This window comes from Arachis hypogaea, chromosome 16, assembly GCF_003086295.3.
Source record: "Arachis hypogaea cultivar Tifrunner chromosome 16, arahy.Tifrunner.gnm2.J5K5, whole genome shotgun sequence".
In the NCBI taxonomy this organism is placed as follows: domain Eukaryota; kingdom Viridiplantae; phylum Streptophyta; class Magnoliopsida; order Fabales; family Fabaceae; genus Arachis; species Arachis hypogaea.
Genome location: NC_092051.1, coordinates 17,451,271 through 17,523,359, shown reverse-complemented (window position 1 = coordinate 17,523,359; position 72,089 = coordinate 17,451,271). Strand labels below are relative to the sequence as shown.

Here is a 72,089-nt window from a genome sequence, read left to right as displayed (position 1 = left end):
TGATCACCGGAGGGTGGTGGTACCTGCAAGAGACTCCGATGCTTAAGTTAGCATGTGTTTTAGGCAGATTTTTGTGTAGAATCAGAGTATCAGTTATATCTGGGTGCTCCAGTGTATTTATAGTAGTGGGGAGTGATCTTCCTAGAGATAAATTTGTTATCTTATCTTATCATTTTGTGGAGGAGATCTTTATCTTTTAGTCCACCGCCTTTTGGTGAGCGGGGTTCCTTTGCTTTGGGCCTGCTTTGGGCCTTATAGCGATTTGGCCGAGCTCTTTGTGAAGAGGTCGGTAATGGACCAACCTTTCAAGAGGTCGGTCGTTCTGATCTTCGTCCGACCCGGATCACATAGCTCGACACAGGGTATGAACAGTGCCCTGCTTGAGCTTTGATCTTCCTTGTGAGGTCGTGCTTCTTAGCTTCGATCCCTTTGAGGAATTCGTGCTCAAGCATCTATCTGGCTTTTTCCTTCATTGCTTTGCAATCCTTGCAGATTTTCTAAAGGTTTGGTACTTCCCAATCTGACCTCTTTTAAGTGGTAGTGTGGGTTTTCTACCCTTGTCTTTTGGATCACGCTTTGCTTTGAGTTTGTGTTAACAACCCTCTGCTTTGGCAAATTTATCCTTGCGGCTTGATATCCGGGCTTTTGGTGATTCTTCCGATAACTTTTTAGTGTTCCTTAGATAGAACCTTTTTAGTTTCGGATGACTTTTCTGTAGCCCTATTCTGAGATCGTGCTTTCTTTTGAGTGGAGTTGCATCCCTTTTAAGCAATTTTAAGCCTTAAGTTATTTTTCAACCTTTTTGGCTTTTTCTTTTCTTGAGATTGTACCTCTGCCCCTCTGACGTCGACTCGTTCGACCTTGTTATTCGGGCTTTTTATTCATATTCCAACAACTTTTTAGGTAGTGTTCCTGATGAAGAACCTTTTCTTTACAGTTTGTTTGGAAGACTTTTTAGCGCCGTTTCGACTTGTGCTTTCGCTTTTTAAGTAATGTATTTTTCGCAAGACTTGTACCTTTCAACAAAGTAGTTTTGGCCTTTGGTTTTTTAACCTTTCCTTGGCCTTTGGAAGGTGTCTTCGTCCCTTTTCAATGATCCTTTCATTGGTCCGACTTCTCTGTCGTGCCTTCTTAAGTTATTTTTAGTAGTCCATTTTTAGTCAGACCTCGTCATGTCGCTTTTATGGTCTACTTTTTATAACTTCTTGCATTAACTTGCTTCTATTGCTTTCACCTTGCCGACCACCTTGTAATCGGACGATGAATTTGATTTTCACCTTGCCGACCTCTTTGTAACCGGGTGATGAATTTTTGCGTTTTATGAGCTTAGATTAATACGTCTTGGTAGGAAATTGGGCTAGACTACCTTTCGATATCATTTTGGATTAAGACAAGATCATTGGTGGTGAAACTTCGGTAGACTACCTTCCGATTATACCTCAGAGCCATTCGACGTTTTAGGGCTTCCTCTCTAATCCGAACTCTTTCTCGGACTTCTGGAAGTAGGTCGAGCTCTTCCCTTTGAGCTTGGGAGTTTATATCTTTATTATAGAGGATCATTCTAGGAGATCCTTCTTCTATCTCCACGGGAATTATTGCCTCCATTCTGTAAGCAAGTAGGAATGGTGATTCTCCAGTGGTTGAATGTGGTGTTGTCCGATATGCCCATAGGACTTGTGGGAGCTCTTCTGCCCAAGCTCCCTTGGCGTCCTATAATCTCCATTTTAACCCGGCCAGTATGACTTTGTTGGCGGTTTTTGCCTGTCCATTGGCTTGTGGGTGCTCTACAGAGGTGAACTGGTGCTTGATTTTTAAATCAGCTACCAGATTTCTAAAGCATGTGTCAGTGAATTAAGTACCATTATCTGTGGTGATGGAGCATGGGACCCCAAACCTTGTGACAATGTTTTTGTATATAAATTGCCGACTTCTTTGGGCGGTAGCATTGGCTAATGGCTCTGCTTCAATCCATTTTGTGAAGTAGTCTATGCCTACAATGAGAAACTTGACTTGTCCGGACCCCTGGGGGAAGGGTCCAAGGAGGTCAAGCCCCCACTTTGCGAATGGCCAAGGTGAAGAAACGCAGATGAGCTCCTCAGGTGGAGCTATGTGGAAGTTGGTGTGCTTCTGGCATGGTTGACATGTTTTGACAAACTCTTTACTTCCCTTTGCAAGGTCGGCCAGTAGAACCCAACTCGAAGTACCTTTTTGGCAAGGGCTCGTGCCCCAAGGTGATTGCCGCACATGCTGTTGTGGACTTCTTCAAGAACTTCCCTTGTAGCGGAGGTTGGGACGCATTTTAGGAGAGGTGTAGAGATTCCTCTCTTATATAGGACATCTTGTATTATGGTGTAGTACTATGCTTCTCGTACTAGCCTTTTTGCCTCTCTTTTGTCTGTGGAAAGTGTTTCTGACTTGAGGTAGTTGATTATGGGAGTCATCCATCCTTGATCCTGTCCTGATATGGCTAGGATCTTTTCTTCCTCCAAGGTTGATGGACTTTAGAGTGTTTCTTGGATGAGACTTCTATTGTTACCCCCTGGTTTGGTGCTGGCTAGTTTTGAGAGTGCATCAGCTCGGGCATTCTGTTCTCGGAGTATGTGTCGGACCTCATATCCCTTAAATTGTCCAAGATGTTCTTCGGTTTTGTCAAGGTATTTTTTCATAGTGGGATCCTTAGCTTGATAGCTCCCTTCTATTTGCGAAGTGACTACTTGGGAGTTGCTAAAGATGGTAAGTCTTTGAGCTCCCACTTCCCTAACCAGCCTCAAACCGACCAGTAGTGCTTCATATTCAGCTTGATTATTTGAGGCAGAAAACTCGAACTTTAAGGAGAGCTCGATTTGGGTTCCCTGATCGCTTTCTAAAATGACGCCTGCGCCACTCCTAATTTCGTTTGAGGAGCCATCTACATAAAGGCTCCACTTTGTGGGGATACCCGGGGTGTCAGTATACTCTGCGATGAAGTTGGCCAGGTACTGGGATTTAATAGCTGTCCGAGCTTCATACTAGATGTCGAATTCGGACAACTCGACTGCCCATTGCAGGATTCTTCCAGCTAAGTCTGTTTTCTGTAAGATCCCCTTTATGGGTTGATTGGTCTGTACTCTGATGGTGTGAGCTTGAAAGTATGGTCGAAGTCGTCGGAAAGTGAATATGAGGGCGTAGGCGAACTTTTCTATCTTTTGATAGTTTAATTCACCCCCTTGTAAAGCCTTATTGAAGAAGTAGATGGGTTATTGCCCACTTTCGTCTTCTCTGACTAGTGCTGATGCTATTGCCCGACTTCCTACGGCGAGGTATAGTATGAGCTCTTCACCTTCCTGAGGTCGAGTAAGGACAGGTGGTTGCCCCAAAAATTTCTTGAAATCTTGGAAGGCTTATTCGCATTCTGGGGTCCACTCGAACCTCTTTCCCTTCCTTAATGTTGCATAGAAGGGGAGAGATCTTAAGGCTGATCCAGCTAGGAACCTAGATAGAGCTGTTAGTCTTCCATTGAGCTACTGGACCTCTTTGACACAGGTCGGACTTTTCATGTGAAGTATGGCCTGGCACTTGTCTGGGTTTGCTTCGATTCCTCTTTGGGTGAGCATGAAGCCCAGGAATTTGCCAGCTTCTACCGCGAAGGTGCACTTTGCGGGGTTAAGTCACATGCCATGTTTTTTTATGGTGTCGAATACTTTAATGAGGTCGGGTAACAACGATTTCTCACTTTGTGTTTTTACTAGAATGTCGTCTACATAAACCTCCATTAGCTTTCCGATGTGGTCAGCGAAGACTTTGTTCATCAGTCTTTGGTAGGTAGCCCCTGTGTTCTTGAGTCTGAAGGGCATAACTATATAGCAATACTTTGCTTTTGGGGTCAAGAATGATGTCTTCTCTTGGTCGGGTTGATACATTGGGATCGGGTTGTATCCCGAGTAAGCGTCCATGAAGGAGAGGTACTGATTGCTTGACGAAGCATCAACTAGTGTGTCGATGTTCGGGAGTGGGTAGGGATCTTTTGGGCAGGCTTTGTTGAGGTCGGTGTAATCGGTGCACATCCGCCACTTCCCATTTGACTTTTTGACCAACACCACATTGGCTAGCCATAATGGGTATTTTACCTCCCTTATGAACCCTGCCTCCAACAAGACCTGTACCTGCTCCTCTACAGCTTGCGACCTTTCTGGGCCGAGCTTCCTACGTTTTTGCTGTACTGGCCGAGACCTTGGATATACGGCTAACTTGTGGAACATTAGTCCGGGATCAATACCAGGCATGTCGGCGGCCTTCCATGCAAAGAGGTCGGAGTTATCTTTTAGGAGCTTTATTAACAGTTCCTTTAAGCCTTCTCTCAGATTTTCTCCTATACTTGTTGTTTTGTTTGGGGCGTCTCCAATTTGAACTTCTTGGGTTTCACCTTCTGGATGAGGGCGAAGTTCTTTGCGAGCTCGGATCCCCCCGAGTTCTATAGTATTGGTTTCTTTTCCTCTGGGGTCAACTTTGAGTTTCAGACTTTCGTTGTAACAGCGTCGCGCTAGTTTTTGGTCTCTCTTTATGGTAGCGATTCTTTCTGGAGTGGAAAATTTCATGTATAGGTGTGGAGTGGAGACCACGACGGCGAGCTAGTTTAGCATTGTCTGGCCTATTAAAGCATTGTAGGCTGAGCTCACGTCAACTACAATGTAGTCTATGCTCAACATCCTAGACCGAATTCTTCTTCCAAAGGTTATGTGTAATTAGATGTACCCTAATGGTTGAATTGGAGCGTCTCCTAGCCCAAATAGGCTATTTGGATATGCTCTGAGCTCCTTTTCTCGTAAACCGAGCTTGTCGAAGGCGGTTTTAAACAGTATATCCGCAGAGTTTTCCTGGTCGATTAATGTTCGGTGGAGGTTGGCATTGGCAAGTATTATGGTAATGACCATAGGGTCATCGTGCCCTGGGATGATGCCCATGGCGTCTTCTTGGGTGAAAGTAATAGTGGGGAGGTCGGGTTACCGGTCCCTTTCAACATGATATACCTCTTTAAGGTGTCTTTTGCAGGACGATTTAGAGATCCCTCCTTCTGTGAATCCACCGTTTATCATGTGAACATGCCTCTCAGGGGTGTGAGGGGGACGTTTAGCTCGTCCGACCTCTTCGTCCCTTCTTCTCTTCCTCGGCTCGTCTGTTTTGTTGGCCAGGAACCTGTCTAGTCTTCCTTCCCGAGCTAGCTTCTCTATGACATTCTTTAGGTCGTAGCATTCGTTGGTGGGGTTCCCGTAGACTCGGTGGTATTCGCAGTACTCTGTCCGACTTCCTCCTCTTTTATGCTTAATCGGGCGAGGGGGCGGGATCTTCTCAGTGTTGCATATCTCTCTGTAAACATCCACAAGGGACACCCTGAGGGGAGTGTAGTTGTGGTATTTTCTAGGTTTTTCAGTAGGCTGGTCTTCTTTTTTTCTGGACTCTTTATCCTTGTCCCGAGGCGGGTAGGAAAATTCGGATTTTGAGGTTTCTCCTAGTCGAGAGTTCTCCTCCATATTAATATATTTTTCAGCCCATTTTTGTACCTCGTTTAAAAATGTTGGGTGCTTTTTGGATATGGAGTGGCTAAAGGGTCCTTCTCGCAGGCCATTGATGAGACCCATGATGGCTGCTTCTGTTGGCAGACTTTGTATGTCCACACATGCCTTGTTGAATCTTTCCATGTAGTTGCGGAGGCTCTCCCGATCTCCTTGCTTAATCCCTAACAGGCTTGGGGAATGTTTGGCTTTGTCTTTTTGGATGGAAAATCTGGCTAGGAACTTCTTGATGATATCATCGAAGCTTGCTATTGATCTTGGCGGCAAGCTGTCGAACCACTTTATTGCTGTCTTGGTTAAAGTGGTCGGAAAAGCTTTACAACGGATTGCATCTGAGGCATCCGTAAGATACATCCAACTTCTAAAATTGCTGAGGTGATGGCTTGGATCAGACGTACCATCATACAGAGTCATGTCGGGGGCTTTGAAATCCTTCGGGACTTTAGCCTTCATGATCTCTTTTGTGAACGGATCTTGGTCCTTGTGGGGGTTGTCCTCGTAGCTGGATCGAGCGGTCTTAGTCTTGAGATCAGCTTCGAGTTTTAGGAGCTTGTCCTCCAGCTCTCGACATCGTCTTGTTTCTCTACAAAGGTCTCGCTCGGCCTCTCGCTGTCGGTCGACTTCTTGTTCCAGCTATTTAAGGCGATGTTGTTGTTCTCGGATAGCTTCCAAGATTTCTGTGTTTGGGGGTTGTTTATCCCCCTTATTTTGAGGTGTTTCTTTTGGCATGGCATCTATATTTTTATGTGGCGTTCTATCTTCCAAGCCAGAGTTGTGATCATTGTCAAGGTTGTCTCCCATGACTACGGGATGACTTCCAAGTTCCCCGGCAACGGCGCCAATGTTTCGAGGGTTACCTAAAACTGAAGGTCGATCTCGGATGAGATCTGTTATTGTGGCCGGAGCTGTCATGTCCAACTTGTTGGATCTAGTGGTGTTGCTGATCCTTGATCACCGGAGGGTGGTGGTACCTGTAAGAGACTCCGATGCTTAAGCTAGCATGTGCTTTAGGCAGGTTTTTGTGTAGAATCAGAGTATCAGTTATACCTGGGTGCTTCAGTGTATTTATATTAGTGGGAAGTGATCTTCCTTGAGATAAGTTTGTTATCTTATCTTATCTTTTTGTGGAGGAGATCTTTATCTTTTAGTTTACCACCTTTTGGTGAGAGGGGATCCTTTGCTTTGTGCCTGCTTTGGGCCTTATAACGATTTGGCCGAGCTCTTTGTGAAGAGGTCGGTAATGGACCAACCTTTCAAGAGGTCGGTAATGGACTAACCTTTCAAGAGGTTGGTAATGGACCAAACTTTCAAGAGGTCGGTCGTTCTGATCTTCGTCCGACCCGGATCGCATAGCTCGACCCAGGGTTTGAACAGTGACAGAGCGGAGTATGGTTCTTTCTTGGTTTATTTCTATTTTCCTTTCTTATAGTTACTCTCACATTTCTTTGAATATTTACCTTTATGGCCTTAGAGGCTTATTTGAGAGATAAGTTGTATAAGCTGTTTTAACTCCAAAACTCTGTATTTTTCTGTATATAACTAGTCGGGTTAAACTCTGCAAGTTGCGGCTAGTTCCCTATGAGTATTATATTCTTACATTTATATATGTTCTTTTCTCTTGCATCTTGATGAGTCCATATTTGACGATATATTTTGCTTTGATTTGAGTGAATTCTATCATATAAGCCCACATTTATTCATCCAAATAGCATGCTTTTGTGTTTTCTCTCTAGATTGTGCCTAAATGTGAAAACATGATTTTTTATGCTTAAATTAGCTATTTTAATCCCACTTTTATGCCACTCGATGCCATGACATGTTTAATGAGTGATTTTAGGTCCTAAAGGCAAGTTTGGCAAGGCAAAAGTGGAAAGAAGCATGTACAAAGGGAGAAAACTTGAAGAAAACAAAGGAGAAGCATACATTGGAGTGTGCGTGCGCACGACCTAGTGTGAGCATACATTGGAGTGTGCGTGCGCACGACCTAGTGTGCGTACGCACAAAAGCCACAGAACCATGTGTGCGTACGCACGACAACCTATGCGTACGCACGACAACCTGTGCGTCCGCACACATCCCAGCGCGTGACTCATTTAATAAAAATTGCTGGAGGCAATTTCTGGGCCTCCATAGCCCAATTTTTGGACTTTTTGATGGTGATTCTTCCTATATTAAGCAAGGCCTCACTCCATTTGAAAGAGAGGAGCAATTAGGGTTAGATTTTAGTCATGTAGTTCAATTTCTAGAGAGAGAAGCTCCCCCTTCTCTCTAGAACCTAGGGTTTTTAGTTTAATTTCCTTGTAATTGCTACTTTTAATTCTTGTTTTAATCTAGTTTCTTCTACCTTTCTTTACTTTATTGTCTTATTCTCTTTAGTTTATCATGTTAATTTCTCATTTTGTTGCTTTTATGTTTAAGAACACTCTCGTCATTTTAATTTACATTCAATGCAATTTTATGTTGCATGCCATTTATTGCTTTAATTTATTGAGTTGTATCTTTACTTTTCTTGCTTGGTAGTTGTAGCATTTATTATTTCTTGTCATTTTACCATGCTTTATTTTTACACCCACCAAGTGTTTGACAAAATGCTTGGTTGAGCTTTTGCATAGTTTTTCTCACTCTTGGTTGAGAAATTGTGTGGTTTGGATGAACTTGAGTGGTGGATGTCTATTCCCCATTGTGTGAGGGTTGTTAATTAATTTGGTTTCCCTTGACTCTAAGTGACCCACTAGTGTTGACTTAGGACTTAGGGATTGAGATTAATTATGCCTAGTTGACTTATCCTCGATGTAGGGTTGACTAATTGGGATTAATTCACACACAATTACCATGTTTGTGGTCCACAACTAGGATAGGAATCCTTAATTACCCACTTTTTTCCAAGAATCCTTTTTAGCTTTCAATCTCCATTTTCATTGTCTTTACTTGCCTTCATTTAATTTTTTGCATGTTAAGCTACCTTCTTGCATTTTAATTTCTTGCTCCTTGCAATCACAACCTCCAATTCCTCACAGCTAACAATTGTACACTTAATTGCAACTCCTAGGGAAGACGATCCGAGGTTTAAGTACTCTCGATTTATATTGTTTTGAATTTAACATTTGATTATGAGAGTTTGTTGTTGGTTTGGATTATGCTACTAACGAAGTGATTCTTGTTTTGATTGATTCCAAACCAACACCAATTCTCATTTATCACATCTATACTTTGTGTCTTGTGCGATAGCTTCGTGTGAACGTTTCGCGCTTTTGTAAATCTGTCTTTGAGCTTAATCCTTCATCGATCTTCTAGAATATATTATTTCCTTCTATATATGAATATGTATAAGCCTTAGGACTGTCGTAACCTCTGATTAACCTTTGCTTTACGGCTAGAGGTAAGGCTTAGGGTAATTGGGGTGTTACAATATCAGAAGATATCAAGGTGCAAAATAGTAAAAGAGATTTGGGATAAACTCTAAGTCACTCATGAAGGCATCTAACAAGTAAAGAAAATAAGGATTGATATGTTTAGAAAAGAATATGAAATATTTTCCATGAAAGAACGAGAATCCATAGACGAAATACTTGAACGATTTCAATCATTATCAATAGCTTGGATGCTATGGGATGACTCACATCGAACAAGTGCTAGTGAGAAAAATACTCAAAAGTCTCATAAAAGAATGGAAAATGAAATCAACTGTTATAGCTGAGAGTAACAATCTGAATCAAATGACTTATGACAAGTTAAGAGAAAAACTTTTTGCCTATGAAACTACACACTTGAACCGTGACAAAAAAAAAAAGAAATGACCTTAAAATCCAAAATTGATTCATTAGAGGATGATTCCAATGATAATTTTTCGGATGATGAAATTGTGTTTTTTGCTAGAAGATTGAAAAGACTCATGAAAAGTAAAGACAAAGGCAAAGGCTCGAGTTCAAAGGAATACCAGAGGGATCTTAGTAAAATTATATGTCATCATTGTAAAGAGATTGACAATTTCAAGTATGATTATTTCAAACTCAAAAGAGAAGACAAGATAAAAAAAAAAGCTAGTGTTGATGGCGTTATGGGAAGATCTTGAAAACAACTCGGAAGAAGAAGAAGAATCTGAACATGAATCTCAAGTAAGTTTCATGGTTCACCAAGATTAACTGGAAGAGGTAAATTATTCTGAACATCTAATGAGGACTTGTTTATAATCATTGATGATTCAACTGCACATGGTAGCAAAATTCTAGATAAATATCATAAATGCAAGTTGAAAATGATTCCTTGAAAGTAGAAAATATTTTTCTTAAAGAAAAAATGATGGAAACAGAAAGTGCTGCTAGTTTAATCGAAGAAAATAAATTTCTTAAATATGAAATTAAAAATTTTAAAGGGAAGCACACGATTAATGCATAGGGTGATTAGAGGATTGAATCAAGACATAGTACAATTTGCTCAAAATTCAAGCAAGTTAGACAAATTACTAGCTAGTAAAAAATTTTCGTTTGAAAAATCTGGTTTGAAGTATGCTGAAAAGAATGAAGCTATTTTTGAAAAATGTCATGTTAAAATTGAAGCTTCAACCTCAAAAATCAAAAGTCATCAAACTTTTTATCACTATAAAAAATCAGCAAAAGAAAATTATTGTCAAACTTGCAAAAGACATGGTCACTCATCTTTTCAATGCTTTATTGTTTAAAAAAAAGATTGAAATCAAAGTGTACAAAATGGTGAATGATTTTAATGTCTTCGGGTAATCAAGGAGGATTAACATCAAAAGATCCAAATTTATTTGGATATACCTAAGATTACTTGAAGCTTTATGCAGGTTTGCCTTGCATCCAAGAAGAAGAAAAGCATGTGGTATCTTGATAGCAGATGTTCAAAGCACATGACTGAAAAGTCTACATTCTTCATCAAACTTAACGCATACGATGGAGGATTTGTGACATTCCTTGATGATGGAAAGGGCAAGATCATTGCCATAGGTAAGGTGGGTAAGCACTTTTCTATCTTTATTGATAATGTATTTTTAGTTTATGGATTCAAATACAATCTTTTAAGCATTAGTCAACTTTGCAATTTGGGATATTGGGTTACTTTCAGAAGATTGGAATGCTTGGTTGTAAATAAAAATTCTGGTGATATTTTTTTGTTGCAAAAATGTGCGATAATGTGTATAGTCTTACTTTAGAGGAACTAAGAGAACAAAATGTACTATATTTTACCTCCATAGAATCGGAAAAATGGTTGATTGGGATATGCAAGCATGTTTCAAATCTTCAAATCTCTAAGCTAGTAAAAAGGGACTTAGTTAGAGGTATTACTAAAATCAAATTTAACAAAGACATCACTTGTGATGCTTGTCAATTGGGTAAATAAACCAAAAAAATTTTCAAATCTAAGGAAGATGTCTCAACTAAGAGACCTTTGGAGTTGCTACACATTGATCTCTTTGTTCCTACTAGAACTCAAAATTTTGAAGGCAAACATTATAGACTAGTTGTCGTTAATGACTACACTAGATTTGGTTGGTTATCTTCCTAGCTTGCAAGAATAATACTTTTTCAGCCTTCAATATTTTTTGTAAAAAAGTTCAAAATGAAAAGAATCTAAAAATCACTTCTATTAGAGGTGATCACGGAAAAGAATTTAAAAATTAACATTTTAAATTATTTTGTGATGAATTAAGTATTTCACACAATTTTTCTTGTCCTAGAATACCTCAACAAAATAGTATTATAGAAAAGAGAAATAGAAGCCTTCAAAAAATGGCTAGAGTTATGCTTTCTGAAAGTAATGTACTTAAATTCTTTCGGGCTAAAATGGTAAATACATCTTGTTATATATTAAATAGAATAATCATTAGGAAATTTTTAAAGAAAATCCCTTATAAGCTATGGAAAGGAATTCCTCCAAATCTTAAATACTTTCATGTCTTTGGATATAAGTGCTTTGTTTTTAATACAAAAGACAATCTTAAAAAGTTTGATCCAAAGTCATATGAATGTATTTTTATGGGATATTCAACTTCTAGTAAAGCTTATAGAGTATACAACAAAGACTTTAAGACCATTGAGAAAATCATACACATTACTTTCTATGATTTTAATTCTGTTTCAAGTGTTGTGGAAGATAATAATGTAGGTAATCTAGCTGAGAAGAACAAAAAAGAAGCCCAAGTTCAAGAAAAATCTGAATCCTTGCAAGCTATCCCTGATTCTGATATTGCAGACTATTCTACAGGAGACAATCTCGTTTTATTTCCTACAATTGTAGAAATACCTAGAAGTTCTAGTAACCATGAACCAAACTTGTTCGAATTTGTTCCTAAATTTTCCAAACCAAGAAAATAGAGATTTCTGAAGAATTATTCTCAAGAATTCATCATTGGTGATCTATCTCAAGAAGTCAAAATAAGATTCTCATATAGAAAAAGCATGAAAAAAATAATTTGGTACTTATTTCTCAAATAGAGCCACAAAATGTGAAAGAATCTCTTGGTGATCTCTCTTGAGTCAAAGTCATAGAAGAGGAGCTGCAACAATTTGAGAAAAATAATGAGTGAACATTAGTGTCAGATCCAATTGAAAAGAAAGTTATGGGAACAAAGTAGATCTTTTGGAACAAATTGGAAGAAGATGGAAGCATAACAAGAAACAAGATAAGATTAGTGGCACAAAGATATGACAAAGAGGAAGGAATAGATTTCGATGAATCTTTTGCACCAGTGGTCCGAATGGAAGCAATTAGGCTTTTTCTTGTTTATGCTGGTTATTGTGGTTTTAAATTCTTTCAAATGAATATAAAATATGCATTTTTGAATGGAATCATAGATAGAGAATTATATGTAGTTCAGCCTCCCGATTTTGAAAACAAAGAATTTTCAAACCATGTTTTCAAACTTTCAAAAGCACTTTATGGATTAAGACAAACTCCTAGAGTTTGGTATGAAAGACTTAGCTCATTTCTTTTGAAAAAATACTTTTCAAAGAGGCACAACCAATACTATTCTATTCATTAAAAATTCTAATGATTTTTTTATTTTTGTACAAATATATGTTGATGACATTATATTTGGTTCAACTAATAAATCTCTTTGTGTTAATGTTAGCAAACTCATGATAAGTGAGGTTGACATGAGCATGATGGAAGAACTTGCCTTTTTCCTTGAACTTCAAATTAAACAAACTTCAAAGGATACTTTTGTACATCAAGAGAAGTATAATAAGGACTTAGTTAAGAAGTTTGATTGGAGAATGTCAAGCCTATAGGTACTCTAATGCATCCAAACTCTAAGCTGGAAAAGGATGAAACTTGAAAGATGTGGATGAAATTAGATATAGATAAATGATTGGTTCTCTTATGTGTCTTACTTCATCTAGACCTGACATTGGATCAAAGAAGTACTTCAGGAATTTGCTGCTTTATTGGAAGATCCCTTAACGTGTGGTCAAGAAAAAAGCAGTCCGTCGTGGCTCTATCCATTGCAGAGGCTGAATATATGGCAACGTCATCATGTTGTTCCCAATTATTATGGTTAAAAACCTAATTTGTCGATTACAAATTGAAAGCTAAAAATATTCCTTTGCTTTGTGACATGAGTGCCATAAATATTTTCAAAAACCCTGTTTTACACTCAAGAATAAAGCATATTAAAGTGAGATTTCACTCAATAAGAGAACACGTTCAAAAAGAAAATATTGATATTCAATTTTTTAAATCGGAAGAATAACTCGTTGATATATTCACTAAGCCTCTAGCAAAAAACAGGTTTTGCAAATTAAGAACTAATTTGGACATTATTTGTTATGATTCATTGTTTTAATCATGCTAATATGGTGTGTGAAGATTTTGCCTCAGAGGTCGGTATGAGACATTTCTGGGCAGATGAAAGGCCTTCTGACAAGAACATCGAAGTTGACTTTAATTTTTGAAAAATACACCAAGTGGGCCAAGCAAACTTGTTGATCTCAAATGGTCTATTGTGTTTCCTTAACCCTCCCTTTTGAGCCCAAAATGAGTTTCTTTTTCATAAGTGGGCGTCGTTGGTTTTTGTTAAAAATTAATTCACATTATTTAAATCTGTCTTTTTGTACATTAAATATTTATTTCAAGTACAATCTTTTTTCAAAGCTAGTCTCTATTAGGTTCTGTCTTTTTTTCTTTCCAAGAAGCATTCATAACTTGTTGCAGTTACCATTATCCTCATTTCACATCATCATATTACTTGCAAAACTCTTCATATTTTACATTATCAACATTTCAAATTTTTCGAGAAACTGCAACTCCTCTGTGTCATTAAGATGAGGAAGAAAACTGATATATGAAGAGGCACGTTTGTTTAATACCAAACAAGAATCCCAGAAACCTCCCGAAACCAACTCACACCTACATTCACATTCACTCTCATTCTCCTTCTCCTCCACACACGGAACCCATGGCTAGAACTAAATCCACTGCTTATCGTCCAACCGCCTACTAATGCGTGAGCATTTTCCTATCTTTTCCTAGTGAATTTGCTTTTAATTTGTTAAGTTTTATCAAGAATTTATTATCTTTCAGCCAGTATGGATGCTACTTTGAGTCTTGTACAATTCTGTTTATTTTAGGTAGTATTTGGTTGGATTTGATGGAGTTTCTGCAGAGAAAGAGAAGAAACCAAGGAGCTGACCAGCGAGGAGCGACGCGTACGCGTGATTCGGAGCTTTCCATGGCGACGCGTGCACGTGACTGACGCGTACGCATGAAAAGCGAAGTTGCCCAGCGACGCGTGCGCGTACCTGACGCGTACGCGTGATACGCGAAAAAGACCATCGACGCGTACACGTGACTGACGCGTACGTGTGATATGCGCCACGTGCAAAAAATGCAGAAAAACGCTGGGGGCGATTTCTGGGCTGTTTTGACTCAGTTTTCAGCCCAGAAAACACATATTAGAAGCTGCAGAATGGACAAACCGAGTGGTCCCCATCCATCAACTGAAGACTTGTTAATTAATTCTAATTTAAATTCAAATATTATTTTTAGGAAAAGATATTATTTTAGTTTTAGATAATAGATTTTAAATTAATTAGGATTTGATATAAAAGGGAAAAGAAACTTCTCTTTTGGGGATCCCCCATTCCAGACTACCAAAATACATTTTATCAGAATCCTTATTTTCTTCTATGAACCATGAGCAACTAAACTTCTATTGTTAAGGTTAGGAGCTCTGTCTATTTGTATGGATTAATTTTATTGCTTTTTCTATTTTAATTCATGTATGAATTTATAATTTAAAAATTGTTTTCGCTCTTTATCTTATGAAATTGGGTGGAACGGAAGTATGACCCTTTTTCTATTTGAGTTCTTGTATGACTTGGAAAAGCTCTTTACTTGAACAACAGCTTGAAAGCATATTCTCCTAAATTTTAATTATTTGGATTTAACGAGATACGTGACATATAATCCTTTTATTTTGGGTAATTAGAGTTTTTGTGGCATATAAACTGAAATTTGATCATCACCCTCTAATTGGAATTAATTGACCAAGGAATTGGCTGTTGATGAATTTTAGAGGAGACTAGAAAGGTCTAAGGAATTAGGATCTAGTCACATATAGTTTGCCATAAATTAAATCCTACATGATTAAAATAGTTAGTAAGAAAAGTTAATCTGGAAAATTAGATAACTCTGAAACCTTAACTGTTTTCTCCATAGTTTATTCCCAGTTTACTTACTTGCCCTTTCTTCAATATTCTTTATATTGTTTAATGTCTTTTGAACTCCCAAACATTACTTTCTGTTTGCCTGACTAAGCCTATCACTCAATTATTGTTGCTTCATCCATCAACCCTCGTGGGATCGACCCTCACTCACCTGAGGTATTACTTGGTACGACCCGGTGCACTTGCCGGTTAGTTTGTGGGTTATAAATTCCGCACCACCTACCAAGCAACTGAACCTTTTCATCCTCTATCATGCCCTAGCACCTCAAAGGGAAAGTGTCCAATGGCAGAAGAGGAACCTCGTTCTCCTCTTGCTCGTCCTTCTACAAGACCTACTCCTCGATCCGTTCCTCCTCCTCGTCCTCGCCCTCAAATAGGTAACCATCGTATCCTTCTTCGTTCAGTCAAAAAACCCCCTGACCATGATCCATTTGCCTTCAAATATCATTTTGCAAACTTACCCTACTCGCATTTAAATCCTTTTGTTTTTTCATTCACAATGTACTTCGAGTTTTATAAAGCTGTTGTTGTCAAACGTCTTTTGTGCTCTTTATATCTTGCTGATCTTCCTTTTTTAGCTGCCAAAGAATTTGATTTTGTTGAAAATATTGAATTTCTAGACTGAAACCACCTTTTTATTATTCAAAATTCTGTTTATCCTAATCTAGTTCGTGAGTTATGTGATAACATAACCTACCATAATGAAAATATTCACTCTTATATTAAAGGCTCTGAAATGAATTTGAATCAAGAGACAATTAATGAAGTCCTAGGTTACACTAATGTTGGTATGAATGCTTATACCTCTAGTAAATGGGATAAAGACTTAGATCTTTTATACCAAGATGCCTTAGCCTCACTACAAAAAAAAAAAAGGACTATGGTCACGGTGAAATAGCTAGTGAAAAGAGTGACCATAGGTCTATCGTCACGGTTTGACCTATGGTCACGGTTTTTTCGTCGTGGCCATAGATCTATGGTCATGGTTTTTTTAGCTATGGTCACAGTTGTAGTGATCAAATTCTAACACTTTAGGCCACGTTTTTCTACCGTGACCATAGGTTACTATATGGTCACCCTTTTATTAAAACCGTGACCATAGTCTAATCTATGATCACAGTTTTAGCGTAACCATAGCTTACTCTATGGTCACCTCTGTTTTATACCGTGACCATTGCCTAATCTATGGTCAACCCCTTTAAAACCATGACAGTAGCTTGTCTATAGTCACCCCCTTTAAAACTATGACTATAGTCTTATCTATGGTCACCCTTCTTTAAAATCGTGATCATAGCTTATTTATAGTCACCTTATTTTAAAACCGTGACCAAAGCCTACTCTATTTTATGAGATTTATTTTTTTTAAAGCATAATCGCATCCCAAATTTATGATAATCGCAAAATAAGTCTAAAAATGAAAAATTCAAGAAATCTAGATCATAAAATTTATATTATAAGCTAGATATATTTTTAGTCCAAACGACACAAATCAAAATACAGTGTAATTTATCCATTACATGTAATACCAGGTAAAGTCTCTTTAAAAATATAGAAGCATCAAAATATTATATTTAGATAACTAAAGTATATATGAGACCCAAGGTTGAGAAGAACTAAAAAATTCGAGAAAAAGAAAGTTGAGCAGAGACCAGAATTCATGAAGATTGTTCTGCACCAATAAAAGAGATAACATACAACAATAAGTACTTCAGACGAATAATATGCATATGAACTGATAATGTTATTAAAAGAGATTAAAAAATAAATGGTTTGAACACAAATATGATCTAGGTAGGATAGGGCACTATGTTGACATTTAATCTATGTAGTTGACCCACCTAGTGGGGCAAGCTAGTTATGTTTGTTTTTTAAATATGATTATATAGATACATGATAATTTAAAATAAACCAAACAAACACACATTTCAGAAATTACAACTCAAGAAAAATACTGAAACTTTAAAGCATACTACTGTTAAATTATTTTCACTCCTAGTGATCAAAATCACTTTGATTATTCAAAGAACTATTCAACAGAAACATACAATGATTAATGCAGAATGCCTTCACATATGGTGAAAACATAACAATTGTTCCCCAGAACAATGGCTTGTTGAGTTTTATAACAGATTTTTCTTACTAGATGAAGTAAAAGTTAATACTGGAATGATGCACTGAAACTCATAAAAGATTATAAGAAATGAAATAGATAAATCAAGACTAGATAAATCAACTGATCGATAATTCAACCTTACTCCACTAATACTGTAACACATCCAAAAGCATGTTCACTGTGCAGAATCGAATGACAATATATGCAAACCAAGGCCAAATCTGTTCCACTTACCATTTCAGTAGATTGAATTTCATTTATTCCATTCTCATACACTCTTATAAGCCAGTTTAGCCTAGTAAGTTGGTAATCCTTCAATTTTTTCTTCTTTTAGGTATTCTTCATTTTTCTCCTCTTCTGTCACTTTTGATGCATGGCGGCCCCTAAAATAGACATCATTGAATGCAGGGTGAGTTTTTTTATACAACACAACAGAGTTAAGAAAAAACATAAATCTTCAGTATGTTCAAATTGTATTATAAAATAGAAATAATTTTTTTGTTTGCAGTTTTGATTGTATTTTTTGTGTAGTTGCTTCTCACAAAAGGGTGATTTAATAATAAGCTCTACACAGATTAATCCAAAGATATTTAACATGATACTTAGTGCCTAGGACAATGTTTAATTATAACAAGGGAAAGAATTTCTCTCCAGCACATAGCCACAAGGGTACCTTATTATTTTTTCGTATATAGAATTATATGGCCACACTTGTCTTTATTGAATAATGCCTTTTTCAATTCATCTTAAGATATTATTTTCTTTGCATTTAGACATGCATTACATATTTCAAAGCAAAGAAGGCCTAATTATTTAAAACTATAAAGTTTCTTTGTGAAAGATTATTAGTTCTTTCAATTATAATCAAGAGTAGAATAATTTACACAATAAATATAATTTTGTACATGTCTTGTAGAAACATTTTATAATTAACCATCCTATCTTTCTTGCTTAGTATTTTTCCTCAAAGTCATGACTTATGCAGATCTCTCCTATTTTAATTTTTGTCTTTGTAGATTTTCTACCTTCTTTACAAACATGTTTCTCTTCTATTATTTATGGTATTTACTTCATTCATAGTTCTAGAATGTAATGATTTGTGTCTCCTTAATTAAAACAAATCTAAGTAATATCTCTTTAAACTAATTTGTGTTAAAGACTTTTATAGAATAGTGTTCATATGGTGAAATATGTATATTATTTTCTAAAGCTAATTAACTTATGAGGCACAGTATGCTAACACATAGTTTGTACAAAAAGCTAATCAATAAGCCAATTGCTAAATTACAGTATGCATCAAGATAAAGAATGTACCTGCCTCTTGTCTTCTGAGATGATTGTTCACCTTTTACAAAATGTGCAAACAGCTTAGTCTGCTGTAAGAGATATTTTAGTCTTCCTTTTCCTTTATTATTCTGTTAGAATTATTTAGTTATTAATAACATGAACAGATTACAATAATAAGAAGTAAATCAGCACATCTACACTTACCATATCGGCATCTATGGCTGCATTTTGTGCATCCAATATCTCCTGAAGCTTTTGTTTTTTCATTTTTTGCATCTCTTTCAATCTAGCCTTCTCACACTTGCCAGGATTAACAACATCTTCACCCTATTATCCAAAGACACAAAGTTAGACTTCCAGTATCTTCACTCTATTCATCTTTTTTATTAGGTGCTTGATAACATTTCTCATCCCAATAATAGAAAAATTTTAACTTTGCTACAGAGTGAGGCATAGAAAAAATAAGAATCAAAATAAGATAAAAAAAAACCCTAATTTTGCAGTTAATATAAAAAAGTGCAGGTTAATGGATGCATATCTTTGATGCTCATCACAACCCATAGAGAAAATTTCTGACTTAGAAGTTATGTCAAGAACAAAATCCAAAATAATATATTAGAATCTTGAAGTAAAGTTATAAAATACATAAGAAAAAAAAGGCATCTTACTGCTTAGTCCATTGCAGCTGAAACATAGAAAACTATAATGATTGAGTAATTAGTAAAAAAAAATCAGCAACAAAATAAAAATAAAAATTCTAATAAAAAAAATCCATGCTTAGTTACTAATACATCGCATCAATTAACTTGAGCAAAGAGATTCAGCTTCGTAAAACAACAAGGCAACAATAATTACATAGCACAAAATTTAATAAATTCAACTAGAAACAACTAACTCAGCAACAATTAGCAACTTAACAATTTAATAAATTAGTAACATAGCAGCAAGATTTGAAAAACACAGCAACTAAAAGCAAAGCAAAAAAGTTAAATAAATCCAGCAAGAAACAACTAACACAGCAAGCAAAAAGTGAAGGGGTACATTAAAGTATTAAAGCTATCAGATTTAAAGTTATTAGATTACAACTTAATAAAACCCTAAAGCTCAATTTGGTTTTTAGCTTAGGAATTTGGTATATTGTTGGGTGAAGGGGTCAGAGGAAAAGGGAACAAACATACCCGAGCATGCAGACGACGCAAATGACGAGAAGAGAGAGACCAACCACAGCGATGACGCAAACAGCGAGGCAGCAACAACCGCGAGCAACGCCGGGCGAGAAAGCAACGACGACGACAGATGCACAGGGAGCACCAACACGCGACGACGCAGTGCAGCGAGCCACAGACGGAGGCGACGATGCCGTGCGTTCAACGACAACGCAGGGAGCAGTGTGGTGGTGGTGGCCGGTGGCAACGATGTGGCCGGTGGCTACGAGAAGAAGATCCCTTTGCTTTCTGATGAGCGTATTAGTGTGTGAGTGAGCCATTGAGAGACTCGAGTGAGGCGAAGGGAGGGGGGAATCGAGGTTAGTTTTTTATTTTCTTTTTAAAATGGCAAACGAAGATGTTTTGGGGGTGGAGAGCGGATGAAATGACGTCGTTTAGGGAGGGGTTTTAAAAAAAATTTAAAAATCGTACTCTATGGTCGCCCCTCAAAATCGTGACCATAGACTCACCCCTAAAATCGTGATCATAGATATCTTTAGATTACTTTCCAAAATCGTGACTATAGATCCTTTTTAGGTCACTCATTCGTAAAATCGTGACCATAGACTATTTTAGGCCACCCCTCAAAACCGTGATCATTTGGTCACGGTGAAAAATCGTGATCATAGACGATTTTAAGTAACGAAAACCGTTATCATAGACTCTTTTAGGTCACCCCTCAAAATCGTGACGATAGACCCTTTTAGGTCACCCTTTTTTGGTAAACCATGATCATAGACCATTTAAGGTCACCTCCCAAAACTGTGATCATAGACCCCTTTAGGTCATCCCAAAAAACCATGACCATAGGCCCTTTTAGGTCACCTTTTTTTTTAAAAAAAATCGTGACCATAGATCCTTTTTGGTCACCCAAAAAACTATGACCATAGACTCCTTTAGGTCATCTTGTAAACTGTGACCATAAATCTTTTTAGACCACCATTTTTTAAAAAACCGTGACCATAGGTACTCTATGGTCACCCTTTTTTTTAAATTGTGACCATAGCTTTTTTGTCACGGTAAAAAATTTTTATCGTGACAAAAAAAAAATCGTAGCCATAGATCCAAAATATTGTAGTGCTTTTGTATGTATAATTATTTCTCTTATTGATGGTCTTACTCCTAACCACAAAGTCCTAGATCCTGTTCGTACTCAACTCTACCAAATCATGAACTATATAATCCTCCCTCAATGGCGGTTTATATAAAAAAGTTTCATTCTGTGACAAATTGGTGTTGTATGCCATTCTCATGAAAATTAAAATTTTATTTGCATATTTGATGATGAAGCATATGTATGACTATATCAAGAGTGATAAGAATCTTCACTTTCTTATGGCATATTTTTAACTTTCTTCTTTGAATATTTTAGTGTTGACCTGACCCATGAGTCTTATGAAAATAGAAACTCTTACTTAAAAGGGGGTGGTGCAGTTAAGCAAAAAAAGAAAGAACCAATCGTTTGAAAAGGGTGGATCTCAATAAAGAAGAAGAATTTGAAGATATTCCTCCTAGATCAACCACTGGAACATCTTCCTCCTCAAGCCACAGGATTCTTCTTAATGATGTTGCCAAAGATGTCTTATAAGAATTTGTAAATTTGTCCAACTACCTCATCTCTTTTAGCCAACAAGAGAGAAAGTTTGCAGTTCCCAATGAAAATGTATTGCGCAAGTTAAGAGATCGAGTGACTGTACTTTTGAAGTACATGGACAATCTGAATGATAATGAGACACCACAGTCAGATCATAAGGAACCCCTGGACTCGACGGATGAAAGCTCGGATGCCTAAGAATGTCTTTTGATGCAGATTTCAATTTGTGTTTCTGATATCTCTGAATTTATGATTTATGTTTACCTTACTATTTTTCATACTTTCGAGATGATTGTAAAACTAAATTAATTCTCTGATATTTTTTTAGTAATAATTTTATCTTTTGCATCTAACCTATCTTTTGCAGGGCTATTTGATATTTTTGTTCCCTCTTTGATGACAAAAAGAAGAGTAATTCCATGATGCCATGATATAGTTGGGTAGGATAGATTTTTAAATGTGTTTGAGTAGTAACATGATATATTAATAGGACAGATTGTTAAATATGGTTGATTATTGCTAATTATTGATATTTTGATATGTTTGGTTATTGTATTTAGATAATTGTTGCATAAGTACTTTGATAAGGTGCATTCAGTTGCATTTTTTGGCATTTAGATGGCTGTTGCATAAGTATTTTGATAAGTTGCATTTGATTAATTTTTTGGTGTATAATTGAAAATTTATGACTTAGGTAATTAGCTTAAAGCCCATCAAGTGGGAGCACAAAGTACGAAAGATAGGGAAGTCATTCATACAAATCAAAGCGGTATAAACCAAAGGAAAGTTCCTAATCTCAAACTTGTATTTCAATTCCTTTAATTCTATTATGAATGATATTTATCGTCAAAGGAGAGATAATTGAGTTTAAAAAATAATAATCATATTTTTTATGATGACAAACACATTGTATTTGGTTGAGTTAAAAATCTAATATTGTGTGTAATTTATTTAGTTATTGTGTAGAAAAATAAACCGCCTAAAATTTCCTTGGCAACACACTCTTCTCGTCTTTGGTCCATAACCATTATACCCATACACTCTATTTTCTTTTCTAAACCAAAATCTATATGATTACCCACAAATTAAGGATAAAAAGATGTTTCATAAGCTAAATGGTAAGTTTAGATGGTTTCAAACAAAGTAAAAAAGGTGGATCACTAAACTTATGCACTAAAAAGGAAAAAAAGTAAAAGTCAAAAGTTAGAGTTAAAAAGTAAAATCGAATCTTATTTGATGTAGAAGAAAATAAAAAAGATGAGTAACCATCTTTGTACAACCACACTAACTTGTTGAAACTACTATCTTTCTACTGCACATTTTCGGGTAAGAAAAAAAAATGGAGATTGTTTTCTCTGTTGTAAATCAAAAGTCACAATTAAAACTTGAAACTAAAGAATGGATCAATGGTTCAAATAGTTGAAGTCCAAAGAAAAAGAAAGAAAGAGAAGCAGCTAGCCAACTCCACCAGCCATGAAATTCTGGTGCTGTCCTATAACTTCTCTACGTCTCTAGTCTGTCAAAAGTGTTCTACCAAACTGAAGTTTTGGAAGCTTTATTCTTATATAAAAAGGTAAATGGTCAGAAATTGAAGTAAGGAGAGAGAACCCACAAATCTAAACCTACCCATCATCCTCACCACTCAAGTATGAAGTTTTGGAAGTAATGCACCTACACTAAAAAGAGCATTCTACCAAGATGGAAGGTAACATTAGAGAATTCTAAAATTGGGTTATACTTATAGCTTTTCAGTTGTTTTAATTCTTCTCCTTCATGTTTTTCTATTGAATATTCCAGTTTTTCAGTTTTGTCTTTCTTTGTTTCATTCAATGGAAAAATGCATAAATGTGAGGATTTAGAAAAAATCATTGAGAGAAAAGACAAATGATTATGTCAATCTCTTTTGTAATATGTTTCTGTTTTATTTTTTGTGCCTGAGAGGTATTTCTTGCTAAATTGGGTGAGCACTTAGTGTTGAGAGTTTATGGAGTGAACCTAGCCAAATCAAGCTTGGTTAGAAGTTTTGTTTGTCATGAATAGGATTAGGGAGAATCTTAAGAAATTGGTGTATGTAAATCTTTGAAAAGATCGTGGAAATTCAACCATGGTTATAGTGGAGACTGGATATAGAATACATTGAACAAGGTGGCTGAACTAGAAAATATGGTTGTGTATTATTCTCTTCTCTTCTCTACACTGTTTTTAGTTTGTTCATCATAAAACAAAATTAAATTGTCTCATGTATAATCACTTTCGCAGACACAGCAAAATCTATTTTTGGTGATAAAATCTAAAAAAAATTAAAAGCGTCTCTAAATTCAATCCTCTTTCTCTAAGACATTAAAAATCTCCAATTTTAGATACTTAATTAATTAATATGATTTAAAAAATTTGATTTATTTATCCTACATAACAACAATGATAATATTTTACATTGATATTAGGAGGTTTCTCCTGGTTAGACAATTATATAAATATATTGTCATTGCATTATTTGAAACTCGATTTTTTTGAGGAACGATTATTGATGGTTGAACTCTTAATTTAAAGTCATACGTATGCTTAGTTACATGTCTAGAGTCAATGCTTAAACAATTAAGCATGCTTATGGCAAATCAAATAGATGTTTTTTAGAATTTAGACAAACAAGCAAAAAAGGGTCATACAAAGTTGTGGTACAATCTCCCTCTTTTTTTATTTCTTTTTTTGGATGTACTTACATTTTTTTTAGGTGAACATGCAACTCATTCTTAAAAATTAAAATTAATAAACTAAGGTTTAATATTAGTAGAATTTTAGATTCTTAGTCCCTTCGAATCGAATATGATTAAAATGGACTAAACTTATTAGATTAGATCGAATTCAATATCAACACTTTTTATTCTTTAATTCAATCCGCACATTTGTATCTTATTAATCAGATCTGATATCAAGTATATTCGTAAAATATAAAATATATTAAAAAATTATTTTTTAAAAAATTCATAAAATTCTTTTTTCATTATAAAAAATCTCCTTTTTATTTTTTTAAATTTATTTATTTTTAAAATATTATTAAATTAAATTTTTTTAAATAATAAAAATAAAAGAGTAAAGTATCTTTTTTGTCCCCAACGTTTGGGGTAAGTCTTATTTGTGTCCCTAACGTTTAAATCGTCCTATTTGTATCCCAAACGTTTATAAAATGATTCAATGTTATCCTACTATCAATTATACTAATAAATCAGATTATATTTTTCAATTATTCTCACTTAGATGTATTCATTCTCAATTAGGTCTCACTTGGATGTGTTCGATTTTAATATTATACCTACTATTTGTGTTTAGATTCAATTATATCCCTAGAAAAGTGAATCATGTAAATGTTGTAGGAATTAGTTTCAACTTTTGATGAGCTATTTTTCAGAATGGATCATCAATTCTATCCCAGACATTTGTATTCTAACTTTAAGAAGAGATTTTAAAAACTCAAAATAAAGCGTTCATGATGTGTAATTGACGTCAGGATAACATTGAATCACTTTTACAAACGTTAAGGATACAAATAGGACGATTTAAACGTTAGGGACACAAATAGAATTTACCCTAAACGTTGAGGACAAAAACGATACTTTACTCAAAATAAAATAATACAACTTAGATGAATAATAAATTATTAATTGAAATAAAACATAAAACACAATATATTATATTTACTTATTTATTTATTTATTTATTATGTGATATCTCGATCCGATCTTATTAGAGTATAGATCCGATTATATCCACAAATTACGGATCAAATATGAATAAATATTGTAAATTTATAGATATAATCCAATTCATAAACTTGTTTAGTCTTTATATCTTCATATAATATTTTTAATTATATATTTATTATATTTAATATAATTAATTTATTTTAATAATAATTAATAAATATAAATAATTTTACATTTTTATTATATCTAATATTATTCAATTATTCTAGTGATAACTAATAAATATAAAATAGATTAAACAATAATAAAATAAAATATTTTTGGGATATATGATAGTTTTCACTTGTTTGCACTAAGAAATTAAATCCTAGTGGTGGTCTCAGAAGAGGAAAAAGAATAACGCAATTGCTTCTTAAACCCTATTGCTTGGGGAAGCAGAAGCAGCGGCGGCGGAGGGTTGAAGATGTTAGATATTAACCTGTTCAGGGAGGAGAAGGGCCACAACCCTGAACTCATCCGCGAATCTCAACGGCGTCGTTTCGCCAGCGTCGAACTCGTCGATGACGTCATCAATCTCGACAAGGAGTGGCGCAAGCGTCAATTCGAGCTCGAGACTCTCCGCAAAGACTTCAATAAGATCAACAAGGAAGTCTCCAAGCTCAAGCGTGTACGCCACTACTTCACTCTCTCAATTCCATTTATTCATTTTCTTCAATTGCATCATTTCTTCGATTTTTCCTCAGGCTGGTGAAGATGCAACCAAGATTATTGCCGAATCGGAGGAGACTAAGAAACTCATTGCTGACAAAGAGGTCGAAGTTCGCGACACTCTCAAACTCTTGAACTCTAAATTGGAGAGCATTGGAAACCTTGTCCACGATTCTGTTCCCGTCAGCGATGATGAGACCAACAATGCTGTCATTCGAACGTGGGGAGAGAGGAGGCTCGAGCCTAAGCTAAAGAATCACGTCGATCTAGTTGAGCTTCTTGGAATAGCAGACACAAAAAAAGGTCACAACTTTTCTTTTTATGATCTTCAATTCAATGCGTGTATCTATTGTTGTACCATTGGACTAGGAGTTGACTTTAAATTTTTAGCATGTTGAGTTTTGATTTACTATACAGACTATGTTATTACATGGAGCATATCTTTTGCATTTCAACGTCATGTTGCTTGATACATAACAGGAGCTGATGTTGCTGGAGGTAGAGGCTTCTATCTTAAAGGAGATGGTGTTCGTCTTAATCAAGCACTCATAAACTTTGGTCTTGATTTTTTGGAGAAAAGGGGATATACTTTGTTGCATACTCCTTTCTTCATGAGAAAAGATATAATGTCAAAGTGTGCTCAATTAGCACAATTTGATGAAGAGCTTTACAAGGTACCGAATATTGGTTAACATGTTTAAATCTGTATGTGTTGAAAGCCCTGTTGTATTATGACAGTCACTAAAGCTTAAAATGAAATTTTCATCCCACCATTATTTGTTATGCAGGTAACGGGTGAAGGAGATGACAAATATCTGATAGCTACGGCTGAGCAGCCCCTATGTGCTTATCATCTAGATGATTGGATCCACCCAACCCAGCTACCGATAAGGTATTCATTGATCAAATTTAATGATGCATGGTAAATTGGAAGAGTATTGTTTTAACCTTGAAAAGATGTTTTTTTAGATATGCTGGATATTCATCTTGCTTTCGAAAAGAAGCTGGCTCACATGGTCGAGATACTCTTGGGATATTCCGTGTTCACCAATTTGAGAAAGTGGAACAGTTTTGCCTTACTAGCCCAAATGACAATGATTCATGGAACATGCACGAGGAAATGTTAAAAAACTCTGAAGATTTCTATAAAGAAGTATGATTTTGCCCTCATAAAAGCATGGTTGTTAATTATTCTACATACATTGGTGTGTAAATGGTTGGTTGTTTCCTACCTACGTTGACTTCCCAAACCCCTAATTCCCTTTCAATATTTGCTGCAGTTGAACATTCCATATCAAGTTGTTGCCATTGTGTCTGGTGCTTTGAATGATGCTGCAGCAAAGAAGTATGATCTAGAAGCATGGTTTCCATCTTCACAAACTTACAGAGAGCTAGTATCCTGTTCAAACTGTACAGACTACCAGTCCCGAAAACTAGAAATTCGATACGGGCAAAAGAAGGTCAGTTATGTTGAATATCGTTATCAATGTTTTGATATGCCACGTGTGGAATCTGATCCCACATCCCCTCAAATGCTATATCATTCCCAGTGTAGTAGCTATTTCTTCCGGTCAAAGAAAAAAAAAAGCTTTAGTAATATTTCTCAACAATTTGGTAATAGCAGATTTCATTTCTGTTGCCTGGAATATGTCAATAATATTTATCTAGTGATCTGAATTCAGGATATGCATTATATCTTGTAATTTCTTAAGAGCAAATATTGATGATGATGATGACGATGATGATGTATGTGTGCCAAGAGTGGAGTTCTCTATGCATATATTTTGTGATTAGACTTGCAGGTCTCTGTATTCCTTTGTTGTGCTATATCTGAAATAGATGCACCTTTTGTTATTTAAGTTGAACGATATTTTGTTTTGACACTTACCTATGCACCAATGATCTTTCATAATTCTAACTTATCCTCTTTGGTGTTGCAGAGCAATGAGCAAATGAAGCAATATGTTCACTTGTTGAACTCTACTCTCACAGCTACTGAGAGGACCATTTGCTGCATACTTGAGAACAACCAGAAGGAGGATGGTGTAGAGATACCCGAAGCCCTCAGACCATTCATGGGTGGAAAGACTTTCCTACCTTTCAAGAACCAACCAGTTAGTGAAGCCAAAGGGAAGAAATCAAAGGCCTAAATTTCATTTAGTCTCAATGATATTTATGAAAAAAGAAAATGTTCATTCACGATTTTGTTCAGAAAGGACGTACTTAGATATTCAAACTATAACTTAAGTTACTACATTGTAGAAGTCTTAACAAAAGTTTTATTTAATGACCTTATTCCTTGCTGGCTTGCGTCACATTGTTGATGTGAATGATGATATTATTCAGCCCATCATGTTTGTAATGTTATAATTTTGGTTGAAGGGGCATAAACCTCAAATACTAGAAGATGTTGTGGGATTCTGAAGTCTTCGTGGTTTCTGTCTTGCAGGTCATTGAAATTGAACCATGTTCAATTTAATGGATCTGCGTCTATCCTGGCTTCAATTACAAATTTTTTTGAAAAGAGCAATACCGTCTGGAAATTTGGGACTAAACTATTGAAACAAGTTTTGTAATAGAATAATGACACAACAGATGCATTGTTGTGGTGCCCAATCTTTTTAGCTGGCTCTTAACAGAGTAGCATTCACGGTCATAACTCTTTTAAGGACACTGTTTTGATTTGTTCTTTTGGGAGAATGAACAATAAGACACATCATTTTTTGGTATAATTTTTCTCTCGGTGCGCATAGTAACTAAAATCAAAATGACCACGAGCTGAGGCAATGATTATTACTGATTGTCGCTTAATAATACATACCATTACTATTAGAGCCTGGAAAAGGGATATTTTATTGCAAATTATTGTTGTGTACTATTGAATAATGAGTAATGACCAACAATGTTACAGGGTTTCAATAAAAACATAAGAATAGACGTTAAATAAAATAAAATAATAAAATAATTACTTGCCAACATGAACAACCATATCTAGCTGTACAAATAGTATATCCACTCTTAAACATTTCCCACAATGAGTGGCACTGCAGTTCAAATATTGAACCTCCAGATTCAAGATCTTATAACTTGAGCATCCTTAACTTTGTTGGTCAAATTATCTGAAACATGCTGTGATTCTTATGAATGATGATGACAAACAGATTATACATGTATGTAAGCTTTGGCTTGAAGAAGTAGCATATCTACTACCTGTTGTGTAAGGGGTCAGGAGAGGATGGAACTTCTCTATGAACTGTCTCGAAAGAGTAAGAGCCTCCATCACCATCTGTTTCATTATTGTTAATGCAGCTTTTCCTCCAACATGGAGGAGATTGAAGAACATACTCATCCACTAGTGTTACTTTTAGATATCTACCACCCAACACTCCATCTCTTAGAACTGAAACACTTAATAGTATCATCAATAAGAGACACCCCACTTGACTCCTTGATGAACTTGACATCATCAAGAGAGGACAACAAAAGGATCAAGAATGAGAATGTGTAAGAGATAGTAGGAAAAAAAGAAGGATCTAATTAGTAGTGTCAAAAGCTCAAACAAGGTTAAGGCTCAACTAGATTAGTATTTTTGGTTATAAATGGGGCCAGTTTTTTCTCTGTTTCCACGAACTTCCACGTGTGAATCGGCCATAATGGAAACTGTAGTAGAGAAAGAACAAATGGTCAAGGTTGTGCCTCACTTAATTAGTAATATAATTACCGAATCACAGTTCATATTTGACCGTTTTTCCATGCGCCGTACTTAGCTGGTGCTCATATAATGAATGTTAATGTTAATCAAACAATACAAGAAACTAGAGTTTAAGCATTGATCTTTGGTAAAATAATGTGTACACTATTAGGTTTAGATACCAACCATTACATTCTTCAAAGTCAATTAAACAAGTCCATCATTGAACCGCAATTCCAGGATGAAGACTTGGACCCCTTTGTTTAATTTATTATATGATGCCATTTTTTTCATACTTAAAGTCTAAAATTACACTTAATGTCTCCACTTAGCTTGTGTTATTTTTCTCAATGAAATTTTCTAATGCTAGTGCGTCATTTCTTTAACTATGTCCTATGGAATCTTCACATTTTTAGCAATATCAATGTCTCACAAAACTAAGATATTTGGCAGTTGAAGAAGCAAGCGATTTCAGTAAACAGTACATGGTATCTTTTTAGCTCACGTTTTGTTTTCTAATTAGGCTTAAAAGGTTTCGAGTGATTATTTTAGTGAGGGCTTGTTTGTTTCTTTGGAGTTGTTTGTGGCAGCTTTTACATTGTGTAGTGTTGGGGTTCGTCTTGCTTCTATTTAGCTGCATAGTTGTGTCAGAAATTTGTCATTAACTGATTATTAAAAACTTGTTCCAATGACTTGTGACCCTGAGCTTGATTTCAATTAACTGAATACTACTTCAAGTTGTAGACACTGTCTTGGTCGGTTCCTAATAGTTCTCAATGTTAATCGGGGCGAAGTTTATTGTCTCGACTCTCGAGTTTCTAACTTTAGTTTTGGGGCGTTTATGGTATATCCGCGTATTTATCCGAATTCGATTCGAAAATTGCGAATATGAATTCGATCTGTAAGGCTATCAGATCAGATCCACATACTAATAGTATTGAATTGTGGATTTTGTGTAGGTATCTGCAAATTCGCGTATCTACAAAAATAAAAAAATAAATAAGTACATTTTTTTATATTTTATTTCAACTAATAATTATCATATATGTTGTATTATTTTAATTTATTATTTAAGAAAAGTATGCTTAATATTATTTTTAAAATTTTTTTTTGTATTTTGCGGATATATCCGATATCCGATCCGATCGGATCGGATCCAAGCTTAAAAGCTGCGGATATTGGATCCAATCCGATAATTTTAGTGCAGATCGGATCGAAATTTTGGCTATATCTGATCCGCGTTCACCCCTACTTTAGTGCATTGGTATAAATAGATTTTTTTTTAAATAAAATAAAACTAGTTGCATTTTTACTGTTTTGGGTACCATAAAATATGTACTATTTGGACACATTAATTTTCAATGTAGTAATACAATTACATATTGTAGGTGATGTTACTGGGACCACTTGGCTCAGAAGTGAGAGCATTTTGTGGTTTGTTTCTTCTTCAGGCCTCTGGCCCCTTAATTTACCAGAAAAGGTAACCATTTTTGGCATCAACTAGGTGAAAGACTTGTATGGAGTTTGACTTACTGCTAGGAATTGCTGAAATCTGAGGGAAGCATTAATGGTATTTGAGTCAAGTGATGGAGGCCATGACCCAAAAAAAAAAAAGAATCAAGTGATGGAGGCATAATGATTATATTGTATTAGTAATTTTATTGTCCATGTCTGATATTCTTATTGGCTGTTGCCTCTTAAGAGAATAAGAGTTATTGAAGCAAACAAATAAAGTAGAAATCGGTTGGTTGGTATTGAGTCTATTGACAACGAAGCATAGTTCATTAGGAGTAGTAATTTCTGCCTAACCTTGATGATTTTCAGAGCCAAATCAATCATGTCCAAGCATGCTCAAGTTTGACAATTTGTCAGTATAGTTATGTAATCATGACATCACATGCAAGCGAATGCAAACGAACCGTCCATAACTAAAATTTTGGGTGCTGTTGATTCAGTAGAGTTTTTTTAAACTATGCTAATATTTTATAACCATTTTCATTAAATAACATTATTTCTTTAAATCTAGTTAATACATTGACACATAGCACCATTGCTTCGATACTGACTTAGTAACTCGTCAACAAAAAAAAAAAGCAGCTACCTATTATGCCCTATGCCACAATCAGCTTGAAACTTCGAAAATGTGCTAAATGTCTATATCGTCTTCACTCCACTTTCCATTACATTAAGTGCTTACTGTGCCGAACCAGCATTTGCGAAAACTGTTTACAAATTACAAATGAGCTGGTATATTATCTGTCGAATAATTTGTGTAGTTGCAGTGTATTACACCTTGCAGTGTCTAAGACAAATGCTTGTAGTTCCGAAAATCACAAGTTATTCGCCTTTATATTGCACAAATGAATGAATACATGATTTTTAATCTGTGAATTATATTTCATTGACACTATCCAGATTCCTGTCAAACTGATACTGTGAAGAGGTAAACCTTTAGTACAACGGCTAAAGCCAGCTGCAACAGAAAAATGCCAGCAACAATCAAGAACCACCTTTCACCTGCCGATACGATATGTGCCCGGAGATTAAGTGCCAGAAATGTCGCTGACATTAACCCAGCCACAGCTGCAATCACCCATCTAAATATCTCCAGAGGCACAATGGACATACACTGCACCAAACAAAGGGTTTCAGGGGGTAATATGATGGGAAATGCCAAAAGGGTGAGAAAAAAATTATGATCAGCAACTTACCAGAGCCGGAATAAAGACAAATAGGGAATATCCATATAGACAGAGTAACTGGACAATGCCAGCTGGCACGGAGAAGTACTTGAGAATTACATAAAGACAAAGTGGTACTATGGTAACATAACCATAAAACAAACCAGCAGACCAGGACACAAGATTAATGTCATATTCCCATTTCTCGTGCTTCAGCTTGTGTGATATATATGTCACAAATGTGCTCATAGATGCCGCTACAAATATTAAGGTGGTACAAATCCAGAAAGGTCCATACCTGTGTATTTATAGTGAATGTGACAAACCAAAGTTACACGCAGACAAGGGCATAGAAACACAGAATTCATTCCTTTTACGACAAATTATGAAACATGTCCACCAAAGTCTAACAAAAATGGTTAACAGCCTCTATGTAGGAAAATAGTATTTATATAGCTAGAAACTAGACACATATGATATTTTAATGACTAACATAATGAAGAAAAGAAACCAAAGCCACATATAAAATGGTTAAAAACAAACAACTGATTTATGTTGGGGTTATATTGGGATATTTTACAATAAACCTTGACTTATGGATATTCTGTGTTCTAATGTTTATACTTTATACCTAGGAGATTCTAATGGAATGATAGTGTTGATCCATCTTATGCCTTTTGCTCTTCTGCCCATGATTAATCGCTACTAGAAATTAGTTTGTTTGTCCAACCCCAATGCAGGAGTACTTGTTCCATATCAACTGGGATCAGTGCTTGATTACCGTTTATTGTAGTGGCACTCTTCTCCTAAAAATCAAGCTGTAGGACTCAGGAGCAGTATCTCTACATTATGGATAAATTGTTAATTACTAAGTTCATTTCTCCATTTGTTAGGCTCTCAACAAGACACTAGTGTTTCACTAATACAAAATCCATAACTTCTAGCCAAAAGGTTTATTTGTTATTTGCGAAAGGTGATTTCCATAGTTCATGAGTGATACAACTCATCACTCTATTTGAGATGATTGTTTAAGAGATATCCATCAACCGCCAGTTTTCATGATGATAATGTGTCACACTAAAGAAATAGAAAAACAAACCCAAAATGCCCAACCACTATTGTATTTTAGGTTTTGATTAACAACTTATGAATCACCTCAGTTCATAAGGGAATATGATACCAAGGCAGGACATGGCAATTCAATATTTTAGCTCCCTCTTCTCGCCAAACAAATGATATTAGCATTATCCATGTTTCATTGTTTGACAGAACTCAACCATAGAATTGGCACCTAAATAAGTAAAGCATATAAGCAAACGACAAAATCAACTTACAAATCAGGGTTGCTAGCAGTTTTTTCAGTAAAAGTTCCTCTAAACGGAAAGAGTGAGTCGATAATCCTCTCTACAACATCTGAAGTGTCAACATCAAAGAAGGGTTTGTAAGTAGAGAGTGCAAACGTCTTAAACCACCCACTCTGCTGGGATTCATCTGAAGAACCACCAGATCCAGGTTTTGAAAATGTATCTGCACAAAATGAATGAAAATAATTTCAACACAACATCTTCCTAAACATAATCAACAACATTAATGAAAAACAATATAACGTAAACAATAAAATTACAAGTATATATACTTGAAAAATAATTGTTGATTATCAATTAGGAAAGAAAACAAATAATTAAAATCCTTAAACAGGCACATACCATCGGCATCACGAGGAGGCCTGGAACCACCGGTAATCTTGCCCTGTGCGCTAGACGGAGGAAATGTCTGGAGATTTGAATCTGAAAAGAAAATGAAAAAGTTCGGATCAGATCAACTATTATAAAATCAGCTCACAACACTTCAGATCGAAGGAGAATTGATTATCCAGGCTACACTAATAATTAATAACGGAATCAAAAGATCCTCCTTCAAAATTTCACGTAGCTACGGCTAGTGCGATAAGCTAAAATATTGAAAATGCAACGAATGGACATAATAATAATTAGAATCTGATCTAATAATTTAACGGAGCTAGAAAACCTTACGAATTGAGATGCAATTGGAATGAGAATTGAAGAGAGAAAGGAGAAAAAGAATAGTGTACCGGCGAACTTAACAGCGACATGGCCTGAATCTGGAACCGCCTGAAAGGAAATAAGGAAAAATGGAGAGTGAGATGACGAGACGAAACGAAACGAAACGAAACGAAAGAGTGAATGGAAGAAGAGAGAAGAAGAATAGCACTGACAGGAACAGATCCTGGCTGGTTATCAATGGTAGTGTATTTGCCTGACATCATCTTGATGTTCAGATCTGCCTCTCTTTCTTTCTCTCTGTTCTTCAATCTTCAACACTTTGAGAGTTTCAGCTTTTCAACCTTCACCGCTGTCTTTCTCGTTTTTTATCCCTCCACACCGCAAATTATCGCACTTCAGATCAGAACAAGTTCTTTTTTATTTTTATTTTTTATGGAGTTTTGTCGAATATTAAGCTCCTCTTACTTTTCCTTCGTCAAATATGGTGTAGTCAGTCTCGTAAATGTCTTGCAGGTTTTCTTCTTCTTTATTTTTTTTTTTTAAGGGAAAAGGGGGGCGTAAATGTCTTATTAGTTTAGCGGGTATTTGATATAGCCCAAAACATTTTGAGGACCCAAAAAGAAAGAAAACTTTTTAATTGAACGGATATGTATAATTTATATTTATCTATCTATTCTATTATTATGTAAAAATTAAATTTTTACGCTTAATAATAAAGTTGATATAGAATATTTCTAAGAGTATTTTTTATTCTTTTTTTTAATTTATTTAATATAATTTTTACAGTAAATTAATTATATTAACTAATTAATTTGATTAAATATTTAAATATCACACAATTTATTATAATTTATATCAATTAATTAATTGTAATTTATTATATCATTTATTTTGATTCATTAATTATATAGATGATTTATTAGTTATTATTTATTCTAATTGAATATAATAAATACAGATTAATTTAGTTAAAAAAATTATTATCTTCTAAGAAAGTATTTTTTTATTTATTTTTTTAATTCATTAAATTCAATCGATTATAATAAATTAGTTATATCAACTAACTAATTCAATCAACTATTTTTTGATTTATTTTTTTAATTCAATAAATTAAATCAAATCAAATCAAATTAATTATGCTAATTTAGAGGACGAGTGATCTTTTGGGACAAATTTAATTATTTACTCATTTTTAATTAGTTATTTTATTTTAAATCTTTATATATTTAGTATATTTCACTTTGTGTTAATCTCAATATCATAATTATCTTTCAACCGTATAAAATTGGATAGTTTTTTTTAAAACATGCTTAATTATATTATCTATTATATACAATAATTATGATAAACAAACAAAAATAACTTAAATATATAATTTAATCTGAATTTAAAATAAAAACTACATGAATTTTCAAGAACCAATTTTATTTTTAATTTTTCTTTAATTATTTAATGGTAAAAATCTCTTTATAACTATCATCGTTGATACAAAAAAAAAATATAAGTCTTTATAAAATAAAATAAAATATATATATATATGATAAATAATATATATGTAATTCCAAATTTATTAATCATAGACTATGGACAAATATCTAAAAAAACTTACAGATCAACATATAATTTTTAAATATTTTTAAATTTTTTCTAAAGTTGTCTAGACTTATCAACATTTAAGTTGTCTATGTATCATTTTTCGAAATATTATGATTTCACAGTTATAATATAATATTAGTTATATATATATATATATATATATATATATATATATATGAAAAATGTGACTCATTCAGTGTTTAACCATTTATTATCGATTAATATTATTATAACAAGGATACATGTGACTTTATGAAAATGATATAGCCTAGACTTTGGTTATCTGAGAACTTATTAAGTGATTGGAGTAGCTCCACGTCACAAATAAACGAATACTAGCAATAGGGATGATAAAAAAAAAACTAGTTGAAATGGGTATTTGTCGAAATTACCCATGATTTAGGGCTAGATGGGACCCATGAAATCTCATACGTGGGGACCCGTCCACGCGAATAAATAGACAGGGATGGAGACATAGGTACCTGTTAAATTCATGCGAATATAAAATTACTAATTTATTCTAATTTATATATACATAAATCCATTTCTTGAATTTAGTAACCCTAGTTTCTGTTACCAATTCGATCCTTCTTCTTTTTTCTAGACTCATTCTCATCTTCGATTTCACGTCTCTCTCTCTCTCTCTCTCTCTCTCTCTCTCTCTCTCTCTCTCTCTCTCTCTCTCTCTCTCTCTCTCAAGCCCATCACTATGTCACACGGTCTCTTCCAAAAAAATTATGCCACTACAACAAAACAGAATTTTTGTGACGGTTTTTTAACTATTTGTTGAGGGTTTTAATTGTCGCTAAGTTTTTTCGTGACAGTTAAAAAAGTATCATGGATTTGAGCGTCGCCAGGTGACATAGTGACGGTTTTGGACCACTATTGGTAAGAAGCGTCGCTAAATTGGTTGTGACGATTTTTAAAACATAAAATTGTCATTAATTTGTAACACTTGTCAAGGTGGTTTTTATGTTGTATTTCACGATGATTTAAAATTGTCATTAAATTACAAAATTTACTCACTAATATGCATATGATGTCTGCCTGTCCTATGTCTAATGAGTCTCATCTGTCGGTTATCAAGCCAACCCGACAAATCCGGCTGTTAAACCCTGGACTGTCCCCCGTCGCGCATCCCCATGAGTCTATGCATAACTTTTTCTCTTCTCATTCATAATTCATTTATATATATAAAATTGCTCAATGAGGGTTAACCTTCCCGGGAATTTATAAGTGCCCGATCACCTCTTACAACGTAGGGTCAATAGAGTATCGAGTCTCAACCTAGAACACGTGGTGGCAAGCCATGGCACTTTACTGAAGGAAACTCGTATATCAGATAATCATTTCACATTCATTCATTACTTACTCATCATATAATTTCACTTTTATACATAACGCATCATAACCCGAAGCAAGTGGGGCGAAACCACAAAACCCTTGCGTCTACCCGGAGAGCCTCTATACTAACTAACCTGGAGCAAGTGGGGCAAAACAACAACCCTTACGTCTATCCAAGAGGTACGTTCTCATATGCCTAGGAGGAACAAATGAGAGGATCCTAACCTCCCACCATCTCGCTGGGGGCGATTTTACAATACCTGGAGGAACAAGGAAGGGGATCCTCACCTTCCACCATCTCCTGGGGTTGCACTTTCGAAAAAGAGTACTCAGATGTAACATTTATTTCTTTCTTTAGCCAGTTTAATAATTCAAGTAGTATATATATATATTCACCCTACATCCTCATACCTAAATCATCACTTAACAAACTTTCTTCATCTCTAAGTTCCCATATATACCTAGCTTCATCTCATTACTAGGCTTACTAACAACATCTAGGGTCAAAATAATGAAAATAGAAGCTTAGAGGATCCAAAATTAAGCTTTAAAACACAAAACTCATTTGTTGAAAATAGGAGTCACGCGTACGCGTGGGCGTGTATTTTGGCCCATTTCTCGTACGCAACCCCCTTTACGTGCATGCATGCGTATCAAACATAAACGCATAGTCGCATAAAGGAGATTCGCGTACGCAAAAATCCCAGGTCATGCGTACACGTGGGCGTACGTTTTATCAAAAATTTTGGCTAAGTCTAAAATCTGCAGAATTTCAATTTTGAATCCTAAACTTTCGACGCACATAACTTTTTAGTTTTAAATCATTTTCCTTCCGTTCTTCGAACGGTGTAAACTTCACGGATCCAGTTTTCTTATGAAATAAGTTTGAAACCATTTGGGGTTCTGAAAGCTGAGTTATGACTCATTGAAGTTCGTCCAAAAATCAATATTTTATAAAAAAAAATTTAAACCTCAATTTCATCAAGACCAATCTCAAACCAAACTTCTATACCAACATTCCACTCAACAATACACCAAAGCACACTAACACAGCACCAAATTCCTCATTACACAATTTCAACCTAAATTCCTCATTTTGCATCAACAACATTATCATCCACTTACTCAATATATATATAACCATATCATCCTCTCATTCTTTACCACTCCTTAATCAACATACTATTACCAACACAAACAATATTCTCCCAACACATATTCAATTCACATCACAATCATCATCAAGGGTGCTAAGCATTGAATATTTTCATACATTCCAACCTATCCTATGGTCATCTAGCATAAGTTTTCACAGAACATTATATATTAAATACGTGAAACTTAAACCATACCTTGGCTGATTTTCACGTATAACCCAAGACACCACTAAGGCACCAAACACAGCTCCAAAGGTCCAAAATCTCCTAGGCAATGACTTCCAAACTCCACCAAACCTCCAATGTATTAAATCAAGCTCCAATTTACATATAAATCAACCTAATTCACATTTTCACACACACACGCACGCATGCACGCACGCACATGCAAAACTTAATATCCAAATCATAAAAATCAATGAGTTAGCTAGAGTTTTAGAATTCTCACCTTACTCAAACACCAATGAAGCAAGATTAAGTGTTTCTCTCAAGCTAATTCAAACCTAAACGCCGAAATTTAACAATTTTCAATACCTTTGTTCATAAATTTTAAAACTGAAGGTGAATAAATTGAGGAAAAAAATGTAGCTTTCTTACCTCACAATATTTCGAGCTTTGTAGAGCTCGACACCGCGGACGCGTGGCCACAAATGGTGTAGCAATCAGAGTTCCGAATCAAAAGTTACGTGGATTTGAATCTATGCTAAGGGTTTGGAACCTTGGAAATGTTCTTCCCCTCTTCCTTTGTGCATCTACGTTTCTTGTATGTGGGAGAGAGAATGAGCTGAAGCCCACTTTATTTAATGAGTCGGTTGGAGTCACGGGTCCGGTTTGAATTCGGTTCGATCCGTTCAGCTCAATCTTAAGCCGATTTTTTTGAAATTTGTGACAAAATTCTTGTTTTAATTAGCTCTATTCAATTAAACTATAAAATTTGCATTTTTAATTTTTTTATTAAAAATTATTTTGTTGATTAATTATTCGCTAATTTTGCGGGGTTTACAAGAGTTGATGAATTCCTTATTAACTAATAATTAATTCTACAAGTATTTAAGTCATACTCAATATCTATTCAACTAACACCCTAAGGTACTAGGTGTCCGGAATCAAAGTATAATAAATATATTGTTAATTACTATGACAGTCGCAGGTCAAAGGAAATTCTATTACCATGTTTATCTTGAGAATATCCTATGACAAATATACGGTAATTATAGCCATTAGAAATTCTCAGAGTGAGTCAGTTCAATGGTCATATTTCTATATGTACTGTCGATATATATAATTTAATAAATATGATCTATTAATCTTCTTCCAATGAAGGCCATTATATACATGTTGATCTATCCAAATTATTAATGTACTTACAATTCGCACGTAAATCGTCACAAAATCTTGAGGGTCAGCCTCCAACACGTAAATCGTCACAGACTCTTGAGGTTTATGTTTGAACATAAATCGTCCCAGATTGTTGTGTTTTAAGAGTAAAAAGCGTAAATAATCACAGGGCGGGACGATTTATATTCAATTTGGGAAGCTCATTACCCTGGGACAATTTATGAGCAATTTTTTAAAAGACTTCCAAGCATAAATCGTCCTAGAGTGTAACGTTTAACATATAATCTAAAATACATAACCCTGAGACGATTTATATATTAATAGTAATATGGGATTTGTGTTTTAAAAATTGATTTAAGAGAATCAGGTAATTTTGGGGATTCTTTATTTTATTTAAGTAAAAAAGTTTAAAAAATATTTTGTACATCATATTATAGAATAGTATGATTATTTATCTTTTAATAATGGCAATTATTACTAAATAAAATAGTATAAAAAATAAAAAATTATATTTACCAATTTAGGTGATAATAATTTATTTTCTAATAAAATAAATTATTGAATAATAAAAATTATTATTGTTTCTCTTCACACAAAATACTCTAGAATAGTGTTCTAGTGATGTTACCAAGAAATATTAACTAATCCAATAGCTTTTGTAATTACATAAATCTATAAATTTTGAAGCTTGGAATTATATCATAAAATGTGAAATTTTAATCGGTAAAATGTTGATTATATTGCTTTGATTTCAAGAATGAATATAATACTAACAAATAAAATTGTCCTAGATAAATTTTAATAAAGACAAATCTTTATAAGTATTGCTATCAATGAGTAATTGTTCTGCTATAAAGACAAATTTTAATATACTTTTTTTTCTATGGTATTTTCTGACTCGACAGATTAGGACTAATCCACTGCGTATTGGAGCTCTATTTAAGAGTCTGCTGCTAATTAATGGGTTACTACTGCACACAAGGCAGAATTTAAATTCTAATACTTACTTAAACGGACGAATGAAATAACCACTCAACTAACTCAAATTAGTTGAAAAAACATTGAATAACTTTTGATGTTTTTAACATTGAATAACTTTATAAAATATTTATAGTGGTAATTTTTATGTATATTTTTTATTTAATTTTTAATAAAAATTTTATATATTTTTATGTATTATCCCGTGTACATCATAGGAACATACATTAGCTTATACAAAAAATACGCTACTAAATTAGTTATTCTATATTTATATATAAATACGTATATAATTTAACTTATTTTTAATGTGTATTTTATATCTCAATATATATAATAAAAATATAAAAGTAAATTGGTGTACACATTTTTTAAAAATATTTTCATCATATATTTATAAAAATTTATTTTTTAACTTCAAAAATTAAATCTATGACTTTTTAATTTTAGTATAACATACTTATCTACAAATTTTAAATTTTTTATTATCATCATTATCATCATCATCATCATCATCTATAACAATCTATAACAATATGTAAAAGAAATATAAAAAATTTGATATTCAATTTTTTTTATCTTAATCCTATCAATAAAGAATAATTGATATAACTACCATTTAAAAATGTATAATTATCAGTTAAGTTTTCTTTATTCATTTACTTTTTCATCCATATTGTTATCTTCTTTATTTTTTGTCTCCACACAAATTACAAAAAATGACATTACCCATGATTGAGCATGCTAAAAGAATTATAAGTTATCATAAAAAATTCTATTTTTATGGAAATTATGAAAAAAGTGATTACAACATTTTAACAATTTGTGGGTGATAAAAAAATTATTTACGCTGAATTAAGTTACATAAAAATGGTGAAAAAGAGACATAGTATATATTTTTTTGCAATCATATGATTTATAATTTTATATAGATAAAAGAAATGAAGTGATTTTTAGAGAGAAAAATATATATTTTGGTGAATCTGTGGCTAAAAATAAATTATTTTATTATTCATGAATTTTAGAAAGAATGAAAATAAAAAAAAATGTTAGTCTTAGTTTATATAATTTAGTATTCTGTGAGTACTCTCTGATTTATAATTTAGTCTCACTTTTAGTAACAAATACAAATAAAAATCATTACATGCATACTTATATTTTGTTGCTTTATTTGTTAAAATTATAATGCTATCATTATTATTTGTCCATTTAACCAACTATAAAAATATGAATAATTTTTATTTTTCTAAAATTTTAGAAAAATATAGATACAATGACTTTTTGAGTTACATGGCCTAAAATTAAAAGATGATTTTTTAAATAAATATTGACTGATAAAAATTTTATATTCTTATGAATTATTTTTATAAATTTTTAAAAAATAAAAATCATTAATACCCATCAAGATAATTCTATCTCTTTATCAACATAAATTAGTAAATATATAAAAAAATATTTTTTAAATTAAAATTTAAATTAAATTTTATTTTAATTTTTTATAAATATTTAAATAAAAAATAATCTTAACAAAAGTATTTTACAATTATAGAAAAATATAATTCTTTTTTAACTAATAGAAAATAAAGTGGTTGAACAAGTCGTGCAGCCGCTAGTCCGATTCTATTCTCTTCATGCAAGATGTACTAGTTGTGATTTCAAAGTGTGTTTTTGTGTCATAATAATCATAATAAATATATTAGGTTTTTGAAGTTTGTCTCATTTGCTATTATAGCCTAAAGTTTAATTATTTAATTAAAGTTTTTACTCATCACTATTTTATTATCTCCAAATTTTTATAGAAAAGTTTTAGAGATTAGCACTTTTATTAAAATTTAGTCAACATTTAATTATTAAAAAATGTGTAATTTCATATTATTAGATATAATCTCACACTATTAAAAATATTAATAATAACTAATTAATGACTATAAATCACAAAATATATTAGCTGTTAGCATTACTCTTTTTTATATTGTTGTTGGTATGTTCTTTGTTACATGTTATTTACTATGCAAGAAATGTCATCTTCTATAACTTCCTTACTCCTACAATTCATTTCAACGATATTACTCTTACCTAGTTTAAGATCTCCATATCCTATATTTAAGGAACTGAAATTTTAAGGAACTGAAATTTAAAGAAAGAAATTTGTGCTTAATCTATTTGCTTTTCACTTATAACAACCATATAATTGTTGGTAAATGCAAATGTTTTACTTAGAAAAAATTCCACCGATGATGATACTACGCAGCGGATCGCAGTCTATTTTACAGAAGCACTTGCTGATCGGATACTTAAGACATGGCCTTTAGACTCCCTCCTCTCACTGGAAGCTCTTCTATAATTTTTTTTATAAAGGTAGCATTTGTTCTGACAAATCAAGCTATGGTTGAGGCGATGTAAAGTGAAAAAATTATTTTAATGCTGTTGAACTCAGATTGCATTCTTTCACATTCTGAGTGCATGTTCCGAAGGTCTACCTTATTATTTGAAAATTACTAGCTAGTATTCATAAGAAGAAAGAGATTTTTTACCAAATAACTTATAGACTGATTGAAGAAGCTAAGAAGTTATATATTCCATTTCAGTTTAAACCTGTAGTCAACAAATTACAGAGTAAGATTTTGAAAAAGTTCGCGTGAAAACTGAGAAAGTACTACTTGTAACTTCTATGCTCCAATTGCATTAGCTTTTGGCATGAACGATAAAGTTGTGCAAAGAAAAAAAATTCTCGTTTGGCTAGAACCTCAAATACAATTCACAAGCAAAAAACATGATTTATGTTTCAAACTCTCCGTATTCTGTTTATATGGTTTTACATGGATAAAAAAAAATTTTAAAGACAAAAATATATATTTCAGTAAATCTTTGACTAAAATTAAATTATTTTATTATTTATGAATTTTAAAAGGAATGCATATAAAGAAAAAAAAATCTTGGTTTATATTCTTTAGTACTCTGAGTATTGTACTCTCTTGTTTGTAATTTGATTTCACTTTTAATAATAAATACAAATAAAAAATTCATTACATACATATTTATATTTCTTTTTAAATTATACTGTGAAATAATAAATTAAATTTTTTTATTTATGATATTATTTAAATGGTATATACCATTAATCATTTATTTTGTAATTATTTTTTTAAATAAATATTAATTTTACGATTTATTTTCATATATCATTTATGTAAAGATAAATTAAATTTGTCATATATAATATAAATTGATTAACATTTAGTACTAATTATTTATTACACTGTTTCTATTTTAATAAACCAATTCTTCATTCATAATATCTTTCATTTTATTAGGTCGTATTCTATTTTATATGAATCTTGATTTCACTGTTGTTGACTACAAATAAATTAACTATTTTTAGGTTTTATTTTAAATCTTAAGTTTATAATCTTAATTTTATTTTACTTTGTATTTTTTGTTTAATTTATTTTTAATCGAATTTTATTTGTTGGTTTATACTAAAGTTTTATTATTGTATTTTTTAAAATTTTTATATGCAATTGATTTGTATGATAGGATTATGGCGCTAATGTTTGAATCAATAATATTATGAGAAGAGAGAAATAGTTGAAATAAAATATCCAATATCAAAGTCAACATTGTAATTGCAATTAAAATTTTATTTTTTTTAATGTCTTTTTTTCTAAAAAAGAACCGTTAAAAATTGAAAAAATATAATTTAAATCTTGTTTGAATGAGTAACTAAGTTTATTATTTCAACTAAGAGTTTACCTCTACTCTTTTTTTTTAACCTATTTTTTTGTTCAAATGTAAGCAAACAATATTTATAAAGTAGAATCATGTAGATATATTTGCATTTATTTTTAAAAAATAATTATTGATTGATTTTGTGTAGGTTGTAAATCAAGACATTATAACATTTGATTATTTTACTAGAATTATTTTAAGATTTTTCTATCAATACTTAATTTGTTATTTTTAAAATTTAAAATAATGGTCGCACTAATATACAGATCAAAGTTGTACAGATATACAGATTTTTTTCATTTTATCCGTTGGTTGGAGGCTCTCATCATGGACCTTGTTTGGGCCGAAAAAAAAAAAAAGATGGAACCTATCACTTGGTTCTTCACTTTGATAGTGTACTGACAGGGAACGAAATCCCTAGATTCAGTGCGGAGGACCGCCGTCCCTAACACTCACACTAATAAACTATTCTTACATGCACTGCACGGCTAATATAACTAATATAGTAATATTATTTTTATAATAATAATTAATGACTTAAATAACTAATTAATTATATAACCAAAAATTAAAAATTATATAATATTTAACAACAATAATATTTATTTATTAATTAACACTACGGCTAACTAATATATATATATATATATATATATATATATATATATATATATATATATATATTTGATGGGGTAGCTGGTCAAGAACCCCAAAACAGCAAGCAAAAATTACAAGCCTCTAAGTCTAAAAGAATCATACATGCCAAAAGTTAAAACTGAAATAATATCAGGTGTAGGTGCATTAAAAATGTGGAGACCTATGGGAAGATCATGCCTTTTCTTGGCCATTTTATCTGCAACTGCATTGGCATTTCTTAAGGTGTGATTCCAATCAATATTTTGCACGCGCCTGCTTAGGATCAGGATATCTTGTACAAGAGCTACACAAGGGTGGGAGTTTGGGCATCCTGTTTTAATAACCTGAAGAGCCATAAGAGAGTCAGACTCCACAATAATATTCTGTAAATCATTAGCAACTGCTATTTGGAGACCTTTAATAATTTTCCAAAGTTCAGCATGCATAATGGTACAGTTACCCAAATTACAGGAAAAGGCTTTTATAAACCGTCCCATGTGGTCTCTGAAGATCCCCCCGCAGGAGGCACTATCACATTGGGAGAAGTAGGACCCATCAACATTAATCTTGACATAGTGCTCCTGTGGTTGGTGCCAGCGAATGAGATTTTTTAAACTATTATGATTTCTCTTTGGAAGGTTAGTCTTCTTCATGGCTTTAATAATATCCCTTGTACGTGCTCTAATGTGGCTCGCAGCAATCCTTGGGTCAGTGGCCTTGCCTTCAAAGACCAATTTATTTCGCAACCACCAAAGAGAGGAGGCACCCACTCCAAAGTAGTAAGTCCACTCTGTTTTCCTATTGAGGTTTGAGGTGAGCCATTCTCTCATACTTCCGGTAAAAAAATTCCCAACCTCTCTCGCAAGAATTATAAGCTTCCAAACTTGCTTTGCAAAAGGACAATCGCGAAGAACATGGACAATGGATTCCTCACCCGACTGACATCGAGGACAGCTGGGGTTCAAAGTCATATGCCTCCTGAACCTTTGAGCATTTGTCAAAATGGCATCATTCGCACAAAGCCAAAGAAAGGTGCGAATTCTTTCTGGACCATTCCAGTTCCACGCAAGCTTGAAGATTTGGTTCGAGTGGTTCTGATTGGTGTGAAAGGATTGGTAAGCAGACTTCAGGTTGAACGCCCCATCCGAGGATAAAGCCCAAGCAATCTGATCCTCATTCTTCCAAGGTGATGGTGGAGCCATTGCTAAGACTCGTTGGACAACCTCATCCGGAGCCATTCCCTTAGCTTCCTATCATCCCAATGCCCTAAAATAGAGAGGAAATCATTTAGAGAATTAGGAGAATAATTGCTATCTCTTACCTGAGTAGCATGCTGGTCTATAGTAAAATATATATTAATTATTTTAAATAGGCTAAATATTTCTACACATTAACACATAACTAACGTAATTATAACAAAATTAACTCATTAATTACTCAAAATAGGTTAAATTTATTTAGGAAAAAATCTCACAATTAACCTTCATAATTATTAGTGATGTTTATTATATTTTATATTTATTATAGTCTATCAATATTTTTCTTTTATAATAATTTTTAATTTATATCTAATAAAATTAAATTATTTATAAAAATATAGCATATTTAATAAGTATAAAAATTTTTTGCCTTTTAATTTAGACATATTTATAAAATTATTTATATGCACTTAAATATATCATAAAACAGTGTTTAATTTCAAGTTCATTATCTTCATATCTTTTGTAAGGGGTGTAACTAACCGAATCGGTCCGAAATTTACTGCAAAATCATATCGAATTTTATAGCAGTTGATTCATAAATAGGAAAAGATCGCTCTCTGTCGATTTATTTGACTTAAACGGATTGGTTCGGTTCGGTTCACAATTGGCTCTTTGAAGACCGAACCGAGCCGAACCGAATTAGAAGTGTCATTCAAATTGTCTTAGTTTTCTTTTTTTGTTAGCAATTTTAAACTGTATTCCTTGGTATGTTTTACTGTCGGGTCAAGTTGAAATTGTACATCTCATCGGATGCCATATACTATTGTTATTTTAAGTTACTCAGGGTTTTAAACTTCATTTTATGGTGACTTAAGTTATGATTATTAGGCATAAAAACCCGAAGTAATCGACCGAACTGATCCACTATCGGTTTTGTTCGGTTCGTTGCCCATAACGCAGCAACCCAACCTGTTGCCATCACTTCAGGACCGTACAGGCCGGTTCAGTTGTTTTACGGTCCAAAATAATAATAAACCGACCCAATTACACCCTTACAACTAATATCCTTCTTCAATGACCAAACCTCAGATACAGTTATAGTCACCAATAACACCACGATTTCACTAATTTTGGAGTTTTCTCCCAAACGGTTCGGTTGAACCAATTTTAACCGATTCCTAGAGGTTTTCACATGCTTTGACGGACTTTGACCAGTTCTAACCGAATTTGACCGGTTCTAACCGACTTTGACCGGTTCTGTTCCTTACGCTGTTCCACGATTGCACCATACTAGTTGCGAGTCCGGTCCACCTTTTTTTGCAGTCGAACAGGCCGGTCCGGACCGATTCTTACAACTATGCCGATTCATTTAACCTTTCTTGCCTTCCACCAAAAGCCACGTCGTCTCTTTTCTCCCAGCACTCCTACTCTTCGGTCACATCATCCAACAACGAAGAAAGAAGGAAACGGAAGGTGCAGAAGCTACGGTGGGTTGTAGAACAAAAGGCGTGTTCCCGCATCCATCCAACAAGAAAGGGCTAATACAAAGAGCCTAGTCAGACTAACGTCAGAGCACATCAAAAACTATTTTCCCTCATTTGTGCTGCACCAAGGATCCAAAAAGAAATCTACTAAGTCTCAGGCACAAATCAAGCAATGAGGGAGAAATCAAAGTCAAATCCGGACAGTAGAAGATCTACGGTCCAAATCCAAACTTCAAGCCAAAGCAAAACTCCATGTGCTAGATTCAAGAAACTTGAAAAAAAAAGGATGAGAATCTATGGGTAACATGCATGCAATAGATTTGGATCTCTCTCTCCTCACTGACGAAGTCGCTGCGGCTCTGATGCAACACAACAACACAGTACAGGTTTTGAACTTGCTTCAACCTTGGAGGGTCCAGTCTTCTATAATAACGGTGAACGGCCGACAGTGGACTGCAAGATAGTAAGAATCAAAACCCAGGATTCACATCTCATCGCTGCCTCAGTTGTTTGAGTTCTTCTCCTTCATGGTTCTCATTTGTTATTTTTTTTCTCATTTTGGTCTGTCTGAGTCTCATCAAAATTCTCCAAACATGGTGAGGTTAGTCGGAAACTGCCAATGAGAGATAAAGGACAGTGACTTACACTTGAAGAAAATGTCGTCAGATGTTCCTGATTTTCTTTATACACCTTTCTGTTTTGTTTCATGCTCCTATGGAGATTCCCTTGCAAGTTGGGTTAGCTCTTGGCTGTTGAAAGCTACGACGAGTCCTAGTCAAATTCAAATTTGGTCAGAATCTGGATTAGTCCCAGATAGGATTTGGTAGATCCTATTCAAAACATTGGTGTATGTAATTCAGTGAAAAAGTTATTCAAATTTCATCAGCATTGTGACGGAGACTGAATGTATGCTACATTGCATTTAGTAGCTAAAGCAAGATACATCTAGGTGTAACTTATACTGCTGTATTCCATTTCTGTTTCTGTTGCTGAGACGACAAAAATAAAGTGTCTCTAAACCCAACACGAGACAAAATTAACAAAAATCTCCTAACTTCCTTTGAAAATGCAACAAGTAATATTCAGAAGAAACGGCTGCTGACTGCTAACATACAGCCCCCTCTTCTCTTAAGTACTGATAGCCATCAAAGTTTAATTTTAATACACTGACAATGTCAATATTTTTGTACAGTGGTTCAATTGCATTATTACATTTACATGACTATTCATACTATTAATGTAAAATGTAATTATTTCTCTTGACATATCGCTATATAATTAGATGCACATGAAAAATTATTAATGATAAAATACTATTTTATTCTTTTAGAATTAAATAAAAGGTATTTTCACTATTGTTAATATTAAATTTCAATTCATAATTGCTGACATAATCTTTGAACTTTAGTAATAATTTAATATTTTTTAAATTATTGCTTAACGGAATTTGTTAGTGCTTTAGGAATAAACTAAAATATATATCAATTTTTTAAAATTCAATCATCGAATATTGTTTTTGTATTTTGAAAAATAATTATCAAAGTGTTGTCATATTTTTAAAAATTAAAATTTAATATTTTCATAGGCATGTTTTTAAAATATGTTTCATGTGGCATTTTCATATTGCCTGTTTTCTGTATTAATTTTTTGACTAATCCTTTTCTAATTTTATTTGAATTTTATACAAGAGAAAAAAAAAGATTTTTACAGTTTCAGCTTGTATTTGCAATTAATTATATTCATAATAAGAGAATAACCTGAACTACTTTCAACATGCTGTTTCGTCTTTATTTTTTCCTAGTTCACTCCACTAGCTTTGCATGCATATTGTTTTTGACAGCCTCATATTTCCCCTGAAAGAGAACTTCTTTTCCGGTTTGAATAATGCTACAACTCTTACTCCCTAAACCCATTAACAGCCCATTGCCCATACACCCTTGGTCCAAACTCCTGTCTCCAATCCATATTGACTTGTTGTTACGGGGCCCACTTCCGAAGCCCATTACGAGCTTCCCTCACTCTGGCTAGCTGGTGCGGCTCCTACAACATCCAGCCTCGATAAGGAGTCTGACACCACTGCCAAGCTGCTCCCCATCAAGGATCATCATGCCATTTGTCACTACAACCTTCTCCAAAGGAAAATCTGTATACATTAAATCTGTATGCTATAATTTCCCTTAAAATAATAAATTATGTTACTTCTTTATTCATGTGTAAAATTATTTTTATTTTGGATTCTTTACATTTTTAAATTATAACTCTATTATGTTTATACTCTTGCATATGCTTGAGGATAATAACCTACTTCTTCTCAGTGATACAATGTATGTACTTATAAATAAATAAATTCAATTTTAAAAAGTGGTTCTTGATTATTTAATTGTATTTTATCTCTTTAATTTTTATTTAATTGTCTTTAATATTTTTCATTTATTTGTGAATTCTCTTAAAAAACTATTAATTTAGTATCTAAATTATTTTCAAATTACAATTATTATATTTTCGCACTCAATTCTATCCTATTTAAAAGAAATAACCCAATAAATATCTATTAATGATAACACTCAATTAGTTAGTGTAGTCAGTTAGTTAGTGTTCTAATCAGTTTTAGTGATATATTTTCTGTTAATAGATTTTGCTTTCTATTCTACCTTTGTAGTATAGTTTATATATATATATATATATATAGTACTGGGCAGTGTATTAGAGGACACATTACTTTTACTCTTCAGTAGTAAAAAAGTATCATTCATTTTTTTTCTTTAAGCCTTTTTCTCTGTTTATTCACAATTCTATTTTGTTACTTACCTTCAAGAAACCAGTGCTTTAGTATTCCTTCATGGTATCAAGAGCCTCGTTTTTATATACGATCCATGGCTTCTACTTCTGCTTATTCACATTACTTATTTACCTCATCTTCATCTTCATCTTTTAATTCAGCATTCATTCCACGATCCTTTGATCATCCTATAGGTGACAAGCACAATGAAAACAATCATATGATTTGGCAACAACAGGTTTTGACTATAATTTTTGGGCAAGTTCTTGAAGATCATTGACATCCTAATAGAATGCCCTCATAGTATGCTTCTGAAGATGATCATGCAGCTGGAATTCTTTCACTGGATGTCTGGATTACAAAAGATAGAGGTAAGAAGATTACAATATAATTTCTTGGCTTCTTGCTTTCATGGATGAAATCTTCAAGAACAAAATGATAGGTTGTATTTTTACCTCTGATATCTGGATTAGAATTGAGGATTATTTCTTTAAATCCATTCGATACAAAGTCAAGCAATTGAAATCCCAACTGAAGCTTACAAAGAAGCAAGGTCTTACTGTCGCAGATTATGTCTCAAAAATCAAGAGAATTGTTAATTCTTTAGCCTCTTTGAGATTTTCCCTAACTAGTGATGAACATCTTGATGCTCTCTTAGAAGGTCTCAATGAATATTACCAAAACCTAGTTATTACTGTTTCTACTAAATCAGAGTTTTATTCTTTCCAAGAGGTTGAAACTTCCATTTTGTCTCATGCTGATATGCTTGAAAAATTTTGTAAATCTAAATCTTTTCTTCCTCAAGCACATCTCACCCAATCTGCATTCCCTTCTTCATCTTCGGCTGAAAGAGGTATTGAGGATAGAAGGGGACATAGTAGAAAATTCTTTAGAGGTGGTCGTTCCTTCTTTCTTAACAATAATCACCACAATGTCAAGTTTGTGGCTGTTTAAGTCATATATATCACTTGGTATTATTTTCAGAGATTCAATTAAGAACAACCACTCCCTTCCCAGATCGCACGATTTTTACAATCTAGTGCCTCCTTCTCTTCTGCTTCATCTTTTTCGATTTCAGTAACTCCACCCCGCCATCACCCTCCTTTCATAATCCCTCTTTCTATATGGTCGTGCCATCCTCCGTCTCTTGTCCAGCATGGTTTCTTGATACTGGGACCTCCCATCACATCACTCTTCATCAGTCTAACTTGCTCTTGTGTTTTGAGTATTCGGATGCTCAACAAATTCATGTAGGTAATGGTTCAGGTTTGCATATTAAGCATATTGGTGATTCTTATTTGCATGCCCTTAATTCTAAGACATGGTTTAAATTGCAATTCCTAATTCATGCACCTGATATTACTAAGAATCTTGTGAGTGTCTCTAAATTTGCAAAAGATAATGTAGTATTTTTTTAGTTTCATGATGATTTTTATTTTGTGAAGTGCAAGCACACCAAGAAGATTCTTCTATAAGGTTTTAATATTGGAGGTCTCTACCAATTTTACAATGTTGTTGTTCCAAGACTTCCATCATCCTTTCTACCTGCTTTATTTTCTGTTTCTTCTTCCAATTTTCAATTGTGGCATAAGCGATTTGGACATGCCACAATTAACACTGTTAAATCTGTTCTTTACCAGTGTAATTTGTAATACCCCACCATACTTAATCGTATGCTTAAGTCATAAGACTGAGATAGTAAGGTATTACGACCTCTAAGAATAAAAATATATATAATAATAGAGAAAGAGATACTTAACTAGGAGCCTTGAAAAACGGGTAAAATAAAATCGCAAAATTCAAAAGCGCAACCCTCAGAAAACGTGGTTACTTGCGTGAGAAGAAAACTAAAGTTCAATAATATATATTTACAGATGATACGAGTAGAGGGCCAAGAACACAGCATAACTAGCTCCTGACTCAGCCTGCGAAGCCAAGGCTGGCCGGAGGACATATACGTACATATATATACATAATAATAACCCAAAAGAACATGTTCAAAACTCTAGTTCTCCATAAAACCTCTAAGAGGTACATAAACAAAATATTCTTACATACAAGAGGAGAAACTATACATATATATACATCAAAATAACAAAAAGAGACCCCAAAGTAAACCACTTCGCCGCAGAACCTTCAGACGCCTACCGAGGAGCCGCTCAACCTGCATCTGAAAACAACAACACAGTATGGGGTGAGAACCGGAAGTTCTCAGCATGGTAAAGGTACCACGCATGTAATATATAAGGTCCTAAAACTTAATTTCTAAGCAGAAGCCATAAAAGGGGTAGGTGATCTAAGTATCCTAAACTTACTTACTTACTTTAAACTCTAGCATTAACACCAAACCAATCCACCTTTCCTCCGATCCCCATCATCCATGAATCAGCAGGGACAAACAAACAAATAGTTTCACGCACAAGTAGGAAACAGGTAGTACAAGTAGCAAATATAGCAGTTAGCAGGGTATATATTTAGTTAGGCAATCCCAAATAATACATAGCAGACAAAACAAACAAATGTACATGATGCATGCCTGCCCTATGGCTGTTGATATCAACTGTCGGTTACGTAGCCATCCCGACATGTTCTCAAGCTCAAAAATACATCATGGAAAAAATCCCCAAGCTAACATGAGGAAAGAATTCCCCAAGCTAACATGAGGAAAGAATGCCCCAAGCTCAATAATATCCATGGGATGAATCCCAGGCTGACATGGGAGAAACAACACCCCAAGCTTAATAGTAACCACGGGAAAAAAATCCCAACTGACATGGGGCAACGCCCCAAACTCAATATATTCAATAATTTCTCATAATTATCATTTTCATTCTCGATATTAATTCATGTCTCAATCTCGTCATTCTCCAATTCACTCAACTCATTCAACTCATTGATCCTACATTTTTATTATTCTTGACTAATTAATATCATCAAGTCTCGATTTTTCCTTTCCTTACTCTCTTCCTTCATCTTATCAAATCAAATACTATCTTCTCCAACTATTAGTTATCTTTCTTCATCTCTAAGTTACCACCGTTTAACTTTAAATGTGTTCTAGAGATAATTTACACATTTTTATTTACCTACGTTCATGCATACAGACAAATTTGGACATATAACTTTGTTTAGGTTAACAAATACATACATTTTAATTTTGAATATATATATATATATTCTAGCAAAATGTAATAATGTAAGAAAAAGGTTTTAGAATAGAAAAGAATAAGAGAGATTTTGAGAAGAATTAAAGGAGAAAGATAATTTTATTAAAAAATTTTTAAGAAGAAAATATACAATTACTAATTTTTTGTTTGTCAATTACATTTCTATTAAAATTAGTAGTATCAAAAAATATTTTAAATTTAATATTATCAAGAAAAAATAAAAAAATTATATAAGAACTAATTTGATTAATTTTTAAAATTTTAGGGATGAAAATGATTTAGGTCTAAACTTTCAAGAACTATTTTGATTATAAATAACTTTTTTACATGTCAAGTGACACGTCAACCAATCATCTTGTGACACGTGGCATTAACCTATCACGTCATCATATGCCACGTGGCACTTAACGTGACACATCATCATACAACTGACAGAAGGACTAACGTGACCAAGTCGTGTATCATTCGGAGATGATTTCGATTAATTTTATCTTTTGAGAACCAAAATGGAGATCGAGGTATCTTTCAAAAATAATTTTGGCTATTAACTCTAAAATCTTAATAGTATAAAAAGTTTAAAAATGAGAGAGAATTAAAGGATATAAAAATTAAACTAAATCTCAATAGATACGTTTTCCTACAAAATCGAAAAATTAGTGATTAAAAAATTATTATAATTAAATAATTAAATTTAAAAGCTATTTAAAAGATGATATTTTAAAAAATGAATAGCATTTTTTTAAAAAGTTTTATATTCTTATGAATTATTTTTATGAATTTAAAAAGAAAATAAAAATTAGTAATACCCATCAGGGTTATTCTACCTCTCCACCAACATAGATTTAGTAAATACTAAATATATAAAAATTTGTATTTTAAAATTTAAAATTTAAATTCACTTCTACTTTAATTTTTTTTAATATTTAAATAAAAAGATTTTAACAAAAATCTTTTACAATTATAAAAAGATATAATTTTTTTAAATAATAAAAAATTAGTTAAACAAGCACAATAATGATATGAAAGTAAACAATGATAATTTTGTAGTATAATTTATTTAATTTTATAAAAATTTAAGAGAATAAAATCCCAGTTGTATATTATCAATTTGGTTTTTATTCCAAATTTATATTAAAAGATATTTTAAAAAATATTAAGTGATATATTTATTCTTTATATATGAGTTAAGACTTAAAAGTAAAAAGTAATTAATTTTCATCTTTTTAATTGTAAAACCCTATACAAACAAAACATGATTAGAGTAAACTCTGTATTACTTTGCATTACTTCTTATTATTGGACGACGAATCTGATATTCTCCAATATTATCAACCTTATCTAGGTTCTCACAGTATTTGACGAACATTTCAGTTGTCACAAACAATCTAAATTCCAAACTAAACAGAAACTCTAGCTCCATCCTGTTCATCTCTTGGGTGCTAATTCCCCCTACTTGAGCATAGTAAGCATTGCTAAAATATCTGCAAATATTGCCAAAAATCAATCATCCTATATTTATATATGGTAAAAATTAATGTGCAGTCAACTTGACGTGAAGATGATAGTTAAGAACTATTAAATGATTTGAATTATTTGACTAAATTTTTATTTAACCGCTCTCAATTATTAATTTTACGTGAAATTGACTGTACCTAAGTTTTCACCTTTATATATATTTTATATTTAAATATATAGTATAGGAAACATTTCAAGTGCACCGAGAATACCGGTACTTCAGCTATTTTAACTGTTGATCTGAATTATAAAAAATATATATAATATATATTAATTGAAATCAACTGTTAAAACAATTGGTGCGCCGGTTCTCCCCGGTGCACTTGAAATATTTCCTATAGTATATAATTTTTTTTACACATATAACATGATTGTAATTGTATATGCAAGTTTGGATAAGTAACGGTACGGTACCGATCGTCGACGAATTTGACAGCAACAAGAAGGCTTGTAACGAGGAGGCGGTGAGCATTGAAGGAAGTTAGGTATCCACCATTTTTACTGAAATACCTGTCAATGTATATCTGCGCTATCACAAAACAAGAGGAACTGCACCGTGCATACTTTAAGATGCGCTCCATGTACCGTGTGATGCTCAACTTTGGTGCCTTCGATCCATGGAACACGGTGATATTATTTTCCTTCTTATTATTATTCCTCTTTGATGATATCATCATCACCAATTTGTCATTCTTCTTAATCGATCTCTCCCAAACAGAGGACAGAATAAGCAGAGCACGGGGCATCAAGGTGCCATTTTCTGATGATTCTTCAACTTGTAGTAGTGATTTGTATGTCTCTGATCTCGTAGGCATTATTATTAGTTATTATTGCATAGCTAGTGGTGCATATATATATATACAGACGAATGTTAGGGGTAGCAACTTTTGTGATTTGTAGCCTCAAATAGTTATCAATGATGATTTTAACGGTGTAAGATTGGTTTAAAATTTCATCTAATGACTCACTTTTCTTTGCTAGTTACATGCTAGCTAGAATTTAACAAAATTGCTGTGCCCCTAAGTAATTTTATTAAATTTTGACCCGCATATAACTAGTAAAAAAAAAGTGAGTAATCTCAAATCGTTGAATTAAATCTCATATTATTAAAAACATCATTGATGACTACAAACTACAAAAGTTGTTGGCCTATAAAGAGAGAGAGAGAACGTATCAAATTTTGTTCTAAGGAAAAGTAGTGGTTTATTCTTGTCTTATTTTAGAGATATGACAGACAGGTAGAGGAACGAATATGCATATTTTGCCAAATGTGAAAGCAATTCCATCTGGTTGGGCCATCAAAGCTTTCATTTTCTTTCAAGTATCAATGAATTCTAATCTGTCTGGGTTATGTATTATTCGGGGTGTTGGCAGAAATTTCAAGTTGTCGAGGTGAGATGGTCAAATGTAAATTTGATTTATTTATTTATTGGATAAATTAACTACTAAAATAATACCATATAATTTATACTGCTAACAAAAATAATCTTCAAAAATTTCTAACAACAAATAAATTTTTAAATAATTAAAAAATACGACAAAAATAATCAATATATTATATTTTATAAGAAATTTTTTTTATATTTTGTAAATAACTTATCTATTTGATTCGAATTTTTATGTTAATATGTAAATAAATATTTAGAAAATGCATAAAAAAATATAAAATAAAATTTGATCTCTAGAATTTTTTTATTTTTTTAAATAATTGGTTATTTTCAATAAAAGATAAAAAAATTCACTTAACATAAAATTATCAAATTTTAAGGATGAAAGTATCTTTTTTAATAATATTTGCAAAAAATTTATCAAAATTTTAATTTTTGAATATTTTTAAAAAAATACATTTAATATCTAATTATTTTTGTCACATTTTTAAATATTTTAAAAATTTATTTGTTGTTTGCATCTTTTGAGATTATTTTTATGATTTTATCTGCATTATAAACTTTTGGATATTATTTTAATAATTTGCTCTTATTTATTTAAAACAATTTAATTATTTTGGTGATCATAATTCTTAAATTTATGGTTATTTAATTACTTTATTCGTTCTATAATTTTACTAAATTTACAACTAAATTTTTATTTTTTTTTCTTTTCAATTGGATCTCTATACTATTTTTAATTTTGCAATTATTAGTCTTTACTAATGTAAAAAATATTTGAATTAACGAAATATTTTTTTGTAAATTAAAAATTTCTACAATTAAAAATTTAATTAAATTGATAAGGATAACTTAACCTAAATTTATTTATTAGCAATAGTTTATAGAGTGCATTATCTTTAATTTGGACCTAATTTTATAGTGGTTGGAAGGTACTTTTCGAACCTATTGCTAATACATGCATTTTGAGTTAGTAGTAGATTAACATACATGAACTAATGTGATTATTAATATACCATTTTTTATTTAGCATATATATAGTATTATTAAATGTAATATTAATTAAGATAATAAATGTTTTAATTTTGTAACTAAATAATAGTCCTACGTTTGAGTCCTAAGAATGAAAAAACATTTTATATATAGTATTTGCATATATGAAAAATAATATTTTAAAAGAAAAATGAAAATTGGACATCAAATAATCTCTTATCTCTCTTTTAAATATAGTGTGTATATTAGTATATATATAATATAATACATACTTTTTGAAGTTAATACTAAAAATGACCTAGGGACATCAAAATATTTTAACTATTTAATAAAATTGATTTAACAACCATAATATTAAAAAATTACAAATTACACAAATCAAATCCTTAGTTTCATTTATTTTTTATTTTTTAACCTTAGCTTCTTTTCGTTTTCAAAGGTGCACCCAACTTGTCTTCATGCAAAACTGCCACTTAAAACTTGTTGACTTTATTATAAGCATTAAATATAAATATAAGTGCCACCTTAGAGTAGAGTCCTTTTGTAATTAATAGTTGAACAAAAATGATGACTCCTCCTAGGCACTCTCCTCATTCATCTTCTTTGAAGCAAAAACGTTTCCTAATTTGTCTTTTACTTATCTCCATACCGTCATTGATCATTGTAATAATAATTTCAGCGAAACACCAAAAACCGCCATTAGTTGGCACCGCCTTAAGCGATGATCATAATAATAATAATAATAATGTTCATGAGAAGAAGGGAACAAAACCAGCTTGGTTTGATGTCATAGCAAAAGGCATCAAAGAAGAGAAGATTAAGATAGGCCTAGTTAATATCCAAGACGACGAAGAACTAGTAGGTTCACTTCATCATCACCTTCATCCAAAAGTAGAGACTTTAACTGTGAATTTTGATCATGTGAATGAGAGTTTGAAATGGGAGGAATTGTATCCTGAGTGGATTGATGAAAATGAGAGATGGGGTAAGCCCAAGTGCCCGGAAATGGCAATGGCGGCGGCAAAAGATGATATGAATGTTGTGGTGGCCAGGGTTCCATCATGTGGGGTTAGGGATGTGTTTAGGTTGCAAGTGAATTTGGTGGTGGCGAATTTGGCGGTGGAGAATGGGTGGGTGAGTTGGGTGGAGTTTGATCATAGGGTTGTGTATGTTGTGTTTGTTGGGTCTTCTTCTTCTTGTGGTCCAATGGAAGAGATTTTCAGGTGTGATGATCTTTTGATGCATAATAATAATAATAATAATCATAATCAACAAGGTGGGTATTACTGGGTTTACAAGCCTGATTTGAGAAGCCTCAAGCACAAAACCCTTATGCCTATTGGTTCATGCCAGATTGCACCTGCTTATGCTGAACCAGGTATTAATTACATGAAAATATTTTCATGTGAATAATGTCCTAATTTTAGTTACTTAACTATATAACAATAATTGTGCAAAATGATCGATTTTTAAGTGTGTTTATTCAAAAACTTTGCCTTATACTCATTCTTATTATGGATGTTAGTGTATTCTGAATTGAATAAATGTAAGAGGTATAATTTTTCTTTTTTTGGAATTTATATGTTATTATAAATATTTTACGCACGTATATTTTGTTCTGTGATCATTTTTGCGTTATAATAATAAGATCATAACAATTATTTTAGGTGTACATTAAAATTAATTATCAATTTAAAATATATACTAAAATATAAAATATACATTAAAAATGAGTTAAACTATATATTTATTTATATACAAATATATTATTGTTAATTTTGATAGTTAATTTTAATCTATACCTAACATTTTTGCACTCTAATTAGTAATTACTGCTAAACATATTTTTTGTTTCTCTTCATCATTGAATGTTATTAAGTGATGACTTAAACTAAAGAGGCAACTTTTTTTAGTAAATATTAATTAATAATTTTTTAAAATTTTAAATTTTAAACATTAAAACTTAAATATTAAATTCTATATTTTAAATTTTAATTTTAAATTTTAAATTAAAAAAAGAGTTAAAAAATAATTTAACAATAAAAAAATTGACTAATATTAAATACTTAAAAATTAGTTTTTCTTTATTCTTTCTTAACTATTTATCAAATAGTAATTAGATGCCACTTTTAGATGTTCATAGTTCATACCTCTTTAATTAAATTTGTGCTAGGAATACATTAAATAATAAAAATACAAAAATATTATTTATATATTAAAATCAGTAATTATATATTTTAATTTATTTTTAATATATATTTTATTTTAATTACTAATTTTAATATACATTTAAGATGACCATAAAAAATATATTAACAGTAGATAAAATCCTAATAATTATGGAAGGTTAATCTTTGTGATAATCTCAATTTCCAAATCCGATCAGCGCACAACTTTCATGTTTCAACTACCTTAATTATGAGCTAATAAATATTACATATTAATATTTCATGTGCTAATGTATATTGATAAAATTTATAGAAGAGTGTTAGAAGACTAGTAAATTTTGTAATTTGTAGTCATTAATTAATTATTATTAATATTTTTAATAGTGTGAGATTACATTTAATAGTATAGAATTGTTTACTTTTCTTTTGCTGATTAAGTGCTAGCCAAATTTTAATAAAATTGTTGGCTTCCTAAACTTTTTCAAATTTATATATAATATTCATAATTGCATTAATAATTTAATATATTCATTTAATTAGGGATGCTATTATTTTAATTAAGCTAAACATTTCATCGGTGATTGTCTTGATGAATACTTGGCAATTTAAAATATCAATCAAAGAAAGAAATTTAAAGGTATAATTAAACTAGTACTTGTTTAGTAATTAACCTAGCTAGGGATAAAATCATAAAGTTAAAACAATAGATTGAAAAAAAAAATATTGGGGAAACTAATATTATTTTAACAATCCATCAACACTTTTTTCTCTCTACAATAACAACTTAAATCCTTCACCATGTCATATTTATTGTTTTAATGAATCCGCTAGGGAGCCAATAGAATATTTGTACAATGTGTATAATAGACTATTTATTTGGTCCAATATGAGTTAAAAAATGAACATTCATGATAAAATACTACTAATTTTTCAAACACAATACACCCATACTATCCAAAATAACCATCCGAGTACCAGGATAATAAACATCTGATATCCTACTGAATCAAACATTCCTAAATCTCATTGTACACATTGTACAGATATTTTATTAACGTCTTATATTTTCTCTATTTTAATTTATTCATTTTTTAAATTATTATTAGCTTAAAAAAATAAAAATATATGTCCAGTTAGGTTACGTAAAATTGATAGTTAAAAATCAGTAAAATATATTAAAATATTGAAAAAAATAGTTTGTTAAATGTTAATAAAATCTAAGATGGAAAATTGATGAGTTTCCTTTTAATTTCAGGTAAGGAAATATGGAGATGGAGGCCAGAGAAGAAGCAAAATTCCAGCACTACCCTCAGTCCCAATGCAAGAACAGCCTATGTTACCATTCTTCATTCTTCAGAGCTTTATGTATGTGGTGCAATTTCTCTTGCTCAGAGCATCATTCAAAACCCCGACAAAGATACCCACCGCCTCCACGAAACCAAAGACCTTGTCCTTCTCGCCGACGATTCCATCACCTCCGAATCCTTAACCGCTCTGAAAGCCGCCGGCTGGAACAAGATCAAGCGCATCCAACGCATCCGAAGCCCCTTCGCCAAGAAATCTTCATACAACGAGTGGAACTACAGCAAGCTTCGAATATGGGAACTCACAATGTACGAGAAAATCATCTTCCTAGATTCCGATGTTCTTGTTCTCAAGAGCATACATGGTTTCTTCTATTATCCGCAGTTATCCGCTGCACCCAACGAGAAAGCTATGTTTAATTCCGGGGTCATGGTGATTGAACCGTCACAGTGCATGTTCGAGAACATGTTGGACAAAATTCACAAGGTGAAATCTTATAACGGAGGTGACCAAGGTTTCTTAAATGAAGTCTTCACATGGTGGCATAGGACGCCATCAAAGCTAAACAAGCTTAAAACTTTTAGGTCTAATAATAGTGGGAACCATGATGATGACGATGAGATTCCGGAGGATTTGTACACCATACATTATTTAGGGTTGAAACCGTGGATGTGTTACCGGGACTATGATTGCAACTGGGACAAAGAAGAGTACCGCATGTTTGCTAGTGACTTGGCACACCAAAAATGGTGGCAGGTTTATGATGCCATGCCCAAAGAGTTGCAATCTTACTGTGGGCTTAGCAAGAAGATGGATCAAAGAATTGTAAAGTGGAGAAGGATAGCCATGAATGATAGTACTTTTGATGCCCATTCGAAGATTCAGGTTAAAGATCCTAGAAGGAACAATTATCCTGTGGCTTAGAATTCTAATTGAAGTATAGCAGTATACCTTCATGCTTAGCTTAATTCGACTGCTGTTTTATTGTATCATCAAATTAACTTAATTAGGGTTTGGAGTGAGAAATTGATAAGTGTATGCAAATGGATAGCATAGTTATCAAAATCAAATCGGTAACTATTGAGATAATGAATTATTAGTTTGATCGTCGGATAATTGGTTGAATCCATTAATTCAATCAATGATAATTAACTATTTATATATAGTCTTATTTTTTTATAATATATGAATCATTTTTATTTTATTTTAATAATTCATTAATTGATTTATACACTCATTATATTATTCAATATGTGTTGGAGAAAATTAATATTTACAGATGATATAATTATAAACAACAAAAATATTTTATGATTAATAAAAAAATATTTTTATTTGTTTTTAAGGCAAGTTACGTATATAAATTGTTTAAAAACTAAATTTATCATATTACAATTTTTTAATACAGCATACGAAATTGCAATTTTTTATATCTATAAAATCCGCTACAAGATGTAGTGGTTTCCAATTGAACATAATTCGCTATATGATGTAGCGGTTTACATGAAAACTTATGCTGGGAAGAAATCACTACAGGGTGTAACGATTTCTGAAGAAGTTATGCTGACTAAAAACTGCGAGTGGCTATAGCAGTTTCTGAAGAAGTATTGGTTTGCATAAACCATGGCACACAGTAGCGGTTTATGCATAAAAGAATTGTTTATAAATACCCAATATGAGGCGTTTGTCAAGAAATATAGTGTCATTTTCACAAATGGATAGTGAGGAGAGTTTTTTAACTCTAGTACATTGCTCTGGAAAAATTTAAAAAAACAAAAGATACGGTGTTAAGTTTACTAATAGAGAACCACTGAGTGTCTTTGTCCAATCATCAAATATGTTATCAGAGCTAAAAATTAAATCAGTATGTTGCAAAAGTTGGGGTGTATGGGACAAAGTGGGTAAAGAAATTATTTTACAATATCCCTATTGCCGTTGTGTCAATTGGTGTAAAGTATGAAACATTTGTGTAGGGTCCGATAAAGATATGCAGGTTTTGTTTCATTGTCGGCGAAGTTTTTCGGAAGTGAGAATACACGAGCTGTATGTCAAGTTAGAAGATGGTGTCGACAGTTCTGAGACATCAGCGCTAAATCCTCAGTCGACTATGTTGGGGGGGTGATTCTACCTCGATGCCTGTAGTTGCGCCTGCTTGTCTGTTGGCTGATCCTCCATCTGTTGCAGTTGGGATAGTTAGGTTACCCCCATTTGATTTCTGATATTGCAGGTGAGGGTGAACCGGATCAAGTTGAAAATGCGATGCGAGAGGATGATTCAGACGAAGAGTGTGTTGACATTGTTGGGGATAGTGATAAGGATATCTGGAGCAATCCACCTACACATTAGGGGCCATCAAGTTCTAGCACACAACAACGTCCTCCATATTTTTCAACTTTAAACTTGGAAGCCATTGGCTAACAACTGGACATAGATCCTATCTTTGGGGGTCAAGGATTGCAGGAGGGAACTTTTGCTACGGAATTTCAATTGGCCAATCCTTCTAAAATAAGGAGGAAGCTATGTTGAGTGTAAAGGATTATAGCATTCATCGTAGAGTTGAGTACAGAGTGATAGAGTCAGATCATCTTAAGTACAATGGAAGATGCAAAGAGTTCGGTAAAGATTGCATGTGGTTAATTCGCATCACACTTCGATAATGAAAAAGTACTTAGATTAGAAGGTACAATGAACCTCACACTTGCTTGACTACATCGATTTTAAAGATCATCAACAAGTTGATTATCATGTTATTTATGCGAGGATCTTTTCATTGGTTAGAGCCGATGCTACGGTTACAATAAAAGTGTTGCAGCAAGCTATTGAAGCAACCTATGGATTCAGACCTAGTTACAAGAAGGTCTAAATGACAAAACAGAAGACAATAATACAGATCTATGGAGATTAGAAAGAGTCCTATGACGAGTTGCCTCATTGGATCCTTAGAGTGTAGTCCATCATGGAGTAGGAAATCATTGCGCTGTTGAAGACTTCTCTGGTTAGAGTTGGTGATCAGGTTTAGGGTACCGTGTATTTTCATCATCTTTTCTGGATATTTTCTCTTTGTATTGAGGCATTTCGATATTGCAAGCCGCTAGTTAGTATTGACGGTACTCATTTGTATGGCAAGTATGGCAATACTTTGTTTTTGGCTATCGCGCAAGATGAAAACTCGAATATCTTACCCATTATTTTTGCACTTATGGAAGAGAAAAATGCGGAGTCCTTATCTTTTTTCTGACCAACTTGTAGCAAAATGTGACTCCACAAAAGGATATTTTGATGATCTCTGACAAACACAATGGTTTCAAGGCTGCGCTGCACTGGAGGCTCTTGATAGTAATTAACTACCTCCTCATACATTTCAAGTATTTTGCATTCATCATGTTGCAGCTAATTTCTCTTCCATTCTAATGTTTCTAAGCCTGCATTTTACAGTTTAATTGATCATAATAATCTTGTCCTTCCATCTTTATAAAAAATTGTGATTAATGTCTCTAATTACTCCACTAATTTTAATACCACTAATCATCAAATTATTAATAATTCTACTTCTTCTAACTTAGTTTATGATACTCACAATTCTACTTCTATTGTTGATACTCAAAATTTAGAAAAGAAAATCTTTTTACAAATGACTTAGACGCAATCAGCTATGCAGCCTATTTCTGGTACTCAAATTGTTCTTGATCAAATTGAACAAAATAACTCTCAGATTGGTTTATAAAATCTCACTAAAATCAATAATAATTTAAATAAGGGAAAGTATGAGGAGCCAATGGAATATTTATACAATGTGTACAATGGAGGTTTAGGAAGTATTAGAGATATAATCATTAGTGTTACATTTTCCTATCAGCTGAACCTTTTGGGATGAGTGGTATCATGACATAGTATTAGAGTACTAGATCTGAATCCTTGGTGAACCCTAAAATCAGTTTAAGCTTTTGAGAAGATGTTTATTATCGCTAGTATACTCGAATGGTTATTTTAGATAGTATGGGAGATATTCATTTTGTAACTTAATAGCTCATTGTACACATGCTGCTTTTACTGTTTCTTATTGGAAACAGGCCATGTTTGAAGAATATGAGGCTTTTGTTAACGTTGCAAGTGTGAGGAATGTATGAAGTTAGTCCCACATCAAAGAAAACAAAAAAGAGTGAGAAGTTTATAAGATGAGAGATCCATTAATTTACTATTGTAAAATTTTAGTTGTAAATGGGTTATAAAGTAGTTTGATTTTAACAAGACCTTCTTAAATGGAGATCTTCATCAAATTATTTACATGATGCAATTCATTGGTTTTGAGGACAAGACTGGTTCTCATGTGTGTAAGCTATAATAAATCTCTTTATGGCTTGAAATAAGCACCAACGGAATAATTCTTAAAGTTGAGTTCTATTTTGTACTCTTTTAGTTTTTAAAATATAAAGTCTGATAAATTTTTATTTATTAATAAAGATCCAGGTTCTGTGATATATATATTATGTTATATACACGATCGACATTATAATCACTGGTAATAATGCAACTCAAATCAATGATTTAATCAAGAATTTAGATTCTGTTTTCTCTTTAAAAGATCTTGGAGAGTTAAATTATTTCTTTGGCATTGAAATTCTTCAAAAGCTAATAGACATTGCATTTGTTCCAAACTAAGTATATATCTTAGTTGTTATTAAAATTAGGGATGAAAATTACTAGTCCTATGCCGACGCCTATGGTTTTCTCTCTTCAACTTCTTTCTACGGGGTCTGAAAGCTTTAAAGATCCGAAATTATATAGAGCTATTCTAGAATCTTTGTAACCATTACTCAACTAGATTTGTCTTTTTGTAGTTTTTAAAATAAGTCAATTCATGCAAAATCTTCTGCTATCACATTGGAAAGCAGCAAAAAGAGTTTTAAGATATTTACAAGGTACAAAATATCAAGGTTTGGTGCTGCACAAATCAAATGATTCTAAAATCTATGCCTTTTTTTTTTACTCAAATTGGGCAGTAGACCTTGAAGATAAGAGGTCAGTTTCTGATTATTGTGTATATCTTGGGACTAACTTGATTTTTTTGGTCTTGTAGAAAACAAAAAACTATACGTAGATCATCAACTGATGTAGAATTTAAAAAACTTAACCTCTTGTGAAGCAGAGATAACTTGGTTGAAGAACTTGCTTAAAGAGTTGGATGTTAAGATTGTTATGGCACCAATAATTTTTTGTGACAATATTAGCTTTTTAATGAGATTTTAAGATTAAAGAAGATGCCTGATGAGTGGAGAAAGAGCACCTTGGTACCTATCTACAAGAATAAGGGGATATACAAAGTTGCGAAAACTATAGAGGAATCAAGTTTATGAGTCATACCATGAAGTTATGGGAAATGGTGATAGAATGGAGATTGAGAAAAGAGACACAAGTAACAAAGAATCAATTTGGATTTATGCCAGACAGATCTACCACTGAAGCGATATACCTATTAAGAAGGATGATGGAGAGGTATCGTAGTAATAAAAGGGATCTACATATGGTGTTTATTGATTTGGAAAAAGCGTATGATAGAGTATCAAAGGAGGTCTTATGAAAGGTTTTAGAAAAGAGGAGAGTAAGGATCGCATATATTCGTGCAATTAAAGACATGTATGATGGGGCCATAACTAGTGTGAAGACTCAAGGTGGTGTGACGGAGGAATTTTCTATTGGTATAGGATTACACCAGGGATCATCCTTAAGTCCATACCTTTTCACATTAGTCTTGGAAGTACTCACAGAGCACATCCAAGAGCTTGTGCCATGGTGCATGCTTTTTGCCGATGATATCGTCTTTATGGGAGAGTCAAGGGAAGACCTAAATAAGAAGTTGGAGTTATGGAGAGAAGCTCTAGAAGTGTATGGTCTGCGCATAAGCTATAGCAAGACGGAATATATGGAATGTAAGTTTAGTCTGAGAAGGGAAAACCCTAATATAGAGGTGAAGATTGAAGAAAACATCCTACAAAAAGTTAAAAGTTTTAAGTATATTGGGTGCATCATACAGGATAATGGAGAGATTGAACAAAATGTAAATCATAGGATCCAAGCAGGTTGGTCAAAATGGTGGAGTGCATCTAGTTTTATATGCGACAAATTAAAAAAGTGCCTTTAAAATTTAAAAGTAAATTCTATCGCATTGCTATAAGACCGGCTATGCTTTATGGTACGGAGTGTTGGGCAGTTAAAGGGGAGCACGAACATAAGATGAGTGTGGTAGAGATGAAGATGTTGAGATGGATGAGTGGTCATACGCGATTGGATAAAATAAGGAACGAAGATATAAGGGAGAGAGTTGGAGTAGCACCCATTGTGAAAAAGATGGTTGAATCGCGTCTCAGGTGGTTTGGACATGTGAGAAAAAGACTGATAGAACATCCAGTCAGGAGGGTGGATGAGATGAAAGATGGACAAAGGGTGAAAGGCAGATCAGAGGAAGACCTAAGAAGACCATCCATGAGGTGGTCAAACGAGATCTACATGTAAACGGTCTCTCTATAGACATGATACATAATAGAGCACAATAACGTCATTTGATTCATATAGTCAACCCCATTTAGTAGGACAAAACTTTGTTGTTGTTGTTATTAGTACTGTATGTACTACTCATAACAAACCCAATTTTTTATAATAAAATTAAGTATTTTCAGCGATTAGAGATAAGCTAAATAAGGGTCAGTTACAAGTAGTTCACATTTCTAGGATGGATCAAGCGACGGATTTATTATTCAAGTCACATTACATTGCACTAGATAACTGAACCAAGATATATAGAAGTATCATTTTTTTTTTGTTTTTATTTTATTTTTTATGATTTATAAAACAAAATAAAATTATCTTCTACATAATCCAATACGCAAACCAAATAGTAATTTAATTATAAATTCTAATTTTGTGATTTTATTAATCAAATTAAAAAAATACCATATATTCAATCTCTCTTCTCTAGACCATTAAAACCCTTCATTTAATTTTATACCCACTAAATTAAACACGTATTTATTGAGAAGGACGGCGAGCTTTAACTATTATTAAGTTTAAGCTAGATTACTCGGTCCCAAATTATAAAATTTAGATAAACTATGGCCGTCACTCTTGGTAAAAAAAAAAATAGACATATTAATTTTTACTATTATTTAATAAAATTATAAAAATTATTATGCATTTTCTCAAATTAGAGATAAATAAATTTATGTGAACACTAATTTATCTAATAAAAAATTTAAAAAATTAAATAGCATTTCCTTAATTCTTTTTACCATATATGGCAAATGGCAGGTTGCCATAAAATTATTATTATCATCACTTCTTAGAATGACACGTGCTCAGTGCATCACTAAAAGAGTTAGATAAACTTTGGATTTTTTTTAAAAAAAATTGATTGATTGAATTAAACATTTTTTATAGATATTATCATTGATTAAATTTTCATTTATTGATGATAAAAATTGAGACCTACGGGCCATGGCTTGATGGCTACAAGTGACTTTTATATGAAAATATTTCTAAACAATTGGGAGTAGAAAAAAATATTCTCACTCTTAAATTAGGCATAAATTAATAGATTAAATTGTATTTGTATTTATTTTTTTTTTCGCACATTAAAATTAACACATAGTTGTTCATTATTAAATAAAATATAAAACTCAATATAATTATCACTAAAAATTATATATAAAGGATGCCAACCCTAAAGACAATAGGTTTCCACCACTTGCATTGGATATCTCATCTCTAAAAGAATAGTGAGCTTTAATTTGTTCAGAGTTATAATACAAACATGAAAATAGTCCAACTCGGCCTCATATAACCGAATCCTGCTACGTATATACATGTACAAATCGTGTATGTAGTCAAGTTTTATTCAAATTGGTTATTAGAGAGTAATAACCACTTCATGTTGTGAAGTTGATAGTTGAGAATCATTAGATAAAAATTTAGTCAAATCAATTAAATTATTTACGTGAAATTAATTGCATTTGAATTTCTACCAAATTAATAATAATGTATTGGTTTTGTTAGATAGACAATAATTTTTATAAACAATATAAATAATAAATTTTAAAATTGCTTTAATAAATAAAAATACACTATACCTCTATAAAAATTACAAATAAAAAAAAATTTACTGTATACATAACTACATTATTCACTAAATTCATTGTTCTCCTATACTTTTCTATGCCGTAATTTTGTAGCTGGTAATATCAGTTCATGTGCATGAAACATGTACATATTAATATACACATTATATTTCATTTCCTTTGTCTTGGAGTTCTGATATCATAGAAATCATAAGCTCTTTTGACTAACATATATAGGACATGTTATTAACCTCTCTTCTTATTTGCATGAACACAAACTTCTTATATTCATTTTTTTTTTAACATCAATTTAAGGGGGAAAAAATTCAAAATCTCAAAACATCCGAAGTACGAAGAACTTACAAACCAAACCAAAAACACTATTTAATTAAAACATCAAATTAATTCATTTTTCTTTACTATATAATATAATAGATGGAGCTTAATAATCATTAACCCACTTTATTGTGAGAATTACAAGAAGTTTTGACTAAAATATGAAATACACTATAATAATTTCTCCTTAGTACATACGTGTTTTTTTAATTACTTAGTCAATTAATTCTCTTTCATTATGAACAAGAAGTGGCTAATGATAAAGAAGAAAATGAACAGATTCAAGCCTATAACCTTGAGTTAGACACTGCCAAAGGACTTGGATCAAGAGTTGCATAAGTGAGTAATTCAGTGTTTGACACCAAATGCTTCATTTTCTCTTCATCCAAGGTAACCCAAGCTTCTATACCATCTTTGAACTTAGTATCAATCAAGATTAACATATTCATTAACACTGAATTACTTTCGAAACCAATAGTACTCACCCACATAGGTTTTCCCCATCCAAAATCAAAATCATAGACTCCAAAGTTACACCAACTAGTAATACCTAATCTTTCCAATGCCTCATCACCCTTATTATTAGACCATGTTTCACCGCTAATTTTCCTAAGAGCATTTTCTATGATTGAACTCCCTTCCTCGTCACTTTGCAATCTTGCAACCAAATCCTTATCAACTTGTTCAATTGACTTTTTCAATTTACTCACCAACTCATCCAACCTCAACTCATCATCTTTACTATTACTCATGTGTTCTAAAGGTGTCAACCATAGAAAATTTCCTATAGAATTCTCAGGATGTAGAGACTCTTCCATTCTTCGGCGAAGGTTCAGCGTGTTAATCAGTATAGAAGGCCTTTGAGTTCCAAATTGATCCTTCGACGCAGCCATAAAATACCTCCACAGCAAGGCAGAAACTATTTGAACACGTGTAGGAGGAGTATTAGGATGATTCTTCAATTTTGCCACTACTTGAGCTTTGAGTGTGGCAATAGCAGAATTTTTGAACACAAACCTCCTTGTGACCCATTTTCCTTTCCTAAAAATGGAACCCCATGTTTTTCTTGACAAGTCTCTGAAATGTAAAGTACTTGTAGGGAACAGCGAATTTGTAGCAAAATTTGGTTCTGTCAAAAGTTTTGAATTGTGGTTGCAGCCGATTCTTTCTGTCCATCACTGATCCTATGTAAAAAAGAAAATCCAATTGCAATTCCACCACAATCAAAGACATTAACTTGAATGTTAATCACATGAGCTCCTATCATTGTTTCTTCTTCAAAGTATGGAGTAGTTTTAGTTTGAATAAACTTGTTCAGTGAATTCAAATCAGGCTTTTTTAACAACTTTGAAATAGGACAATTCACTTTTGCTACTACAAGGTTAGCACCTTCATCATTGCAATCAATGGACAAATCATCTTTGATCTTTCCAGCAAAAGGATAGAATTGTGTTAGGATTTCAGATAATGATTGTTTAAATAACTCTAGTCTCTTCGAAAATTCAGAGAGATTTTGTGAGGTGGTGTAGAATAGAATGATCCGTGCATGAGGAAAAGGAACAAATTGATCTAAAAGGGAGTGTTTGAAGGTTCTTAGGTGAGAGGGTGTGGGAGAAGAAGGTCTAATATCTTCTCTAGAGATGATTTCAACTTTAACTTCCATTTTTTAGCTAAAATAATGAGTTCTATATAGCTTTATAAAGAGATTGAGAAGAAAAATTATATTGTAGTTGTGTATTTTGATTTGGTTGATATGTCTCTATATATATAGAGTATTAGAACCCTTTACTTTTTAGAGAAACTTATGATCATCACGTGATCATATTAAAGAATATATGTCTTCTTTCTTTTTTTTAGGTATTTCTTAGATGAGATTATAAAAATTAATCTGTCATATTTATTTAAGTTCACAAGTGAGTTGACTATTCAATCAACTCAAATTAATCATTAAATTAATTTATTGGTTAGTCTATGTATTTTTTTTATTAAAAACAATTTAATTCGAATTAAATAAGACTATTAATTTACTTAAAAATATTTGAAAAATAATAAAAAATTAATATAAAATAATTTTAATTTATTTTATTTTATATTTTGTAATTTTTATTAAAATAATTAAATAATATTAAAAATAATAAATATGTAATTATGAATATTATATATATAAAATTTTAAATATTTAGTTAGACATGATAATTTCATGTTGTTATCTTCCTAACTCTATCATAGCTTATTAGCTTACTAATAATAATTTTTTTTTTTAATTTTAATACGTCCGTATCTAAAATTTGAACCTAAAATAATTAATTAGTTGTACAGGTACAAATCCTTGTAAGCTAAACTATATGTTCAACGGTAAATAGCATTTATAAATTGAAAATTTTTTGAAAATTAGTCATTTTTAGTAGTTTTAATTATCATTTTATTAACATAAATATTAAATTATTTTTAATAAATAAATTTTATTAATTTATGAGCATAAATACTAAAAAATATAAGTATAAATTATATTAATTCATATGTATAAAATTTTTATAAATATAAATATAAATGATATGTTTTTTGTTTATAAAATATATAAATATAAATACAAATTATTACTAATTAAATAATAACTAAAAATA

The 72,089-nt window shown here is 32.6% G+C and overlaps 6 protein-coding genes across 9 annotated transcripts; 2 read left to right on the top strand and 4 right to left on the bottom strand.

Moving 5' to 3' along the window:
• Positions 1-16,671: 16,671 nt before the first annotated feature.
• On the bottom strand, positions 16,672-20,223 carry LOC112758884 (uncharacterized). Of its 4 annotated transcripts, none has more exons than XR_003179845.3 (5): positions 19,817-20,223; positions 18,843-18,965; positions 18,666-18,766; positions 17,586-17,734; positions 16,672-16,907 (listed from the first exon to the last, which is right to left on the bottom strand). XR_003179845.3 is itself a non-coding variant. In XM_029293495.2 (5 exons), exons 1-4 carry the CDS (start codon positions 20,122-20,124, stop codon positions 17,647-17,649), a joined length of 576 nt encoding a protein of 191 aa, XP_029149328.1. In that variant the 5' UTR covers positions 20,125-20,218; the 3' UTR covers positions 16,672-16,907; positions 17,586-17,646. The 4 variants fall into 4 exon arrangements, 2 of the variants coding, with proteins under 2 accessions (XP_029149328.1, XP_029149329.1); XR_011873949.1 differs by having other exon boundaries at positions 18,670-18,766; positions 19,817-20,221; XM_029293495.2 differs by having other exon boundaries at positions 19,861-20,218.
• A 5,226-nt stretch (positions 20,224-25,449) lies between these two features.
• LOC112758148 (serine--tRNA ligase) lies at positions 25,450-28,264 on the top strand. Its single transcript, XM_025806743.3, has 7 exons — positions 25,450-25,805; positions 25,882-26,149; positions 26,327-26,520; positions 26,635-26,738; positions 26,816-26,999; positions 27,127-27,306; positions 27,787-28,264. Exons 1-7 carry the CDS (start codon positions 25,602-25,604, stop codon positions 27,994-27,996), a joined length of 1,344 nt encoding a protein of 447 aa, XP_025662528.1. The 5' UTR covers positions 25,450-25,601; the 3' UTR covers positions 27,997-28,264.
• A 3,498-nt stretch (positions 28,265-31,762) lies between these two features.
• LOC112758146 (uncharacterized) lies at positions 31,763-34,822 on the bottom strand. The gene is made up of 6 exons (XM_025806742.3): positions 34,455-34,822; positions 34,311-34,350; positions 33,925-34,005; positions 33,553-33,745; positions 32,249-32,516; positions 31,763-32,166 (listed from the first exon to the last, which is right to left on the bottom strand). The coding sequence occupies exons 1-6, from the start codon at positions 34,503-34,505 to the stop codon at positions 31,960-31,962; spliced, it is 840 nt and encodes a 279-aa protein (XP_025662527.1). The 5' UTR covers positions 34,506-34,822; the 3' UTR covers positions 31,763-31,959.
• Positions 34,823-54,855: 20,033 nt separating this feature from the next.
• On the bottom strand, positions 54,856-56,342 carry LOC112757979 (cyclin-P3-1-like). Its single transcript, XM_025806529.3, has 2 exons — positions 55,582-56,342; positions 54,856-55,133 (listed from the first exon to the last, which is right to left on the bottom strand). The coding sequence occupies exons 1-2, from the start codon at positions 55,980-55,982 to the stop codon at positions 54,926-54,928; spliced, it is 609 nt and encodes a 202-aa protein (XP_025662314.1). The 5' UTR covers positions 55,983-56,342; the 3' UTR covers positions 54,856-54,925.
• A 1,770-nt stretch (positions 56,343-58,112) lies between these two features.
• Positions 58,113-62,127, top strand: LOC112759195 (putative UDP-glucuronate:xylan alpha-glucuronosyltransferase 4). Its single transcript, XM_025808012.3, has 2 exons — positions 58,113-58,926; positions 60,972-62,127. The coding sequence occupies exons 1-2, from the start codon at positions 58,113-58,115 to the stop codon at positions 61,943-61,945; spliced, it is 1,788 nt and encodes a 595-aa protein (XP_025663797.2). The 3' UTR covers positions 61,946-62,127.
• A 7,625-nt stretch (positions 62,128-69,752) lies between these two features.
• On the bottom strand, positions 69,753-70,358 carry LOC112756758 (epi-neemfruitin B 7-O-acetyltransferse L7AT-like). The gene has a single exon (XM_025805380.1). It carries the CDS (start codon positions 70,356-70,358, stop codon positions 69,753-69,755), a length of 606 nt encoding a protein of 201 aa, XP_025661165.1.
• Positions 70,359-72,089: the final 1,731 nt, after the last annotated feature.

Coding starts and splice junctions, on each gene's coding strand:
- LOC112758884 (XM_029293495.2), bottom strand. CDS start 20,124: ATGGCTCACTCACACACTAATACGCTCATCAGAAAGCAAAGGGATCTT. Junction 18,966..19,860: donor CTGTTTGCGTCATCGCTGTG/GTTGGTCTCTCT, acceptor TTTGGATAATAG/GGTGAAGATGTTGTTAATCC. Junction 18,767..18,842: donor CAGCCATAGATGCCGATATG/GTAAGTGTAGAT, acceptor TAATTCTAACAG/AATAATAAAGGAAAAGGAAG.
- LOC112758148 (XM_025806743.3), top strand. CDS start 25,602: ATGTTAGATATTAACCTGTTCAGGGAGGAGAAGGGCCACAACCCTGAA. Junction 25,806..25,881: donor AAGTCTCCAAGCTCAAGCGT/GTACGCCACTAC, acceptor ATTTTTCCTCAG/GCTGGTGAAGATGCAACCAA. Junction 27,307..27,786: donor TTCGATACGGGCAAAAGAAG/GTCAGTTATGTT, acceptor TTGGTGTTGCAG/AGCAATGAGCAAATGAAGCA.
- LOC112758146 (XM_025806742.3), bottom strand. CDS start 34,505: ATGATGTCAGGCAAATACACTACCATTGATAACCAGCCAGGATCTGTT. Junction 34,351..34,454: donor ACCAGCCAGGATCTGTTCCT/GTCAGTGCTATT, acceptor ATTTCCTTTCAG/GCGGTTCCAGATTCAGGCCA. Junction 34,006..34,310: donor TGTCGCTGTTAAGTTCGCCG/GTACACTATTCT, acceptor TTTTCTTTTCAG/ATTCAAATCTCCAGACATTT.
- LOC112757979 (XM_025806529.3), bottom strand. CDS start 55,982: ATGCCTACGAGATCAGAGACATACAAATCACTACTACAAGTTGAAGAA. Junction 55,134..55,581: donor GTCAAATTCGTCGACGATCG/GTACCGTACCGT, acceptor CAATATTTGCAG/ATATTTTAGCAATGCTTACT.
- LOC112759195 (XM_025808012.3), top strand. CDS start 58,113: ATGATGACTCCTCCTAGGCACTCTCCTCATTCATCTTCTTTGAAGCAA. Junction 58,927..60,971: donor ACCTGCTTATGCTGAACCAG/GTATTAATTACA, acceptor TTTTAATTTCAG/GTAAGGAAATATGGAGATGG.
- LOC112756758 (XM_025805380.1), bottom strand. CDS start 70,358: ATGGCTGCGTCGAAGGATCAATTTGGAACTCAAAGGCCTTCTATACTG.